This window comes from Ixodes scapularis, unplaced genomic scaffold (genome assembly GCF_016920785.2).
Source record: "Ixodes scapularis isolate PalLabHiFi unplaced genomic scaffold, ASM1692078v2 PGA_scaffold12__126_contigs__length_90152505, whole genome shotgun sequence".
Taxonomy (NCBI): Eukaryota; Metazoa; Arthropoda; class Arachnida; order Ixodida; family Ixodidae; genus Ixodes; species Ixodes scapularis.
In genome coordinates, this window is record NW_024609838.1 from 85163085 (window position 1) to 85235173 (window position 72089).

The following is a 72089-nucleotide window of genomic DNA, read 5'->3' on the forward strand; positions in this document are numbered from 1 at the left end:
TATATTTCTACTGGCATCTGCTTAATAAACGGTTTTGTAATCTAAAACTTTGTATACATATTCACTTGAACCTACTACGCAATATAACAACATAAACAGCCCATCTCAGAAAGCTCCGGAGGGCCCCTTTAAGTTCCTCCTAAATATATACGAAATATGCTGTTTTTCCGTAAAGGGATCGGCGAACTTCCCTGTTAGTTCTGCGGCATTCTCGACACACTCTTGATCAACACAAGCAGTAGCCATATTATCGGCGCAGGCCAAAATACAGACGCCGCTGGCTTGGAAATTAAAGCCGTGTATATGCCCACTACGGCATGCCTCGGGGAACCCGGATGTCCTCGCGCACAACATCCAGCTGGACCCCTCCCCTAAGCCAAGGGACTGGCCTCCCGGGCCGGAACAAAGGGGTGAAGGCCTGAAAAGGGGAAGCCGGACAAAGGAGGTCTCTCTCGAAGGGCGGGACACGAAGGATGGTGCAGCGGTGACAAGGAGACGAGGACGCTGGTGCGGGGAGTGCGGGCGCTGCGTCGAGCTGCGGACTCTACCAAGGAACCGGACGGCGACCCTGAACGACGACGTCACCATGACGCGGTGTTGACGACTACCGCTGGGACTAGGGGCAGCTCCAGTGACAGCGGACTCTCACCCGGCCTTGCTGATGACCGTTCCCCGATCCCGAAACCCCCAGACAATAAGTGAGTGAATAAACCCTTTTGCCGTGAGCAAAGTATTGTTGTGTCATATTCATCCGGCGACAGGATCTGAGGGAATTGGAGTTAGAAGCCCGCACACTTAAACAAAAGGTCTCGAGGAAAGAAAAAAAAGAAGTAACGACGAAAGCGGGCATCCTTGCCGCACAGAAGAATAAAGAGGGATGGGCTGAGTCACACTCGTATTCTCCACAAGACTGGTGGAAATACGATAAGCCATTCGTAAAGTATCGAACAGCACCGGACCTACATTAATTTGCTCTAAGATAGAAAACAGAATATCAAGGGACACGCGGTGAAAAGCTTTCTTGAGATTTACTTGTAGTGCCCAAAACCTCTGTTGGCAACCATCGTAGCATTCTAATACCCTTACCGGTACACTAGCGCGCTTTACGACAATTAAGCCAACGATCTTTCGCATCTCCCAACCGTCAATGAGCTAAACGAAGTTGTCCGGTGTTACACTATAGTTTAGTCTAACGACCCCAGTTCAGATACGCGTTAAGGCACTTGAAATCGAAAGGAATCAAAAACTGATGTCTCATTACCTTTTTTGAAAACGTGAGGGAAATTAATTATATCCGCACTTTTCATTATATATTAACGTTTAAAACAAAGTAAAATTAAAGTTCCTTTTCACTTTCAGAGTAAAGAAACTATGACCAGAACGTTTCACACGAATTCAAGCAAGAGACACAGAACCAAAGTGTTATAGCCACCGACATCGCAATGGACGCCCTCGCCGAGCTTTGTCTTTCGCGACGTGGCGTGATCGTTCTAGCGGCAGCTGTAGCCCCGATCATGCCTCTTCCGGCAATCTTCTTTTTTTGCTGCGATGGTTTCTATAAATGCCTCGGCCAATCTTCCGCAGTAGTAAATACTTCGGTGACGGTGGCCATGGGCAGCGATGCGGCAAGTGCCGCCATCTTTAGCTCTATTGGTGCAAACCCCCTTCAGTTAACTGAGGTAGGAGAGCTAATGTCGACTTAATGATCGTTAGCGGCTCACTGACAGTTGGCACCGCTTTGTAACTCCGGCCGATCGCGATTGAGTCAACTGTCGTTGACTTAATCACAGTCAAGAGCGCCTTTGTAGTTAGGGTGTAAAATACTTGGTGCCACGTGTGGTCATGTAGAAACTAAGTAACGCCATGCAAGCGGGCATTTTTTTCTTCCTTCTATGGTGCGCTTGAGTGGTGGCCTACGTTCAAGCTAGCGCTGCCGTCAGGACTCGTCTATGTGGGAAATAAGCGCCAAAAGAACAGGGACAAAGAGTAGAATAACAACGACACAGGGCGCACTCTCAACTGAATTTATTAGGAAAAAACACAAACTTATATACCAATGGGAGCACACCATCAGACACCACACGTCACGTTAGTCCCCGCCTATACCACGTTTCAAATATTCACACACATCCGTAGACAGAGCCGGAGATGCATCGCTAATGCATTTTTTTCACCATATACTCCTAATCTCCAATGCCTCGTGAAGCTCGCGTGACACTTTGTTTTTGTACTTCGCCAATATTTTAGTGCTGTCAAATGTGAACCGTATAGTGGGGATCCCATCAAGGCGAACAGCCGTTATCATTATCACACTAAACATTTTCACACACTTATTGGTGTAAATGGCATAGGTCATAACTCACCCCTATTGGTGTACAAAAGCGCCCTAGAAAAAAATGTGTTAATGCTCACACCCTCAAAAACCGGTGTGATTTCTCACACCCTACACAGAAAGGTGTGAGGCTGCTCTACACCATTTTATTAGGGTGTGATGGCAGCAGTACATCCTCCCAAAGAGGTGTACTGCAGCTAGAAGAGCATGGTGAGAAAAAACCGAGACTAGTGACAACAAATTGGGACAACACAACACTTTATCTAAATGTTTTGAGACGTGTTGTGTTGTCCCGATTTTTTGTCCCTAGTCTTGGGTTCTTTTACCACGATCCTTCACCAGCTCGCCTGCACAGTAACACTCACTTTATTCAGCTATAAGAGATACTAATTCTGTAGCACAGCACTTCATCAAAAAGTATTTACGAAGAAATGATTGCTAACAATGATTGAAACATGCAGAACACTTCCTTTTTTCAATCCAGAAAATCGCTTGTGGATCTTATCCTCTCCTGTCGCAAATTTGCGACAAACCAATGTCAAACCACAAATGCGAGCATTTGCGACATAATGTTAAGTTTTCATGACAAAGTTACAAAATTTTTAGAGGCTTAAAATAAATGCACTCAAACTTTTAATAAGGCTTTCCTTCGCATAAACCTACTTTAATGCTTTCCAGCTCTGGTGACGTAAGCAAAACTAAACAGGCTGGCAGAGATGGAACGACCGGCAGTTGCTTGGGGCGTAAGCAGGACTACTACCAGAAACATGCTTGCAGAGTACTTACAAATAAAACGCCGATCTCATGTAATCCGTGATAGATGCATAATCCGATTCGGGCAGCACAGAACTATCCACAAACCAATGTCGAGGATGAAGGCGGTCGCTCACATTCAATGGAACTCTCGCGGTCGCCGATGAGCAGCTCTCTGTCGTGATAGATGCACAATCCGATTCGGGCAGCACAAAACTTCGCAAACACAATGTCGAGGCCGGAGGCGGTCGATCACAATCAGCGGAAGTCTCGCGACCGCCGACGAGCAGCTCTTTGTCGAAACGCGTCCAACAAACACAGCACAATAATTCCATGGACTCCGACGAAATTATCGACCATTATCGAAAAGTTAGTATGAACGTATTCCGGCCGTTCAAGAGTACTTTTCAATTTGGTGCACGGAGGCTGCAGAAAATCCTTTTCAAAGTATCGCCGAAGCCCCTCCTTCTCGAAGCATTACGTCATAAAAGGAATTTTCGGAATCTCCCCTCTCAGGCATCTTCAGCGCCTATCAAAGCTATGCCCGCACACTCTTGCTATTATCAAGAAGGTCACAAAAGACGTCACGACTGGTGTCAGTGCAGGTGAAATACCTGTCAAATTTGCAATCGAACGCCCTGTTATACGAGCGACATTGCTTGGCGGCCGAAATATCCTAGTATGGCGACACGACTGGTCGGAGGTTTTTCGTGTTGTCTCGCATTTGGGCACATCTTCGGGGGAAAAAGAACGTTATATTCAGAGTCACGAGAAAAAATATTCCAGAATTCACCTCTAACTAGTTTGTTTTTCGAGAACCTCTACAGCTCTCCTTATCGAACGCGAGACCTTGTCTTCGTTTATTGATTCTGGCCTCTGGTGTTAATATAATCATAATAAAAACTTGGAGTTTGTGTAAAAATAAAAATCAAAGAAATAATAGTCTGTGAGAAGGCATAACGTTCGTATCGGTATGATGGTGTCATTTGTTGTGTTGGATTGAATAACATGGGAAGTCGAGCGGTTGCGCTCGACTCACATGCAATTCAGACTGTTTCGACGCTAGAAGTAGTTTTTGTTCGCATCAATATGAACGGCCGTGAATTCCCTTTTTTCATCCTTTGTTATAGGCCACCACAGGTGTCTTGTAATGCTATGATAATTTGCACGACTTTCTCAACAGCACCATTGTCAGGTTTCCTAAATCCCCTTTTATTTTTGGTTTTGAAAAACTATTTTAATATTTTATGGCAACGGGACTCGGTTACTATTAGGAGGAAGTCGTCCGAATGTGTGCCATTCTGAAAGTTGCGTGATGAGTTTAAAGCTTGTCCATAGGTACAATGGAACTATCTTGTAACATAATAGATTTCGTGTTGACTACTACTTCTGACTTTGCTTCCCCTCTAACTTTTCTTCGAGGTCTAATCATTACATTGCACCTTGAAAGCAAAAATTTCTGCAAAAAAGAGTTAATCTTATACAAGATTTTAAACGTGCCGATATCGCGTTAATAACAACCGAATTAGAAGTATTCACGACTGACTATCCTGCTAGCTTCTCAGAACTTTCGGTTGATTAAAACTGGTCTCTTTATAAAAGCCAGTTACTCTATCTAGTTGACCGCTTCATTAAAAAAGAAGGGTTGCTAGTAATCCCAGCTCTCATTGTTTTGATAACCCGCTAAAATGATCACGTAACAAAAAGACGCGAATGTTCCTTCGCGCAAAAGAAACACCGTCCCGGTCGATGGTCTGGCGATCACTGCAGGGAGAAGTATGTCAACGCCGTTGACAACGATATATTTTTATTACTTTTTTACTAAATTTACAAACCAATCCCCGCAAATGCCGAAATATCGAAAATGGGGGCAAGTGCAAAGATATTAAAATTAGTTACGCTAACAATTCCATTGTTCCGCCCTCTCTGTGTCGCACGGTTTTAAACAAAGCCTTTGCATCACTTTTCAGTACAGTCTACCTCAAATGTTCCCCCATTTTTCAAATGCTACTTTTTTCCGATAGACTCGATTAGCATAGCTCGGGTTGGTGTTCAGAAACTCATTATCAATTTTCCCAATTCGTCATCTGGTAGCCCCGATTTAATTCATTCGATGATGTTAAAATGCACTGAAGTATATTCATCCATCATTCTAAGATTTGTGACCAGTCCCTAGAGTGCTATTTTCTACGCAACGATTGGAGAATGGGGAGGGTGGCTCCTACTCATGAATCTGGAAGCACTCAATCAACCGATAACTATCGCCCCACTTTGTTAACAGGTATTTCCACCAAATTATTAGAGCATATTATATATTCTCAGCATTAGGATTTTTTAGGGTAATTATTTTTTCAGTACTCGCACGGTTTTTGAGAAAAAGATCTCTTGCGAAACCTAGGTAGTATCGTTTACTAATTATTTATTTGCTAACGCTGACCAGGAATTCGACACAGAGCGCATCTATCTCCACTTGGCTAACGCGTTTGATGCTACTACAGACAACTTACTAATCCTTAAGCTTAGCCAGCTTCGCATAAATCTGAAGGTTTTTGGAATGGATTCGAAGCTTTCTCATTAACCGAACTCAATACGTGAATGTTAACAGTAGTCGTTCTAAAACGTGTGCAGTAATATCCGGAGGGCCGCAGTGCTCTGTTCAGGAACCTCTTCTATTCTTTATTTACATTAATCACCTTCCCGGCTGTCTCAATTCTTCTTCAATTAAAATAATTTCGGATAATTGCGTGCTGTATAATAAAATTACTGATCAAGTTATTTCATATAACCTTCATGAGAACCTTAATAGTGTGTCCAACTGGTGCGACAAATGGCTCATAAAACTAAACGTGGAAAAATGCAAAATTATTCAAGTTTCCCGCTGCCCTAACCCCACGAACCACGAACCTTCTTGATAACATGGCCCTCTTAGCTGGAAATTCTTATAAATGTTTAGGCCGTCATATTTACCAGAACTTATGGAATTCGAATGTTGAGTAAGTTCCTAACCCCAATCGTATGCTTGACTATCTGAGCCACCCTTTTTCTTCTGTGCCTTGTTCGCTTAACGTAAAAATACACTCGTCCGATCTGTAGTTGGGTACGCATGCACAGTATGGGACCTCGACTGAGCACTTGCTCTCACCCTCTAGGAAATCAAGAATCGTGCGGCTCGTACCATGTTATCAAATTGCCCCGGACATGCTAGCATTTCAGCTATGAAACAAGCCCTTAATCTGCTGACCTCATCTTGAGCCGTAAATGCTCCCGCGTTTGTTTATTTCATAACATTTATTATTATAGCTCTGTTTTTAAAGAAGCGGAACCATCCTAGACTAGGACCGCCTTCCAGCATCCGTCGTCGCCATGTCGAACGCTCCCAACTTCAAGGATGCCGTATATAAAACGATGCGTTATTATTATATTATTGTTCGCTGCAAATGTAAAACCACCTCTTTTTGCTGCAATGCCCTTGGGCCCTGAAAATATATCAAATATAGAAATAAATTGGCTTTGAAGCATTAGTGCACGCGCCGTAGTTTCGGTAAAATGAGTTATGTTTATCTAAATATATTAGGTGAGAACAAAAAGACAACATAACCATGTCATAACCACATAACATCATAACCACTAACTCACGCTTGACGCGCGGGAGCGGTCGATTTGTTCTTTGCAATGGTAATCGTGATCTGATATTTGAAAAATTGAATAAATATATAACTCTCATTTAATTAAAACGACTAGATTCATGCACGATAAGCAAACTCACATATCTCTATCGTGTACCGACACATGAGAAGATGTTTGTTCCGTAAACAAAACATATTTTTCGTTCCTGAATCTAAGCCTGTATTTGCTGTGGTTTTTCTATGCATACAATAGGCTATTTACTTAGGTTGAGAACAAAGCAGGTTTGCCGGATCTTCTATTTGCTCAAGAATATAATCAAAATCTATTTGTGGGGCTTCTTTGAAAGTATGAAAGGGAAACAAAAGAACGCCCAGTGTAAATATTTTTCTCATAAATACTAAATCATATAGGTAGAGGTATTGTCAGTGCTAGCTCTTATTTGTTGTTTTTATACATTGCATAGGCTTTCACACATTTTCCAGAGGAAGTAATAAGTATACTTAAAATAAAAAGAATAAAAACAAGGAGGTTGTTCACAGACAAACCACACTTTTTCAGTTACCAACGACGAATGTTGGTTTTCGGTTACAAAAAATTAGCGTGTCGACAGAACCCAAACAGAAGGGAAGGAATATAATAGGGAGGGCAGATTAGGACAGAGCCACTGTACCGTGGCTGTTTATGATTTTTCTACTTCTGTCCTGATAAATTTGATTTCACGTCTTGCCAAGGCAACGATGTAGATTTATGCGATTTTTTTGCTTTTTTTCAAGAAGAATGATTCGATGATTTTGCGTTCGAATGGCTGACGATGTGTTCCAGGAAGCTTTGTGCTGCCAAAGTCTGGTGGTTCGCACCCAAAGTACTCCTTCGCGTGAACAGCGAAGGGATGTGAACGGTGAACGGATTTTGATGTTGCCTCATTTTGGTGCTCTCGTAAACAATATTTTATGCATCGGGCTGTTTGGCCGATGCATTCAGCTTTACACTTCAGAAGCACTGTTGTACACTGTCTGAAGCGGGTGTAGTGCATTCTTCTCGAAGGGCAGCACAACACAACATCCATTTTAAGGAATCTGCGACAGGGAAGGTGTATTCGGTGCCTCTCATTGGCGGAGCTGAACACATCGCCCAGGCAGGTCGATGTATAAACGACTGCCCACGAGAGCACCAAAATGAGGCGGCATCAAAAGTCAACCACCATATTTATTATAATGCAATTAAATGCAAAGGTGCAAGCGAGCTGGACAAGAATGACGAAAATAATCCCTGGAGAAGGGGAACAAGAGGGACAAAGGACAAACACAAATCTCCAAACACAGCTAGGTGACTGGTGCGCGACCGAAAAAATCCGCCTGGTCCGGGTATCGAACCCGGGACCTCTCCATTACAGGTGGAGCGCTCTACCAATTGAGCTAACCAGGGGTTAGACATCAGTAGAGCAAACGGGTTTTATCAGCCGCCACCAGTCTAACACCAACAAGGGTGAAGCTTGCAATTTAAGGTTATGATTATAATGCAATTCAATGCAAAGGTGCAAGCGAGCTGGACAAGAATGACGAAAATAATCCCTGGAGAAGGGGAACAAGAGGGACAAAGGACAAACACAAATCTCCAAACACAGCTAGGTGACTGGTGCGCGACCGAAAAAATCCGCCTGGTCCGGGTATCGAACCCGGGACCTCTCCATTACAGGTGGAGCGCTCTACCAATTGAGCTAACCAGGGGTTAGACATCAGCAGAGCAAACGGGTTTTATCAGCCGCCACCAGTCTAACACCAACAAGGGTGAAGCTTGTAATTTAAGGTTATGATTATAATGCAATTAAATGCAAAGGTGCAAGCGAGCTGGACAAGAATGACGAAAATAATCCCTGGAGAAGGGGAACAAGAGGAACAAAGGACAAACACAAATCTCCAAACACAGCTAGGTGACTGGTGCGCGACCGAAAAAGGAGAGGTCCCGGGTTCGATACCCGGACCAGGCGGATTTTTTCGGTCGCGCACCAGTCACCAAGCTGTGTTTGGAGATTTGTGTTTGTCCTTTGTCCCTCTTGTTCCCCTTCTCCAGGGATTATTTTCGTCATTCTTGTCCAGCTCGCTTGCACCTTTGCATTTAATTGCATTATAATCATAACCTTAAATTGCAAGCTTCACCCTTGTTGGTGTTAGACTGGTGGCGGCTGATAAAACCCGTTTGCTCCACTGATGTCTAACCCCTGGTTAGCTCAATTGGTAGAGCGCTCCACCTGTAATGGAGAGGTCCCGGGTTCGATACCCGGACCAGGCGGATTTTTTCGGTCGCGCACCAGTCACCTAGCTGTGTTTGGAGATTTGTGTTTGTCCTTTGTCCCTCTTGTTCCCCTTCTCCAGGGATTATTTTCGTCATTCTTGTCCAGCTCGCTTGCACCTTTGCATTGAATTGCATTATAATCATAACCTTAAATTGCAAGCTTCACCCTTGTTGGTGTTAGACTGGTGGCGGCTGATAAAACCCGTTTGCTCTACTGATGTCTAACCCCTGGTTAGCTCAATTGGTAGAGCGCTCCACCTGTAATGGAGAGGTCCCGGGTTCGATACCCGGACCAGGCGGATTTTTTCGGTCGCGCACCAGTCACCTAGCTGTGTTTGGAGATTTGTGTTTGTCCTTTGTCCCTCTTGTTCCCCTTCTCCAGGGATTATTTTCGTCATTCTTGTCCAGCTCGCTTGCACCTTTGCATTGAATTGCATTATAATCATAACCTTAAATTGCAAGCTTCACCCTTGTTGGTGTTAGACTGGTGGCGGCTGATAAAACCCGTTTGCTCTACTGATGTCTAACCCCTGGTTAGCTCAATTGGTAGAGCGCTCCACCTGTAATGGAGAGGTCCCGGGTTCGATACCCGGACCAGGCGGACTTTTTCGGTCGCGCACCAGTCACCTAGCTGTGTTTGGAGATTTGTGTTTGTCCTTTGTCCCTCTTGTTCCCCTTCTCCAGGGATTATTTTCGTCAACCACCATATTCTTTTTTCAACCATATATAAAGGATTCTTCCCTCAATAAATATTTAGCTGTGTTTGAGTCTTTCTCCTTCTCTTTCTTGTCGTCGTCTGTCAATACCTGTCACGGGTTTTTCACTAAAATGTTTGATACACATCTCATCGCTTTTCATGCGAAGAAGTGCTTTCGGCGCGCATCAGATTTTTGCAGCACCAAGCTCCTAGGAACACCATCTTCAGCAATTCGGACTTGAAATCATCGAATCATCCTTCATCGAAAAAGCAAAAAAATAACGTATCATCTACATCGTTAACCCCGACAAGACGTGAAATGAAATTTAAACAAAAAGTTTTAAAAAAGTCTTAAACATGGACACTCAGTGTACGGTGGCCCAGTCCTTATCTGCCCTTTCGAATATGCCCCTTTCCTTTTGACCTCTCCCATCATAAAGCATGAAATGCTTTTTAACGCTACCTCCCAATGACAAAATTTTAACCTTCCGGCGCTCCGTTCATTTCCCGCCAAATTTAGCCGGGAAATTGGTAATGTGTACACGAATTCATTTTCCCCGCTAAATTTAGCGGAATATTTTATGTCGAGTGTCCGGATCTTATGGGACCTAGAGACGAATTCCATTTCCCCACTAAATATAGCGCGGAAATTGAGGTCACATGACCAATGCTCTGATTAAGTTTCTCCGATAAATTCAGCGGTAAATTTGATGTTACCTTAGATGACGTCACTGGACCTACAGACAAATTCGGGTTCCCCGCTAAATTTACTGAAAAGACTGACATCGGGTGACCCATGCACCAATTCAGTTTCCCCGTTAAATTCAGCTGCAAATGTTATGTCACGTGGTCTCACGTCACAGAACCTACAGACCAAATCGGATTCCCCGCTAAATTTAGCAGAAGAATTGACATGACATGACCTATACACCAATTCAGTTTCCACGCTACATTTGGCGGGGAGACTGACCGTACACCGGCAGTGGAAACGACCGTTCAGCAGCCTCGAGAGTAGACCGCGACAGGAATGGCGTGTTGTTCGTTATGTTTTAGTATTTATAATTACAACATGTTCGCTTTAAGCAAGTAATATGAGCTCGTACTTACCCTTCGAAAAAAAAAAATTGGTAGGAACCTTTACCTTCAAAGTCCTATAACGTATAAAATTCAACATAGGGAATCGGTGAGGAAAGGAAATTGGTGCGTCACGTGAGGTGTATTTTCCCGATAACTTTAGCGGGTAAACTGAACGGTGTATAGGTCACGTGACGTCGATTCCCCCACTAAAATTGGTGGGGAAACTGCGCTGTTTTTTATGTCACAAGGCAAATTTTCTCGCTAAATTTAGCGGGTAAACCAATTGGTGTATAGGTGACATGACGTAACTTCCCGCTATATTTAGCGCGGAAAATGATTTTCGCTTTTTAAGTTCTATTTCTAGCAGAATCGATGGTCAGGTCCACATCCCGGATAACGCTTTGATGAACGCGGGGTGCTGTACGGCCAGCGTGGAACAAGCTGAAAACTGACAGCTTAGAAGATTGCAGTAGAATGTATAAGCAGCTGGCTTGCTTCTAATACCACGTGTCTACAAGGCACATTTACGACGGTGAAAACAAAATACTGCTGAGGAGCACGCTGTCAACGATCACTACAGCTATCAAGAATAGAAGATCTTCACAAGCGAGCGAATACTAGGAAGATCTTCACGAGCGAGCGAATACTTGACGCCCTACCTACAACGTGGTATACCTGCAGTGTGACCTTGGGTTGTAGAAAATAAGACACACTCCCTCGGCCATGGGCTATGTGGCGAGCCGTGCGGTCTACACCACCTTGAAAAACCTGAGGGGGCGAAAAGTCAAGGCCGCATAGACAGCACGAAACAAGTTGGCTACAGTTTCCTCGCACAGGAAGACTGTGCTCTCGCAATAAAACGCGTTATAGAAGGGCTTATTTTTCATGGTGTAAATGCTATAAAACACAACTATTTTGTTCACCAATTCGAGATGCCCAGCCAGTGCCGACTTTTTAGGTATCTCGTAATGGAACTACTCGACAAAAAGGAGACTTCCGGCTTCGACGACTGTGGAATTGAACATACGAGTGATATCTTCTTAAAACACGTGTTGTTGTCACAAGAAACCGCACAAGCGCTTTCTTGTGACATTTTTGTAGGAAAATTAATGTTTGCATGAATGCCAAGAATGTCAAACGAAAGAAACGGACAGCTGAAACTCTCCAATCGAAGACACTCGCTGCCAACCGTCACGGATGTCAAGAAGTGAACTCAGACCAAGGAAGGATATGTCTGACGCCTCCAATAATGAACCCATTGTGAGTTCGAGCTGAAGCATGTGTTGAACTGTAGTGAAAAAATTCAACTGAGAATTGTAAATATTGTGGGCGCCAGTGCAACATCTAAAAAAAAAAAGCTAAGGGATCAAGGCTAAGTCAATAAGTTCCTGTCCGGCCACCAACGTGCTTGCGCTTCGTCCTCATGCAAAGGCAACTGCTCGCTGAAGTCGGTGAACCTGTGTGTGTGTGTGTGCGTGTGCATATAGTGTCCTTAAAGCAGTCTCTTGGGTATCCTTGTGGTTGTACAGCGCATATGCCGATACACTGCGCAGATATTGTGTGTCTCGGTGTCATAAATTCTAAAGCATGTAAGATGCATGTGTATACAATTTTTTCAAGACGGATATTTGCAGATTTTATGGATACGAGGAGGCGCGTTTCGCAATGCTCAAAGATGAGCCATTTCTCCTTTACGACTGTGTTCTGTATTCTAAATGCAAGCAACTTTGCATATGAAGCTCGCATGCCCACTTCTGCTTGTGTACAAAACTTGTTTCTAGCCGCCCTAACATACCTATGTCGTTTCGCAAACTCGGTACTGTCCAAGTACATCACCGTATGGGGCAACGCTCAGGTATTACGGTACTTTTGTTGCTATTATACAGTTTTTGCATTATGACATTGCCAAGAAACAGGTCACAGGTGTCTTTCAATGTAGCAACCCGATAGGTTGCTGCAAAACAAGTACCATATTTTAACGGTCAGAGCACATTGAATTGCTGAACCTATACAGATATATAACAGGTCTGAGAAAAGTTTGTCAAAATATGTGAAATTCATTTTTCGCACTATGATATTTGAGAACCCAAGAGACGAGCAGATCACAATTTTAGAACGCTATTACTTTTATACTTGTCTGGCGATTCGGGTCCCGTTACTGTTCGACCAGGTGTCCCTAAGACTACAGCACTCGTGCATCTATTGTTTCTAATATTCAGGGGGTTTTCACTTATTCTTTCAGATTTGTTTAAGAAAAAGCCGTGAAAGCTACACTTATGCGGTTTGTGCAGGTCAGTTATACTGCCCAGAGGACATAGTATAGGGAGATAGTCGCAACTATTAGCCGGCTAATTAAGTGAAATTTGTTAATTAACTTTTTAATTAGTGCGAATAGACACATAGTTCCAATTATAAACTTGCTGAGCATCATCGAATCAACTAATTTTAGAAGGTTATAACACTGTGGCAGCACTTTATGGCGTTCTGTAAAAACGATTCATTTGGATGCGCTTTAGATTTGGGTTTCTTATAGGAGTGCATCTTTGCGCCCGCAGTCCTGCTCCCCGGTGGTCGCGGCGCGAGGCCACCCCTCGCCTCCCTCGTGGAATGGAGGGAAGTAGGGCGGATGTGTGTTGCGCGTCTCAGCCGCTGGGGAGCAGGACCGCAGGCGCGTAGATGCGCTCCGATAAGAAACCCAAATCTAGAAACGCGTCCAAATGGAGCGTTTTTACAGAACGCCATAAAATGCTGCCCCGGCCTTATATCCTACTAAAATAAGTTGATTTAGTGGTTTTTGATGGTGCTCTACAAGTTTCTAATTCAAACTATATGTCTATTTCCACTAATTAAAAAGTTAACTAACAAATTTCACCTCATTAACTGACCAATAGTTGCGACTATCTCCCTATACTATGTCTTCTTGGCCGCATAACTTATTTGCACAAACCGCATAAGTGTAGCTTTCACGGCTTTTTTTAAACAAATCTGAAAGACTAAGCAAAAACACCCTGTATATCAATGACCTACCGTCATTAATTAAATCGGCAATAATACTTCACTGATACTTCAGTTATTTACCGGAAATTTATATAACTAATGATCCCAATATTGTCCAAGTCGATTTAGATACGATATCATCACTGTGTTTCCTATGGCAGATGAACAGTAACACACGTAAATGCAAACAAATGTCCGTAACTAAATCCTCCACTAAAACATTAATACAGTACTCATTACTTCCACAACCACTACAACACTCAATTCCGTACAAGCATTCGGGAGTATATTTCACATACTTATTATCATAGAACGAGCAAATAACAAAGAGCGCACTAAAAACACTTGGTTTCATTAGATTGATATTATATCCAGGGTGTCGAATTGAACCCAAACCGAAAACCGGATCAAAACCGTTATTTTTGACCGAACCGGTACAAAACCAAAACCGAAATCGAACGCTTCGTATTGAACCCGAACCGGAACAAAACTATAATCTGATATGGCGGCCACCGGTTCAACAAAAGCGGTTCAGGGTCAATTCTGTCAATAATTGGTCTTAAAAGGAAAGTTGCGTTCCTATTTCTTTCTTATATTGCCAAGACTAATCTTTCATACTGTCAAATATTTTTTTTTATTTCTTTTTTATTGCGTACGCAATAAAAATACTTCATCATCAAAAGCAGAGACACCAAGAGACCACGTAGTCAGGGAGCTGGCTCAGTTCCGGCCTCGACTTAAGCGTCTGAAGAGCTTCAACAAGTTTGTTTCTTGGATTGACCCAGGCGGCGCGGTAGCGGCGGCGCCGATTTCAAAGCACCGCTTGGCCGCTTGGCTACGAAATGTCCAAGTGTCGGAGCGGATCGCGCCACTCTAGGGACGGAGGTCTACACGTCCGCGAATGTTTGACCTCAAGACGGACCGCAGTTTCAGTCGGTGAGCCATTTTGCTAATCAAGCACCGAGAGCGCACCACGTGACCTTCCGCTTGAGTGCAGCGACACCCTGAAGGAAGCTGGGAGCGCGCTGCATCGGCAGTATACACCAACTCATGCTTACAAACAAACTGGAGCGCCCCTAGCGGACGCCACCGGCGCCGCGCATGCGCGATGGAGGTGTGGGCAAGAAGCTCGCCGTCGCCCACAAACAAACCATTGAATTGCGTTGTTTTCGGCGTCGGTGGGAGTCCCCGTGCTCTTTTTCGCGTTGGAATTAATGATTCTACGTCTTCCTAACAATGTCCGACTACTTGAGCGGCTTCAGCAAAACTAACGAGGCTAAACTTTGCGTGAATAATGTGACTTGCGGCGATTAATTTCACGTGGACGCCGCAGAATTTGCGCTAAAGCCTGACTCGCACGATGAGATTCTGCTCGCTATTTTCAGTCGCGACGTCGCTCGGGCTGCAAAAACGTGGACAGTAGCTGAGATGGTGGACGTCGATACTGAAAACCGCAAGTAGAATCGGGTATTACAAACCGGTGATGACCACTGGTAACAATGATCAACACCTTCTTGTATCTACTGTTTACACTTAGCCTACTTACCCCAGCCAACCTTCAAAAGTGTTTTGAGGCCTGCAATTAGTTCTTATCGCAATTACCGGGCCGACGTTTGGTTTACGGGCCGCTGTCGTTTGAACGAACTGACGACAAAAAGCCGACAAAGTTTAAAAGAGCAGACGACAGTTCGAACGCTTGCGCAATGGAGTGCAGGCAAGAAGCACCGCGTCCCGCGGCAACAAACCATTGGAATGTCACGTTGTCGGCGTCTGTGTGAGTCTGCATACTCTTTTTCGCGTTGGAATTGTGGATTCTATGTCCTCATAGCAATGTATTACCACTGTAATCGCCTGAGCGAAATTATCAAGGCCCGTTACAGCATTTTGACGAGAACGCAAGTTTTTTGGGTAGTTTCTCCGAAAACATCACAAGAATGCATGTCTCGCACGGCGGCTTCTGCCCACCGCGCCAAACCGGAAGCGCGCCCGACGCGCCACCACCGCGGCGTGACGTAGGAGAGTTGATTTCGTGTACAGTTTGTAGAGTGGCCTGCGGAACATTTCAATGACAAACCATCTTTTCTTGAACGGGTTCGGAGTGTTACCTTGCAAAAAAATTGAAAAACATGAGCCGTTGGAGACAACGTTACTCGGCGATAATTCGCCACCGCGCCACACCTTGGAACGAGACCGGGGGGAGGAGGGGGAAAAAGAAAATGTTTCTTTGTATATTTCTTGTAGGTTTGTCATACTAGCAAGGCCAGCATGTCACCTGTTCAACCATTTTCTCATTTTTGTTTGAAGTCTTCTTTCATCGTCTTCAACTGAGAATTCGAGATAGAGATTAGTAGGGCACGTTGTTGGGCTATTGGTGCATCTTAGTAAAACGTATAAAATAGCTCGAAAAAGACAAAAACAAGAAGTATACAGGACAGGCGCTAACTTTAAACTAGTTTTATTCAGGAAAAGTAAACATATATATATATATATATATATATATATATATATATATATATATATATACATATACACGACAGGCAAACAGCACCACGTAAAAGTTTACAAATTTTTTTCCCGATCACTCAAAAACTGAAATTCATTACAATGAAGTACAATAAATTTTCGCTGACACATGCCGTCCCACTTTTTTTTAATAAAGAAAGCTTCCAATAGCTCCCGAGCGACCGTATCTTGGCTTCCTCCTAGTATCCTTATCTGCTGAAGTCGCGGAACTCAATAAAACTAGTTGAAAGTTAGCGCCTGTCCTGTATACTTCTTCTCTTTGTCTTTTTTGCGCTATTTTATATGTTTGACTAATTCGAGATACGTTGTTCACCGTGGTGGCGTTACCGGGGCATTGTTGGGTGGATGACAGTTTAAAATGTCAACACTGTTAAAATATTATCACGGTCATAACGTGAACAATTCATGTGATCTAACCAATTCTGAGTCCCTCAGACCTGGTCGTTTGCATAGAGTGTTATTTTCAATAAAAAATCAAAACGACAAGACAAAGCATCACCACGAGATCTTTAGAACTGCGTTTTTCCGCCGGAAACCGGGCACGTGAGCACGTGCGTGCTCACGTGCCCGGTCATTGACACATCGGCCGGTCTGACCGAAGCATACACGACCACAGCTTAACAGGATTCGGTTAACTAACCCACTGTGCACTCGGCGAACCAGTTTCGGTGTTTTACGGCGAATTTGTTTCCTCTTGTTCCCCTCTCAGCCACTCGTGTGCATAGCTGCGACATCTTACTGGGCGCCGGAAACAGGGGCCCTATGTTGCGCTTTTTGGACTCCCGCGGCGACTATAGAGAAGGAAGTGACGTCAACAACGCAGCAAACGCAGATCGGATATTGATTGTTGAGAGCCGCTGATGACGAATTTCCGCAGAAGAAAACGAAGCTCACTTTTTCTTTGTTTTCTTCTGTGGAATTTCGTCATCAGCGATTCTCACCAATTAACATCCGATCTGCGTTTGCTGTGTTGTTGACGTCACTTCCTTTTCACTAGTCGTCATGGGAGTCAAAAAAGCGCAACATAGGGCCGCAGGTAGCCTGTCTAGAAAACAGGTGTGTGCAGAGCAAAACAAACAAAAAACGTATAGAGGGCAAGCAATCCAGTTAGTCTTTTTTACTGCCATGAAAATCGCAGCCCAGCTTGCGATCTTCACAGCCCAGCACGTGTGTGTTCGTCGCTTCAGAGAGCGAGAAAAGCACGCGCTATACGTCAAAACAGTAAAAACAGCACCGGCCACAAGCTTTTCTTGGAAAGGTCTATAGAGCCATCCCGTAATTACGCCCTCTTCTGGCAGAGTTTGAATTACTGCACAGCTGCGTGTGCAAAAGACACCACAAAAATGGAAAGCCGATCGCTTATATATTGTTCACTTAAGAACAGTATTATATAAGTAATCGCCTTGCCACATTAATGATGTCTTTCGCACACGTCACTGTGCAGGGCTTTCAGATCTGCCTTAAGAGGAACTAGTTTTGGGAGGGGTCTATTGCAAGTATCTCGTGCTCAGAAAAGGCTGCAGGAAGTGCTCGGTTAATATTCAAAAGTCGAGTTAGGAATCTGTTCGAACCGGTTCAAGCTTCTTAAAACCGGTAACCGGAGGGATATTATCTGCGTTACCCTAAACCGGAACCGAATTGGAACAAAATACAGTGCTACTGAACCCGAACCCGAACCGAACCGAAATAATGAGCGGTTCGACATCCTGATTATTATTATTATTGTTATTATTATTATTATTCCGTGCCTCAGAACGACTGAAGTCAGTCTTGGTATGACGCACATGCGTACAGTGAGCAAAACACATGCGGGAATGCTACATGACTATGAATCGTAGAGTGAAATTTCAAGTTCATGTTTAAAAGAGATGTAATCTGTAAAAGCATCTAAAGAAGATTTCGATGAAATGTCATTAAAACAGAGCTGCATACGGGTGGTCGGACAGAGCTTATCCTGTGAATCACGATAAAACAAGAATGCGTGTCGGCTCAAACGTACCGGAACATGAATGGGAGCTATATCCAGCTTCCATTGAGCTTGAGACTAGGTCGCATTTATTCGATTGTTACTGTAGTTCATTTTATCTAGTACCACTACCTCGATTATTGCCATTTCATAGGAATTCTTTTTTTTTTTTTTTTTTTTACAATTCCCATGTCGTTCAGATATAATTACACCACCCAGTTTCCGCCTAAAAAATTACACATCTGTCTCAAGATATCACATCCTTGTATTTCAATACAAATTGTAGGTTATAATAATTTCCTGTGTTTTAAAATATGTTATTTAAATCTCTCGGCTATTACAGCTGTCACGTTAGCTCATAAAAAATAAATAGTGCGAAAAACCGCGCTTCTACGACGTAAAAGCTACGCGCGAAGTCTTCATCTCAGCTCTATAGTGCGGCGCACGTCAGCCTGTTGCCGTGACGTCACTGGACGGGTGTTCTGGCTATGTCCCCTGGGTGGTGTTGCACCAACTCGCCGCCCCAAAGAGAAGGCTGGATCTCCGGTGTGTGGTGTTCGCTTTGGCCGCCGCTAAACACGTTTGGGAAGCCACGATCTTGTGCCTAAAAACTTCTCGATACACGTTTCTGTGTCCGGTCCTGCTCAGTCACTTAGGTTCCGTATCTCGTATGCGGGACGAAAAAATAATGAACCATTTCAACCTGGAATATGCTAAAAAAAATAGGTGAGGCAAAACGAGAATGTGTGACACTCACGCATTTTTTGTAAAGACCTTCCAGTGGCGTGGGGAGATCAAAACGATGTTTTACAGCATACCAGAAGTGACGATATTGAAGATGGCTACGCCCTCGTGGAGAGAGAGGGAGAAAAAACTTCTATTTTCGCTCCGAGCCCTTCGACGGACTCAGAAAAGGTGTATAGATGGCATTTTCAGCGCTCCGTTTCTGAAGCCATGCTCACGCGCTGGTGGACCTTTGATTTTTTCGCAGGGACTGGAAAAATTATTTTATCAAGAATGTCTAATTTCTGTGATACACATTATATATTGAATGACGCGCAATTCGGTTTCAGGAAACACCGGTCAACAGAGCTCGCCCCTTTAGAAAAGAAACAATTTATCCTAAATTGTTTCGAAGACAAAAGATTATCATCTGAAATTTTACAAAAGTTTTTGATTATTGGAATGATTTTGATTTTGATTATTGGATTTGAATAAAAAAAAGCTTGAGATTTATGGTTTTCTCGGAAACGCTTTAGGGCTCTTAACATCGTATTTGCGTGATCAAAATCAATTTGTACAAATGGATGATCACTCCTCCAATATAAAACCAATCTTATCAGGTGTACCACAAGGAAGTATCTTGGGTCCTTTTCTAATTAATATACTCCGCAACCTGAGGACTGCTTGCTGCCTTTTCAACAGGCACAACAGAATGTTACTCCCTATGCCAGCAAAAGTGAGCCGCAAGGCCCAGACTCTCGTCCGCCGTACTGCCACGAACACCCTTATGCTGCCGGCCCTGCGCAACCGCATATTTCAAGATGACCCGCAGCCGGGCTACTGTACAGCCTGCAACACCCTTGCGACGACGCAGCACATTATCTGGGAGTGCCCTGAGCAAGCTGCGGCTCGCTTCGAGGCCTTGGCTGACATCCCGGTAGCAGGCCAACCTAACACCTTTGAGGACTGGGTGACCTCACAAGACAAGCCGCCGCCTACAGTGCGGCTCCTGTGGAATCTCTGCAGCTTCTTCTACGCGGACGGCGCAGCAGCGGGGCTCTTGCAGCGATGGCCATTGGTGACTGCGAACTCCCTCCAATAATCTCATCGCACGGTCGCGGTTTGGAGCGTTTGGCTACGTTTTGTAGCGCACCATATATAAACGGCCGTTGGCCGCTCTCAGGCGCGGCTGTGTGGGTGTTAATATTATTTATATTTTTGCCACTGCGGATGCTTTAAAGCAAGAGCAGCCGTGTCTGGCATTAAATAAAGACGCTTTTCAACTCAACCGAATTCGCGTGAAGCGTCCGTGAATGCGCAATGCCGACGACAACGTCAACTGAGCTGCGTGATATCAGGGCCGCGTGTTGGTCAATGCTCGAACCATATATTAAACATTGATAACGCCGCAAGATTTGTTATTTTTTCACAAAATACTACATGGTTGTTTTCCGGAAAATGTCCCTATGAACTGATCTCCCGAGCAAATGCCACCGTTGAAAAAATTTGAAACATGGACTTCAAGTAACGTGCTAATAATAAATAGAAGTGAAACTACAGCCGTCCTATTTCGCCCAAAAAACAGAAAAAAATATGCGTTTATGAAGATATTAATTTGTTAGATTCAAAAATAAAATAAGTCAGCGCCTTCAACACGCTTGGCGTATTCTTCAGGGAACGCATGACCTGGGAAGAACATCCCTAAGTCATCATGTCGAAACTATCGAGTATCGTAGGCTTAACTTAAATTCATCGCTGGATTTTACCTGCTAGAGTCAAACTCCTCGCACACAACACATTACTCTATTCGGATATAAATTACTGTCATCTTTCAGGGGGAAACACGACCCTCCACAACTTGCAGAAAATTTACTTAGTGCAGGAGGAAATTCTACGAAGTATAGATAACGTTACGTATGATCAACTTTCACCAGTTTTTCAAAAACAATGCTTAATGAACGTACATAACATGTATACATTTCGTTTAAATATAATCTATAAACCGTAAGCAAAAAACAAGACGAATTTTCTTACTCAGTTAGCTTGTTTACGTAAAATAACAATCACATATCCCACACGTAGCATTGACATCTGCAACATTTATTCATGCAAACGAGTAGCAAACTTCCATAATTACTAATTTTTTTGTAATAAAAGCAATAAACAACTAGAATGTGCATAAAATAATTGAAGATTTTCTTTTCGAACACGAGTATGAACTCATGAGTATCGACCTGTTATGATTGTAGGGTGATTCTACGAGAGATCGAACCTGCAGGTCCAGCCAACATTTTTAACTTTTCTGTTTTTTTTTTTTACACGTGATGTACACACAAATGAATCGTACGAAACTGAACTTTTTTTTTTTTTTTTTTTCGAAAACGCGGTTTCATTACGAGAAAAACAAATGTTTCAAGATTGCGCGACGGCCCTGCTCCCACCGCGGACTGCATTAGTTGCCACCTTTGCGGTCCTGTGGAAGGCAGGCAAAGGGTGGTAGGCCCAAAAGGTTTCCTGTTTCATGTAGTACACCTAGGTTTAAGTCAACTGCATGCAAATATCATGTTCTTTATGGATAAAAAAAATAAATAAAAAATTCCTAACTTTAGACCAGGCGCAACAAATACACTAACATTCAGGCCTTCTACCTCAATATGTGTGGCATTAGCGACTTTGAAAACTACACATAATATAGGCCAGGGCATCGAAATTATGCCTGCAAAATATGAACTTCCAATAAATATTGAAACATAATAAAAATATTTTGAAAAAAAAAAAAAAACATTTTCAAAAAAATACCTATATTGAAAAAACAAAATAAAAAAAAAGCCGGTCTCCATTTTATTAAAACTCTCCTTTGGCCAAGCAAAAAGAATGTTTAAAAATATGTTGCACCATTTGCTTGGTACGAAAGTTCTGAGCGGTCAAAGTGGCGGTTGCGAGGCGTCTTGACTTCGGCGTTTGTCGCTTTACCCCGGCAAGTTTTTCTTTTTTTTTTCTTTTTTTTTTTAAGAGAAGTAAATTTTTTTTTTGCCACAAATAAGAAATTTATGTGTTGTAGCTTGTTGTAATAAAAATATATTTCCAGATTTTTTTTATTTTTTTTCTTGTGGTTGTTAAGAAAGTTCACGCTCATTAATCGCGTTTGGACTCGCATGTCTCGTTTATTAACACTAGGGAATAAAAAAACGACGCCTCGGGTACAAGGCTACGGGGCGCTTATGTTATGGCGAAGCCAAGGAGGAGGTTCATTTACGTTTGCCACGCGGTATACGTGATTCGCGGTCTCTGTCGCTGTCAGGAGCTAGTTATAGCCCCTTCCCCTGGCAAATGCCGAGCGCTCCGACCTAGCGGTCGTCGAGCGGTCGGCCTCCGCGAGCGATCGATCACGTGATCTACCCCAGTGGCACGCGCTGCGGAGCAAATCGAGCGTAACGCTCCCAGCGCCACCGCTTTCGGAGCGTCTGCCCGCGCTTTTTAACAGTTTCGGTTCCCTTTGCCACCTTGCTGAGAGAATGAACTCCGGATCGGAAGCACCCCAGGTTGTTTGTTATGTGATCAACGGTGACCCCGACGGTAAGAGGCAATTTATTTTTCCTTACAGTTTTATAAACCCGATGAAGACAACTAGAAGTACTTGTACGAGCCGTAGGATGCAATTAAGCAGAATACCAAACACGCATGCCGTAAAGCGATCGTCAGCTCCGAAGGCGATCTCCATCACCGGAGTATTTGGCGCGTTGTCTTCTAATTATTCCAGTTACTATTGTGTATATGATTTGCGATGTGACCGCTCGCTTATCAACTACTGCAAAATAATTGGTCAGCGGAGGTAAACTAAATATAACAGTTCTAACAGATGTAGAATTTGCACTTAAAGTACGTTCACACAGTACTATTTTCTTACGTTGCGTTATATGTTACGGGCGCTTATGTCTGCGTCGAGTTACGACAGTCACAGAAACATCCGTGTATCGGATGTCGTGACGTAATTAACTCGCGGTTAAAACTACACGAACTATGGTTTCGCCAGTACAGACTTGAGCATGATGCTTTTCGTCTGCAAATGACGTCAAGTTACGACATGAAGTCACAGAACATCCGTGCATCGGATGTCTTGATGTAATTAACTTGCGGTCAAAATTAAGGAAACACGAACTACGTGCGTTTTCCAATAGACTTGAGCATAATGCTTTCCCGTATTCTTTTTTTCCTATACAAGTAAATGCGAATACTTCAATCTGTCAGGAGCTGTGCTTGGTTTCATATGGTGCTAAAACGATTTTGTTTCTGTCTAGCCACACCTATAGCTGCTATGACAATTGGCTCACATATCTAAGCTGCAGTATTTAAAAAAAGAAAAAAAAAACAATTGTATGGTGAATGGTTGCAGGAATGTTCATTTCCTTTTGCAATTATTTTGATGCCACATTAATCAATGATGCGCCCTACGATTCAACAGGAAATGACCACAATGGTGGAAGCTACGCTGGCGTTCTGCCTGTACCGGAAGAATCCGACGGTTCGCCACAGAACTCCACACAGAACTCCAGTACTCAACGTAAGTCATACATATACCCATACAAAGTATACCCTTCACTTGGATTACAAAGCTTCATAAGTCAGTTCTCCGTGGCTGAAGGTATATGCTAACAGTGAATGCTATAGGATGTAAGTTTTACTCAGAGTGGTGACAAATTGGCTGCATGGTTAATGTTCCATGACCTTTTGCAATATGGGGCCAATTTTGCCAGTGCAGTAGTGAAGCTGGTCAGCATGATATTTTTACTTGGCAATTCGGCATCATGCATCCCATTTATGCCCCTTGAAACATTCTCGACAGTTTCTCGTAGTTGGTATTCAATTTCCGCTTGGACCTGTCACGGTCTTACAAGCTTATTTCATTTACCGTCATTGCCAGGTACCCTATTCATGCAGAGCATTAACACATTCCTTAATTGCATACTACATAAGAAACCCCACAAATATGCCGTATAAGCCCAGCACCTTCAAGCTGCATCGAAAGAATGCCCAGTTTATTAGGTTATTCAACAATTTTGTGTTTTTGTTTTCAGCTTGCATCTGGTCAGAAGGCGAATCCAAGCTTCTTCTTGCCCTCTACTCTCGATATTTCCCAGAGATTGGACTATTTAAACGTTTTAAGACAAGAAAACACATGTTTATTAAAATTGCTGAAGAGATAAATGAGAGGATGAACTCCCACTACACTGCACAGCAATGTGACACACGTTTCAAAACCCTCAAGAAAAGAAAAACCAAGGTTGTGGACAGCAATGGAAAAAGTGGAGCAACGCGGCAACACATAGAGTTTGAAGAAGAGTTCAATCTCATCAGGGCAGCCGATGACAGTGTGGAGCCGGAAGTGATGATGGGCGTTTCTCAGGCCGTATACAAACAAACGACTCTACATGCACCAGCCTCCTCCACAGAAAATCCTAGACCATCAACATCAGCAGAATGTACCACCCTAAAAAAGCCACCCTGTCCACGGCAGAACCCTGAGCGCATGCGGCATATGGAACACTTTTTTTCAAAAATGGAGGATTTCAGAAAAAAAAAAAAGATGAAGCACGTGCCTGCAAGGAGGAAAGACGCGAAGAAAGACGTGTGGAGCGCGATCAGCGTAGAGAAGAGCGGGAAAAGAAGAGACAGGATCGTGCAAAACAGCGTCAAGAGCGGCACCAGAATCTTCTTGGCATGCTGGAGCGAGTGCTGGACACCATGAACACTGCAAAGTGATTAATTTTATCTAAATGTTTCTCTAGCCCATTACACTTGATTATTCACGTTTTGTACATACCCTAGTTTTCTACCTACTCCAGAGCATCATTTGTTATATATATACTCAAGATTATACATGTTGATTGAGCAATTAATAAAAATGTTTTGGTTTCAACACAATTTCATGCCTTAAATGACATTAAAAGGTAACATTCATGACAGAGTAAGTTACCCATGTACAGTTGTTTCCAAGGAAAAATATTTAGTGTTCTTTTCACCGCAAAAAATAAACTGCGTCACCGAACGATTGGTCTCTGCTCGATGTCGAAACGGAGGTTTCTGTTATCTGTTAAAGTTATGTCATTTTTTTGCTAATTTTAGATGTGAAAATGGAGTTTGCTTTAGGTAGCCGACACCCCTTATTACCATGTATTCGTGGGCCTCATACCGACCCCCCCCCCCCATACTCCTTTTTCTCAATGAAAATTTCAGAAAACTGCTGATAACTTTAATAGCGACGGCAAAGTCTGAAACTTTGGCAACTTTTCCGGACCGCAGCACCATATTTGCGTGAAGAGTGAGCATTGATGAAAAACACAGAGTTAGTTTGTCGGTGAAAAAAACACGGTAAATGTTTTTCCCCAATGCCTGGCACTTGCATAGTTAGGCTATCAGGAGCTGCCTCAGGGCGCCATTGAGCGCTTGATGCCTGCGCGAGGAGCTCAACCAGTGGGGAAAAGGGATGAGACCAGCCTGTCCCTATTGATGCGTCCGAGCACCCTGAGTGCGGCATCCGAGAGAGAGACGCCCGGCAGGTCCTCCTCGGGCGAGCCCCTGCTGTCCACCCTGAGCAACTCCTGGCGCCTCAGCTCTTCCACCTCAGCATCACGGATTTCAGTGTCCCCAGCATCAATGCACAAGTTGTGCAAGACGCAACAAGCAATGATAAACGTGGACATTCGGCGCACTGTCGGGAACTCCAGGTTTATCAGTTGCCTGAAGCGCTGTTTGAGTAGCCCGAAGGCATTCTCAATGAGCACCCTTGTGGAGCTCAACTTAGTGTTGAAGCTCTTCTGCTGGTTAGTCAATGTCCCATAATCCCGAAAAGGAGTGACCAAAGTCTCCCTCAACGGGTATGCTGCATCGCCAAGAAGGTGATACTTGCCCATGCAGCATAGAAATGGGATGATCCGCGACACAAACGATAATTTATAAATCCTTGAGTCGTGAATCTTGCTTGGTGGGCCCGTGAAGACATCCACAAAGCGGCGTCTGTGATCACAGATGCCCTGCAACGTCAGTGAAGTCTTGTCATGTCGATTGACATATGTTGACTTCACCTTGTTGTCAGGGCACCGGATGCCGATGTAGCTGCCGTCGACGCAACCCACGACCCCAGGAAAGCCTGAAACCTAGTAAAAGAATGTGGTATGTGAGCTCAAACTATGCGCTGTGTACTCATTCCCACCAAGTTCTAAAAGGAGAGATGCTATATGTAATCTGCCCATCAAAGTAAATAAATTAACAAATGAAAGGTGGCCTTTTTATTTCAAACTTTGAGGCAGACCACTACACCAGTTATACAACACCTGTCAAGGGTCTTTTTGACAATGTAATTTTCTGTAATATATGCAAGGTGTGTAATCACCTGTACTGTTGCTTCAGTTTCTAGAAACCTGAAAAAACTGACTCAATGCAAATATTTTCATCCGCCAGAAATACACTGCCTTGCGGTTATTTTTAAGAAATTGCTACCAACTGCTGCAGTTCCCTTTTCATCTTCATGGAAACTTGCGAAAGTCCTTCTATTCTATAAATTTAGAAAATGCATTGTCAAGCTACAGACCCATCTTCTTAAATCACACTCCACTTATATGCAAATTATTAGAACACATAATCTACAAACACCTCGGGGAGTTCCTTGCATGCAGCCATATGTCGTATGCTTCATTGGTCGCCAGTAAAACGATTTTTTAACCAACTTTCAACCTTTAATTCTGGTCTGAACTTGCCATAAAGCATCCCCCTTGACATCCATTACTTATAATTTATGCATTAGCTTTGCTCTTCATAGACAGTCGCACGAAACGTTTAGACAGGCAATGATCACCCCCCCCAGCTTACTGCCAGAACAAGTGGCCTCATATGATTTGGTTCAGATTATATGTTATCAATGTTTATCATTGCCATGCTTTAGGGTTGGCAAAGCACAAGGTGCATACTGAGCTCCAGACATGGTTGAAGTTTGCCTATTCTTGTACAAGTAGTGATTGTACTTTCACGAATCACTACCCAAATATTTGCCCAGGCAATAATTGCTATAAGCACAAATCGAGTGCTTACGGTCCTACAACACCGAAATCGACATGACTATGTCATCCAGTTCTGCAAAACACAGATTGAAATGAATAGTTTGCTTTTGTCCCTGAATTAACTTATACCAAAATGAAGCGCCTCGTCAGTGGCATTTCATGTGAGTGTACTTGGGTCACACTAATGCCATTAAGTTTGTGTAAACTAATTATGTTCCCAACCTAGTATCATTGCATGCATGGCCTATTTCAAGCAATTTCTGACTGCCTTTCATTGCTCTTGTCTATTTTATCTTGTTTTGAACTTGTTCTGATTTTGTTCAATCATTTGTTTGTATGATATTATCTCTTTCTTTTTGCCCCGCTCCTGAAATTGTCCCAATAATATTGAAGCAGCAGCATACATAGATAAGGAAGCTCACAAAACGAACCTCCTCAAAATCCTTGGCAAGGGCTGCCACATCGTCAGGAAAGCGGATCTCATCTGGAGCAATGCTGCACAGGAACTCAGCCACACGATTCAGGATGCGGGAAAGGGTGCTTTCCCCCATGTCAAAGCGGCCTGCAACATCTCGAATGCAGGTTTTGTTACCAGCATACCTGCAGCGTAAATAGAGTTTCTTTGAGTCAAATCGCAGACGTTAATTATAATTTGTTATGATGCAGAGACAATATACTAAAATATTAAGGTGGGCTAGTTGGTTTAACTATATTGATATTATAAAGCGCAATAGCGCGGAGAAAGATTTTATTGTTGAAGTTGAAGTTCAAGGATGGATGTTGCCTTATTGCGTCAACCTGTGAGGTTGTCCACATTCTTACATTGTGTGATGTAGACTACGCGCTTGACCTGTATAGTCTTTGTCCCTTTGTGTTGGTGGTGACCTTGAAATTGAGAGCTGGACTAAATAGACGAATTAGCGGAATTTGACACATCATCCTGTCTTTTTTTCTGTCTCTTCTACGTTTTGATGTTTCTTCTCTACTGTTTAAAAAGTCAGCTACAACGTTTATTTCCACACATTTCCTTTATAGGTCACAACTCCTCAAACAACGGTAATGCCAACTAAAGGCGCGTTCACACTCTTGCAACCGAGTACGACCGGGAAAGATTTCTTGGGACCGGATGCACTGAGCGGAGCTGGTTTTAAGAGATCGCAAGAGGCTTAAAAACCGGTTTGGTCTCTCTTGGTCGCACTCGGTTGCAAGAGTGTGAACGGGCCTTAACCGTTAACCCCCCACGGTTGTTGGCATTAGCGTTGTTTGGGGAGTTGTGTCCTCCTAGAAAGAAGACGCGTGATAATACATTTTGCAGCTGAGTCGGCTGAGTTTTGAGAGTATTGTGTTGTTCCAATTTTTGTCCCTATGTCTCAAAGTTGTTTTTTCCTTAGATATTGAAGTAATTGATGTTAGCAAAAAAGATAATAATAAACCGCATTAATAAAAAGACGCAATGATTTGACTTTTAATTACCAAAGTCAATTTAATATGCTCAATTAATACATATATAGTTATCGGCTTTTAGTGGGTCTCCATTTCTTTTGTATTTTTTCGTGCTTCTATTTTGTGACCGCCGCGGCATATCTACAGTACAACTACCGTGCCAGGAGTATATGTATGGGGAATATGGGCTGGATCGGAAATCGTTGGTCAAATCGGTCAATCTTTCTCCTAGCTACATTGAGACCTACAAAACATGTCTTACCAGAGAAAAGAGAGGATGCAAACTTGGGCGGTTTTCGGGTTGGACCCTCCGTGAATCGATCCCCTGTAATATACAGACCGCTCGTACCTCTCGATCACGGCGTAGGCGGGCTCCCGTTGGAGGCGAAAGTTGCGTCGGAACTGCAACACAGGGAGATGGTCGGTTCACAGAGACCACACAACGAAGAAACGACATACCTCTTCATCCGAATAGGCGCGCACAACGTCTTCGACATAACGGGTTATCTTGGGCCTCTTCGCTGGCAAGGCGAACGTCTCGGCGAACACTTCGCCGAGAACGGCTGCCTCGTCGTCACTCGAGCTGGAGGAGCTTGTATCTCCGTCGTCTTCGTCGCTGTCGCTGCTTTCGCTGTCACTGCTGTCACTGCTTTCTAATAGACCTAAAATTAACTGCAACGACGCCAAAGCCGCAGTACTCTCAGTGGAGTCGGTCATGACGAGATCGAGGAACGAAAGCGAGCACAAGAAGAGAGCCTACCCAGCAAACGAAACCAAAAAGCCGCGAAAATCCCTCACTCCCTCGCCGGTCGCCAGAACGTTGAAATCGAAACTGAAATGTTGCGACTACAGATCGTACTCCTCCGAAAAAGCCTGCGCGGAGAACTACTCCGGACCGCTCGACGCGCTCCGCCACTTTCCCACGGAGCGGTTGGAGCCGCTCGGCGAGCGCCCCAATGGCTCCAGATCTACAAGCGGCACACGGAGAGATTGCTCGCATCTCGCGAGGGAAACAAGAATCCGCTCGGCGAGCGCCCGCCGAGCGCTCGCTATTTGCCAGGGGAAGGGGCTATAAGATATTTGAGCTCACGTTTGCCGCGGGGCAAACGTACACAGCCCCATTGGCTCCACCGTAACATAAGCGCTCCGTACCTTGTGCCCGAGGCGTCGTGCCTCTATTCTCTACAGTTCTAGTAAACGAAACTCGAGAGACTTCAGCCTTACAGTTCCATGCGCTCTTTTCTTTACGTTTAAAACGTAACAACGACCTCAATATGACGGCTCGTCAACGCCCTCCCTTGAAGAATATTTGGAGAATCCACAACTCTGGGCGCATCAAGGTGGATTACTGCGACAGTTCAGCTAGACACTTTTTGAATGCGCGGTGGCAGAGTTGGTGTCGGCGCGTCAGTGATATTATCTGGACGTTTGTGTGTTTTTGCGTGTATGCCCATGGGAAGGGCACAGATGCAGAGCTTCACTGCGCGTGAACTTTGACTCTGCCTTGTTCGTGGCCACTGGCGTTGGTCGTCAGCGGGTGATCTCCTCGGTCGCAACGGCATTGCGAAACCTTCGGGCTTTAGTTTGTCTGGCGGCGCAGACGAAGCAACGGGAGAGGCGACAGGCCTCGCCTTTGTGCCCTCAATGCACGCAGCAGATAGCTCAGAGTTTTTTGCGCCGATTACCTTCGCGTTCACAAGAAGATACCTTCCAACGGAAATTTTCACAGTGTCAAGCGTTTAGATGTTGAATTACTGCTGACGCTGCATGCTACAAAAATCTGGTAATTTGCAGGATACAGACTAGGTCTGCCGGCACTGCTTCGGGCGCCTCAAGGCGCTCCTATCCTCATCGGCCGGCAGACTGGACAAAGCCGACGAGACATTTCTACAGGAAGAAAACCAGTCAATGACCTCACCAGGTATGTCCAACTTTCCAAAGTTTCTCCGTTGAAGCCAGCATCTTCCCTTCGGAAGCGGCTCAGAAAATCTAACGGGTACAGAAAACAGTCAGAGATTGAAAAAAAAAGTGTTGGCAAAAATACGCTCATATTTAAGTACATAGGTGATCCTTCAGCTTGCGCGTATTTTTGTCAACACTTTCTTTTCAATCTCTGCCCCTTTTCTTTCCCTATTACATTTTCTAAGGCGCTTCCGAATGGAATATGCTAGCTTCAACGGAAAAACTTTGGAAACAAAAACTCAGGTTATTGAGTGCTTCTTCCTGAATAAATGTCTCGTAGGTTTCTTGAGGTATGCCGGCAGATAAGGATATTCGCTCTTCTTCTTCCTGAAGAATTGTCTCGTTGGTTTCATCAGGTTTGCCGGTCGAGAAGGATATGAGCACCTTCAGGCGCCCCAAAGCAGTGCTGGCAGACCTGCTGTTCTGTATCCTGCAAATTACCAGATCCTGGTAGCTTGCAGCGTCCGCAATCATTCAACATCTAAACGCTTCACACAGTGAAAATTTCTGTTGGAATGTATCTTCTTGTGAACGCGAAGGTAATCGGCGGAAAAAACTCTGAGCTATGTGCTGCGTGCATTGAGTGCACAACGGCGACGCCTGTCGCCTCTCCCGTTGCTTCGTCTGCGCCGCCAAACCAACTGAAGCCCAAAGGTTTTACAACGCTGTTGCGACCGAGGAGATCCCCCGCTGACAACTAACGCCAGTGGCCACGAACTAGGCAGAGTCAAAGTTCACGCGTAGTGAAGCTCTGCACCTGTGCCCTTCCCATGGGGCATACACGCACAAACACACAAACGTCCAGGTGACATCACTGACGCGCCGACACCAACTCTGCCACCGCGCATTCAAAAAGAGTCTAGCTAAACTGTCGCAGTAATCCACCTTGATGCGCCCAGAGTTGTGGATTCTCCAAATATTCTTGAAGGGGAGGCGTTGACGAGCCGTCATATTTAGGTCGTTGTTACGTTTGTAGACGTAAGGAAAGAAGCGCATGAACAACTGTTCGTGCCGGAGTTAGGCTGAAGTATACCCGAGTTTCGTTTATTCGTTTATTAGAACTGTAGAGAATAGAGGCACGACGCCTCGGGTACAAAGGTACGGGGCGCTTATTTTACGGCTGAGCCAAGGAGGGTGTGTACCTTTGCCCCGCGGCAAACGTGAGCTCAAATGCCTTACTAGCTCCTGACTGCGACAGCGACCGCGAATCACGTATACCGCGTGGCAAACGTAAATGACCCTCCTCCTTGGCTTCGCCATAACATAAGCTCCCTGTAGCATTGTACCCGAGGCGTCGTTCTTTTATTCCCTGCAGTTTTAATAAACGAGACATGCGAAGTCCAAGCGCGATTAAGGATCGTAAACTTTCACGAATGCACGTAAACAACCACAAGAAAAAAAAAATAAAAGACTGGAAATATGTTTTTTATTACAGCAAGCTACAACACATAATTGTTTTTTTATTTGCGGCAAAAAAAAATTTTTTCAAAAGAAAAAAAAAAATTACCGGGGTGAAGCGAAAAACGCCTGAGTCAAGACACCTCGCAACCGCCACTTTGACTGCTCAGAACTTTTGTATTAAGCGAATGATGCAACATGTTTTTGTACATTCTTTTTGTCTAGGCTAAGGAGAGTTGTACCCCAGGTTTTTAATAAAATCGAGGCCGTTTTTTTTTTTTTTTTTTTTTCTAATATAAGCATTATTTTGAAAATATGTTTTTTTTTTAAATTTGTTTTTTATGTTTCTATTTTTATTGGAAGTTAATATATTGCAGGTATAATTTAGATGCCCTGGCCTATACTATGTATAGTTTTCAAAGTCGCTAATGCCACACATATTGAGGTAGAAGGCCTGAATGTTAGTGTATTTGTTGCGCCTGGTCTAAAATTAGGAATTTTTTATTTATTTTTTTTATCCATAAAGAACATGATATTTGCATGCAGTTGACTTAAACTTAGGTGTACTACATGAAACAGGAAACCTTTTGGACCTACCACCCTTTGCGTGCCTTCCACAGGACCGCAAAGGTGGCAACTAATGCAGTCCGTGGTGGGAGCGGGGCCGTCGCGCATTCTTGAAACATTTGTTTTTCTCGTATTGAAACCGCGTTTTCGAAAAAAAAAGTTCAATTTCGTACGATTCATTTGTGTGTACATCACATAGAAAAAAACAACAAAAAAAAACAGAGAAAATAAAAATGTTGAGTGGACCTGCAGGTCCGATCTCTCGTGGAATCACCGTGTAGAGTGTTCATAGTCAATCTTACGAAAAAAAAAAAAAAAAAAGACGTGTTGGTATGGGAGGCCAACTAGCGCCGCCGAGTTCTCGAGGCGAGATCACTCAATAAAGCTAGCTCGATAGACTTCTATCTGTCTCCGAATGGGGCGGCAACATGTGGGCACCATTTTCACTCAATGAGTCTCGATCAAAGCAATATTCGCTTCAGCTACTGCGTCTACATGACGGACCAATAAAAACAGCGACGCGACAGGTTTCCACACTCGCGTAACCGATGCGGACTACTGATGAACACTGTGCTTACGCATCCCTGTCTTCTGATGGTTTCTGCGAGGGCCTCCCGATAAAGTCTAGTGGGTTTCACAGTCTCTTAAGAGCGACCTTGAAAGGTCACACAGACCAGTTAGAACGTCCCTGCATACCACGCATGCTTTTAGCACGATCCCGAGGGAACGCACACCTCTCAGAAAACTATCTTAATGGGCCCCACAGAGCCATTAGGGGAGCCTGGAGCGCCCATTATACATTTCAGGATATCCGGGTCATTTCATATAATCCTACTGGGCGACACATACATTTTTTTCTTTAATAGGGCGAGTTTGTACTTTATCTTAAGCAGTTGCTTCTGCTGGGCGAAAGTTCGTGTGGCCGAGTTGCCCCTTTGAGCAATGAGCTTGCGCTTGAACCCAAGTAGTGATATTGCAATTCCGGTTGATTTAGGGGAAAGGGAGAAGCAGATATTTAGAAGATTCAAGATCTAGTTAAAGAAAACAACGGAATAGTGCAAAATGTGCAAACACGTTATATGTATAGACCTGCTTTTCTAACAGGAATTATTCGACGATGTGAAAATATAAATTATATAACTTCTAGCGCTCGAGGCACGGGAACGGGGCCTCGCAGCCGCTGTATACTTGCGGGCCACGTCCGGCTGCGTACCAGAAGGTTCTCTCCTCGACTCCTGGCAGGAATTGAATCTAGATTTGTTCAGCCCCGATTACGTGCTTATGTTGCCACGGCAAGAAAACCGGCTGGCGCTTGCATGCCTTGCTGCGCGGTGTGCGCGGACCAACGTTACTAGAACACTCAGTTGGGAAACTCGCCGTCGAAACCTGGGCCGCTGGCGTCCACCGAGACCGAGCTAAATGCGACAACAGCGCCACTCTTTATCATTTGTCTGTACTGTGGTCACGGTGGTCACCTTAAGCTTTTTGAAAGCCTGTTTTTGCGTAAAAACAAACGAAAAATACTCTTTTTGTATGAAATTTATTGGAGTTTAGTACAAAAAGATGGGCGCGTTATGATTTTAAAATTTTTAGTTTGCAGGGTTTTGCGGCACAATTAATATTGTTTTTATACAACCATGCCTCAGCGGGCCTTTCAGGTAGCGCGTCCCGACCTAGGTGCATCTTAACTTCGGTAGTTGAACGCGGCGCGTCCGCCTGTGAAACGGGGATGGCACCCCTGTAACCTCTACCGCTGTATCTGTTCTTACAGCCAAAATAGAAGTCAAGTGCAGTTCCTCGAGTGGCCGCTGCGGGAGAAATGGTGGCGTTGTGTTCGTCATTAGCTCGGTGCTCGGAGATAGATTGGGGCCACATTTTTAAAGCTGTCTCTATGGGAGTTTCCCAACTGAGTGTTTTAGTAACGTTGGCACGGACGGAAGAACGAATGACCGAACGAACGAATTTCTGGAACCATAAGGGGTTCCGTTACAAAGCGTTCTCAGCTAAAAATCAACATGAAAGCAATATACGCTCAATATATTTATATTAACCCTCTGCGGTGAAAGTAACTTTGGGTGTTCAGACAGCGGCAAGTCAGTCAGCCTCAGTATGCGTCAGCTCTTTTCACTGATGAGAAATTTCGCCAGTGCGGTACGATTGATAGCTTGGTATCTTTCCTCACATAGTTGTGATACACGACCGCACTCTGGTACGATGCTCATCCAGATTGAAAAAGGCAGGGAGGGGATTGAGCCTAAGATCCCTGGGATTTTGCGCGCGAGATTTTGCTTCACATGATTTGAGTTGCGGCACCCCAACACACTTGGTCATCGATCTCCCCACTCTTTACAGGAAACTGCTCTAAAAAGCGAAGGAACCAGAAACAAAAAAAAAAATAAGGCCCTTCGGAACGGAACGACGTGGTCGCTTTTCTGAGTTACACGCTCTGCTCGGTCTCGAATGACGTTCGGCGGGCGACAGTGATCGCACATCGGACCTTAAGTGTAATCGCGTGTTACGGCCGTCACGATGACAGGAGGTGCCGTTTTTTGACAGGCGCCCTCCTCTCCCCAAACCATAGACTTCAGAGTGTTTCTCTCTCGCTTTTAAGATGGCTGAAGCTCCGGAGCGTCAACTGTGCTTCCGGTAGTAGGTGCCAAGTTGGAGTGGCGGCTCTAGTTGAAGTGTTATTTTATTTGCGTGAGTCAGGGGAGGACTGGGGATTTTTTTCCTGATTTGGGACGCATTGAGTCCGTGCTCTTTTACTCCTATTCCGACGCTCCGCGTTTCATGCTCCGATCGCAGAAACTAAACGCAGCATAGTACACACCGGAACTATTGACTTGCCACAAAAACCAGTTCGTATTGCACTGTTTTAAAACTCATAAAAGGTTTAGAGTCTCACTTCGATCACATATGAGGAAAGTTACATTGACCGATATATTTATCGGCCATGCATCCTGCTCAGATTTAAATGACAACGGAAAATCATGAACTCGCTTTTGGACACAGGACATTTTCAAACTTAAATCGATGGGTGGCGCGTTAATTAGTTTTCAGAAGAAACGCACGAACAAACCTTTTCCGGAATGCTAATTGCTACCTTGGTTTTCAAATCGAATAATTTTTACCTGTTTCATCATACAGTATTCAACTCAGGATAGACAGCTGCCCGACTGCACCCGTTGATTCGACACTGCTTCTTTCGGCTTAGCCCATTCGTTTGATGACGTGATGTCACGGAGCGCGAAGAGGTCACTTACGCTCTGGTAAAAACCTTTGGAAGAAAAGCGCGCTCGGGTGGCAGTCTTCGATTGCACTCCTCTCCCTTTAGTGAACGGAGCGTCGAACTCCCGCGCTCCGGAGCAGGGACTTAACGCGCCTGTTGACTTGCGGCGGATACATACAAAGTATATAGCAATGTTAAAGCCGCCGCAGCGTCCCCATGCTCACAGCGAAGTGGTTGTTGTAACGTCATCTTGCCAAGAGAAAACCCGAGTTTGTAGGTCTGAAAGTAATAATTGTTTAACCTAATGTATTTTAGGTTATCGTGAAAGCAACAAGCAAGCAACAAGAAAGGAAGCAACATCGATAAACAAATTAATATGCGGTAAAGAAACAAAGACACTGTTATAAAAAAGGATATTTGTCAGTTGTGATCGTGTATGTTGGTTTGTTTTCCCCTCGGTCGAGCAGCCAATTTACGAAAATGTCGAGAACGGCCGGACATCTCTTTTGGATTCCTGACTACGTCCTCTACGCGCCTGTTGCCTTCTGTAGTGATTTGAATACGCCCACTTGTTCGAAGCATACGAGAGGAAGAAATTTTATCGAAGGTAGGAAGCTGGAGCTGGAGGTCCCTACCGTTCTGGTTCTGTCAGTGACCATAGCTATTTTAATAAAAACTGCGACATTCTTCAAACAGTAGTACGGTCAGTCTGTAAGGCGAATCAGGGAGAAACCCATCCACGCATGATCTGTTATAGAAAAGGAAAGGTGAGCTAGAACGTTAGGAGAGAAGAGCAAAGACAAGAAACAGACATCCGCACCGCTGACTATCAACTGTGACTTTATTCTTCTTCACTACGTTAAACCGAATCCATTTCTTTTTTTCTTTTTATTCTGGACATAAATTAATGCCAATGAAATAAATTAAATGATGACCCTATAGAGATTTACTTCTCACCTCACCCCACCGTACTACACCAGCACCTCATCCCTTTTATTTCGCCTCACAGCGATGTGCCACATCGCAACAAACTATTTTTCTTTTTTAATGACTGTGATCGAAGGCTTCTTCACACATCCATCGGTAAAAGGCACAGCGGCAGGGCATCTTTCAGCTCATTGCCGCGCCTGCGGGTGCAGTCCAAGTTTTAACAACATTTCCAGTCCCAAAAAAACATAAAAAAAGAAACCTTGAGTGCGAGATTTTAGTGGCCATAGCATTTGAGGAAAGCATCAGATTCAGCAAAATAGAAAAAGCAGTTTTAGTTATGTGGCTCGTCCCCGTGAGGCGATCTAAGAGGCATGAGGTGTTAGTGGAGTTAGGTGGAGTGGAGTGATAGGGAAATATGTAATGATATTTTATTTATTATTTATTTATTTCTGAACGAAAACATACAGATACGTACGGGCCCGCAAAAGCACGAGGGTGCTTGTGGGCGGGTCCCGACAGCCAACAGAAGTCAAAATTATACAATATCAAAATGCAACTGCACATGCAACCGCACACATATTGAAACATAACAAAGTCTGCACTGAGACGCACGCACTGAACTAGTTAGTATGAGTAAGACACCAATATTTTAGGCATCTTTTAACAACACTGAATGACTGTAAACAAAATAGATCGTCAGGTAATTTATTAAAAAAGTATGGGACATAAAATGATCTTACTCTTTTTCCGTAATTCGTAAAAATCCTAGGCTGAACAAACCGCTCTGTTTTGCTTAGTGTTCTTTGCTTTTTTAATGGTACCTTGAATGTGTCGTTATAATAATGTTTTAGACAAACTACATAGATGTACAGTCGTTCAATGGAAAGAATTAGAAGAGACCTCATTCTTAAATCAGGATCTACACCGCTCCACCTTGTTCTGTACGCAATATTTTTGGACACATTGTGTAGAATATTATCTAATTTTGTTTTCTTGTAATTTGAACATGCTCCATATATCGTTATACCATAACGGAGCACCGATTCACCTAACGCTTGGTACACCTTCATCCGTAAACTTACGTCAGATACCATACGCAGATGAAACAAGTATGCGGAAACCACGCGAAGACGCTTCGCAAGGTAGTCTATGTGAGTGCCCCAGTTTAAAAATTTGTCGAAAAAAAGACCTAAATACTTTACAGATGACACATATTCTAAAGGTGTGCATTCACAGTCTCTGCAGTCAGACTCATATAGCATTAAAGGCGTAGACACATTTAATACTTTGTGAGGATTATGAAAATGCATTAGTTTCGTTTTGTCCGCGTTAACTAAGATTTGGTTAGCTCTGAACCAAGCCATCAACCCATGTATATCGCGTTGAAAATACGATAACGCTGTGGCTTCGTCATTACTTGCAAAAACAAGAACATTGTCATCCGCGTACTGATATACCGTCGAAGAAAATGGTAGACTGCCAAGGTCATTTACATAAATATTAAAAAGAAGAGGACCGAGAATGGAACCTTGAGAGCGCCCGTACTAATTGGCAATAAATCGCTCTTAACGTCACAAATGCTTACCATTTGGTGACGGGCCGAGAGGTAGTCAGTTAAAAATTCAATAAAAGGGCCCCTAAAGCCAATGCGTAGTAATTTCTTTATCAGTATTTTGTGGTTAATTGAATCAAATGCCTTTGTTAGATCCAGAAAGAGAGCTAACACAAAGTTGTTGTTATCTATGATCTTGTGGATATGGTCAGAGAGATCTTCCAATAACGTAATTGTTCCTCCATTTTTTCTAAACCCATACTGGGACGGGTATAGCAGGGAGTATTTCTCACAGAATGAAGTCATTATGTTGAAAACGAACTTTTCCAGTATCAATGAAATCACGGGCAGGATAGAAATTTGTCTGTAGTTCGATATGACTTTACGGCTACCTTTCTTATAGATGGGCCACACGACCGCGATCTTCAGGCCGTTGGGGATCTGACCAGTAGAAAGGCACGAATTGATTATCTTCAGAAGTATGTGCTTTAGGTGCTCAAAATTTGCCGATATATCTCTTAGGCGAATCCTATCAGCTCCTGGCGATTTGCCTGGAGCCATATTCTTGATAATCTTCATTAAGTCATCCTCTGTCATCTGTGTTAAATAAGCCGAGTTTCCGCACCCACTAACGGGGCTGGATGCAAAGTCCGGAACACCCCTCATTTGGGAGTGAAGATCTGACACGCTACGCACAAAAGTAGTATTAAATTTGTTACTTAGTGAATTCAAATCAGTATCACTAAACGCTTTCTTAATTGTTTCATCTATGCTTTCTTTTTTCTTGTGGCCAGTTAGTTCCTGCACAGTTTGCCACGTTTTCTTCTGATTTTTTTGGTTGTGCTGCAAACGAGTGCTATAGTGCCTTTTCTTTGCTAGCCTTATTTCAGCAGTTATTTTATTCCGTAAGGTTCTAAACTCCGCTTTCAGTGCGCTGTTTGCTGGGTTAGCTTTCACTCGATTCCATGGTATATTCTTTTCATGGCACAATTCTATTATTTCTACAGTAATCCACGCATTTCTGCTTTTTCTTTGTTTTATTTTTATTTTTTTCTTACTGTTGTTATATATATATTCGAATTGAACCACCATTGTTTGATATGCAGTGATATGATCCATGGTGAGTAAACTACTCCAGTCAAATTGCTTAATAAAATTATCTATTTTTCTTCTGTCTAGAATCACGCTGTATTGATCAACCGTGTCATCTTGCGGCGCGCCACAAAATGCTATAAAGGATACAAAATAGTGGTCTGCAATTTTTTGCTTAATTACTCCAGAGGCAAATTTTGCTTTATTTAGTCTCACAACTACATGATCAATCGCTGTACGTGTAAACCGATTACCAAGAAACTCTTCTCTTGTGAAATTCGTGGTCAAGTTTTCTAATCCAAAACCTGATAACAGGTTCAGATAATTTGCAACTCCATTGTTCGCAACTTTCATTACATCGATGTTAAAATCGCCCGCGAACACTAGCTGGCTATCATTGCCAAACGTGTTTAGTAATCCTGCTAACTCGTCAAAAAATAAGGTAATATTCGAACTTGGCGGCCTGTAAAAAGCGCCAATGACGAATGAAATGTCCTGTCTTGAGATAGCAGTGACCAGCACTTCAGCTTGAGTGAGAGATGTGGTTACTGGTTGACAGAACCAAGAACTTTTAACAAACATAAGTATTCCGCTCCCTCTTCTATTTTCTCTGCACAGTGAAAACGATTGAAACCCATCTAGAGAGTACAAGGAGACGTTTGATATGGTAGTATTAATTTCTGTTAAAATTAAAATATCCAAACTGTCAACATGATCGGCCAAGGAAACTAATAAATGATTCCAGTGTTTTTCTATACTTCTGATATTGATGTGTAACATATTTAGGGTTACCTCGGTGCTAGGAGATGCCACGATGGCTTCCTTCCAGTGGGTTCCCACTCTGAAAACGTTTCAAACGACACTGACATTTCAAGCGATTTTCAATAAATCTTCCTGACGGTTAATACGAATGACTGCCCTATTTTCGCTCTGACGAACGAAAATTTTCCCGTTTTTGACCCATACATACTTGTAGTTTTTCTCTTTAGCACACTGCCTCACACTCCAAAGCAGTTCCCTGACGGACTTAGTCAAGTTCTCATTAATTAATATTTTTTCTTGCCGGAGTGCCACTCGCTTCGTCAGCCACTGGTCCCTGGCAGAACGTTCGTTGAAACGTACAATAATAGGTGGAATTTTTCCTTCTCAAGCACTTAACCTATGTACAGCCTCGACATCCTCCGTCGCAGGTACAGGCAGTTGCAGTTTATTGCGAGACACTGGATCATTTCAAGTAGATTCTCATTTTCCTTCTTTTGGATGCCGTGGATTTCTACATTTTTTCGTCTTGAGTACTGCTCCATGTTATCTACGGTTGTTTTAAGTTCACGGATTTCCATTTCTTGCTTCGACATTGCGGATTCCATCTTACTCACTTTTTTGTTTAGTTCCAAAGTGTTGTCCTCTTGAGTTTTTACTTTTTTAAGAATTTCATCGTACTGTGACCCCAACATTTCCATTGATTCTTCAATTCCTTCTATTGTTTTTTCCTGCTGCGTAAGTTTTGCAAACACAGCATCGTGCTTGGCTGATTGCATCGCGATCGACTTCTCCATCAAATCAAGACGACCAAGTACTTCCGTCAGCTTTGAGCTCATGTCCAAAATCAGTTTTGCAATGTCCGGTTCATTCGGATTGCTCTGTTTTGGAGTAGGCTCTTGATCAGTTGAAGATTACCGAGCGAAGTGCAATTTGCATGTAGAGCATTGCCAAGCAAGCATTTGCTCCTGAAAAAGGCCCTTCAGTGCAGTCTTATAAATCCCCGCACATTTCCCAATGTGATACCAGTGGTTACAGACGGAGCATTTCAGCCCCTGACCATCCAAACCTAGAGATTTTAGACACACAATACACTCTCGATTCTCCGCGTCGTTAGGCATGTTGAAAAAGTGGGGCAGTCCAGCAGAGTATAAAATCACAGAAGCGCTTAAACCAAAACAGCACTTTACCTGCAAGAGCAAAACAGACTGGTTAGCACTCTTCGTACGCTCTGCTGGACTGCAACCCGCCGACTGAGAGTGATGCGCTGATATAGGATCCTGCTGCGGAAGTGACGCCCCTTGAGTTCCGGTCTGGAAGACCAAGCGTCCGAAGCAAACTTGCAAGCTCACTGCTTGCAGGCGCGTAGACGCCCCCCTCGGTCACGTAGGCACGAGGAAGGCCGCAGTACTTGTCGGGCAGGAAATCCTTAAGCCGATACCAGCGGTATTGTGGCTGCGATGACGCGTTGAAAACCGTCTCCTTATGCGGTGCACGAGTGCAATGCAGACTGAAGGAGCAGAAGCTGCAAGAGCAGAACAGACTGGTTAGCACTCTTCGTACGCTCTGCTGGACTGCAACCCGCCGACTGAGAGTGATGCGCTGATATAGGATCCTGCTGCGGAAGAGACGCCCCTTGAGTTCCGGTCTGGAAGACCAAGCGTCCGAAGCAAACTTGCAAGCTCACTGCTTGCAGGCGCGTAGACGCCCCCCTCGGTCACGTAGGCACGAGGAAGGCCGCAGTACTTGTCGGGCAGGAAATCCTTAAGCCGATACCAGCGGTATTGTGGCTGCGATGACGCGTTGAAAACCGTCTCCTTATGCGGTGCACGAGTGCAATGCAGACTGAAGGAGCAGAAGCTGCAAGAGCAGAACAGACTGGTTAGCACTCTTGTACGCTCTGCTGGACTGCCAAATTCAAAATTGAATTTAATGTATTGGCATTCTTTTAAGTGCGAAATAAAAAAGGAAACGAATTTGGGTTAAAGTTATCAAGAAGTATAAAGTCACAGCTGATGGTCAGCGGTGTGTATGTCTGTCTCTTCTCTTAGTGTTTCTGCCCTTAACGTTCAGTTGACCTTTCTTTTGCATCAATCTAGATGAACTAGCTCAGCTTCAGCTCGTTATTCTCTGGTAGCTATCTACAACTGCTTTTTTTTTTCTTTCTTCTGGTAAGTCCTTAGACCGCCCTAAATGGAACAGCGTTCCGTGGGTGTCTTTCGGAATCCCGAAATCCTGAATACAAATAACGGGTTCGGCATTGTTTCTTCGTGATCTCCCTTGCCCAAACTCTTGAGCTGATGCTACATAACCACAGCAAGTTCGCTCAATTCATTAACGTTAATGAGCCTACAAACCGAGTTTCGAAGGCCGCTACCATTTGGTCGAAGCCTTTTTTTTTTGTCTTTAGTAATACCATGCTGAATACGCCTGTTATAGACTCTCTCTCAAAACATATCTGTGAAAATTAGTATAAGCAGGGACCTTGAAGAGCGCCCAGGGACGCGTAGCTATGCTTGGGTACAGCATTCTGTGGCAACGAAAATTATGGGCGTCTGTGCGCTCACGCAGCATGAAAGCTTTGCAAAGCTTTTCAAATGCACCCTCCACTACTTCCGAAATGACACAGAAAGTTATCCTCGAATACATAAAGGGTGAAACAATATAAACTTTTAGAAATCGCAGTCCTTTAGTAGCAATGCTATGTCTCTGAAATTTCTGTTTTAATAATGAAATTCTAAATGCGCAGCCACGCTAGTAAATTAACTCCTTAATAATAAAAAAGAAGAATCGAGACAGTGAATATGTAAAAAATGAAAGGCGTTTAAAACACCCTGTAACGCCGAATTAGAGCGCAGCTCTTGAGGAGGAGAAGGGAAGGGTACTGAAAGGAGGGTATACCCCTCCTCGCTCCTCCTCACCTCCTCACCCTCCCTGTTACTCCTCCTCTCCTCCTCCCTCCTGTTCCTCCTTCTCCCCTCCTCCTCCTTCACCTCCTCCTTTCCTCATCCTTCAAGCTCCTCCATGCATGAGAGCGCAAGAAAGTGACACCAAACAGTAACTAAGATTAAGGAAGGGCTCGAAAATCACCGGATATAATTAGGAATGTACAAGGAATGCGAGTTGAGGACGCAGGCGAGCCGCCACCATGAGTGATTGTGAAAGGAAAAGAAGTGCAAATGATTGGAACATTTATTTTAACGTGCGTGCGGTTTAAAAGGAAAATGTCAGCTGCCGTTGTAAAATTTCAAGCAGGATTCCTGGCAACTTAATACCAGCTTCGACAACCGTCCATCTTTTATGGCGGTAGGTGATTAACTTGGAAAGATCGTTAACACAATGCAGTATTTTGACAAAACGCAAATGAGGTCTCCAAGTATGATAATTTGTGTAAGGCACGTATATTTGTGTAAAAAATAGGGTATAGAATCCTCAGCGCGATAACTTTTCACTTAAGAGGTTGTCAAAAGTAATGATGATTCAAAATGAAACCAATAAAAATAACTTGAATATACATAGGTCACGTAATTTATATTGTTCTCTATCCAATGAGTAATGACACCAGGCTCACAGCACACCACGGTTCTAATGATAAAATACTTTCGATTTATTTATTGACCGTCCCGAAAAGCACGACCAGCCGCTCATAAGGCTGTCATTGAAATCGAAAACAAGTCGAGCCATTATACAAATATTGTTCCGTGATAAAGTCAATACGCCACAAGCTCTCCAGAACCTTCTATTTATAACGACCGTACATACTACTGAAAAGACGACGAAGGGTTTGCATCCACGATAAACAAAGGCCAGCGTTTCATTCTGCATACCTCCCTTAATCACTTCTAACGTCTGCCGCCCTGTTGTCTCAGACTGATAGCGACGTTTCCATGTTGACTCACGCATCCGACCGCGCACTGCTTGTGGCTCTCCTAGGCCCCCGCTTTCATGGAAAGATGGCGACGCGATAGCGTCGTCCCTGGCCATTTCAGATGTCGATCAACCGGGCGGGTTGGGCGCAAGGGGGAACAATTTATATCGTACCCTTCTGCGGCTTCTTGGGACGACCTTGGTTTTCTCGCTGCAGCTCATTTTTGCTTTTACGATATTAAGGGCTAAAACACGTGCCCGAAGAGTACCCGAAAATAAGACAAAATTCAAAACACGCGAAACTTCTTTTCACCTTTTTTTACGAAGACCGAACGTATTTATGGCAGGCATAAAGCGATCATTACCTCGTTAGAGGCCTAATCAGGCGACCTCCGCTGCCGCCCTTTTTTACCTCACCCCCGAGGCAGTTTCGTCTTGGCTGAAGTTTTAAATAAATAAAGAAGCGTCTTCGTAAGTTTCGTACCGCGAATACCCTCCTGTGGTTAGCTGCTCGAAACATGGTTGTTCAACTATTTTTAATCTTCCGATCTTAATGTTTTTTGGTTGGTACTTCACAACCTGTTCCAAGTGCTTCGTGCGGTATCGGGCTGATATTGTTTACTCTTTTCCACGTTCCTGCGGTAGGGAGTACTTGGGGAAAATGGGAAAATGTATCAACATAAGACTCGAAGACTATGGCGCCCGCTACCTCTCACTCCGTAGGGTCATTCGGCAGAAGCTTGTGACCGATGTTGGTGCTAACCTCTGTTCAGGAACACCAAGGTGTTTCTAGAAAATGGACGTGCAGACGCTGCGGGTGGCTTTTGAGGCTTTTCGTATTAGGACATTCGGCAACCCTTGTTTAAGTCAACCTTATTTTGTTTTGACGTATGCTGAGTGCACGTCTTTATCTTATTTAAAGACATGTGTTCATATTTCAAGTTTGTAAAAGTTTCTTTTTTATTTTTGAAGTTTTTTTTAACGGTTTACAAGAGCGGACTGGGCAGTCCCTGTTTCAGGGCTTGTGAACTTTCAGGTGTGAGTAAGCGCTCGTCTGCTGTACCTGTCTTTCGTTTGTCCCTGTTTCTCAGTACGGCTTGCTTTTTACTACGAATCAGGTAACAGTCTCCGTGATGACCGATGATAATCTACAACGCGAGTTAGAATGACCGAAACCCACGCAGTGCCCTCCTCTGAGTGGAGCGTCAAAAGCGCGTGCCACGTCATAGAAGTTTTCTAAAAATGTGCCGTAATTTTGGTGAGAAGTGCTGCGCAAAAAATGAAAAAAGCTGCACGCAAAATGACAGGGAGAAAGGGCAGAAACACGCACACTCACAGCTCACTTGATTCGGAAGGAAGTTTCTCTTTTCCGTCCCTGTCTTTTTTTTGCGTAACTTTGACCATGTTTAAACTTAAAGGCTCAAACAGCTAATCATAATTTCATAATATTGGCGGACACGTCGACACCAGTCATACAATGCCCTAACAATACATATATATATATATATATATATATATATATATATATATATAAACAAAACAACAACAAAACAACAATTCATGGTTACGTATCACTGATTCAAGAAAAAAATGACCTTTACAAAGTAGTTTTGAACACGAACACTAAGAAGGGTAGGTTAACAACAATGGTGAAAGCCTATGAAATAAAAGGTGCAAATAAATAAGTTTTGCATTTGCTTTTCGAACTATCAATATATTTTGTCTTCTTATTATTTGTTCAACCTCCACATACTTTTGTTTCAATTCAAGTATTTTATATGCTAAGCTTTGTAGCCCGTAATTTGTTCGCACCATGCATTTATAACGTATTTAATATCTGATATTGTATCGCGTTTCTTTCTCAAAGATAGAGCTCAAAAATACCACTCTTCATTTGTTTATACAGAGCGTTTAAATTTAATTCGAATTGATTTGAAAAGAAAACAAATAGGGGCGTAAAAATTACATGAATTCTGTCTTCACCACATCACTCGTGTCGTCGGCACAACCGCCATGAACACGCTGCCGAGATAGTGGCGATATTATTTTCAATGACAATTTCACTCTTCTAGGGGTCACTTCTTTTGCGCAAAAACTTTAAACCGGGCTAAACAACGCAAACAATTATCAAATTATATTTGATCAAGAGAATTACATTTTCATGATTTTTTTAAAAAATAATCTCGCCTCTAAAATAATTGCCGTCAATAGTGGAGTTTTAATATGACCCGTAGAGCCATTGATTAAAAAGTGAATTAAAGGATTTTCGTTTTTTAGGGAACTTGCCATCGCATTTGTTTATTCTGATATAATGATCGCGCCGAGCCTGATAAATGCATTGTGAACACGTCACTCGCCTAAATGTCACCCCGCTTTTTCTAAAAAAAAAAAAGGTTTGTTCCAATTAAAATCACACATTGTATATTTCAATTCTTGTACATAAATTGGGGACATATTGGGATAAATAACCAGCTTTTAAATTTTTTTACAAACTATCTGAAGAAAACAAAAAGACTGCGTTCGAATATTAGGACACCATTCTAGACGTCATGTGTCTTTTTCTGGTGTACCACAGCGGTCAATACTAGGGCCCATTTTATTCAATGTTTTTATAAATGATCTGGCTTCTTGTGTCCGCCATTTATATATTTTGAAATATGCTGACGACATTATATTGTTTCGGCCGGTGTCATCCATCTATTACTGTGAAATGCTACTCCAGGATGTTAATGCTGTGCACCATTGCTGTTGCCGCAATCTGCTAACACTGAATCCTAAAAAAACTGTAGTTGTGTCCTTTGCTAAAAAAATGGAGATACTAAGTTTTTGTTACTATCTTGAAAGCCTAGCTTTGCGTAGGGTTGAATGAACAAGAAACTTAGGAGTATATATTGATTCATCATTGTCATTCAATGAACATGTTTCCAACGTCAGAAATGCTGCCTATCGGACGCTAGGTGTTATTTCAAGAATAACACGTGAATTTCTTTCGTCAGCTTGTATACTCATTTTGTATTTTTCACTAGTACGTAGCAAGTTTGAATATAGCTCTGTTGTTTGGAATTGTATTGGTAGTGAAAACCAGGCAAACATCGAAAACATGGTTGTACTGTTGTTTTCGTCCCCGTTTTTTTTATTGTTGCCCATCTCAGGGTCTACAAGATGTCGATTCATTACCAGTCTTCTGCACTCTATCACTGCTTACAAATCACTGTTATCGTGCAGAGACGTTCCTTTTGTATTATTCAAAATCGCTACATTAGCCGCAGTGTTTATTATGAGCATAACACGCTTTTACGACGATGTTGTTATACTACACTAAGCTCAAGAAAACTTGAGCGCGATCTAATTTTTTTCTATAAATGGGTTTATGGTCGCAATGTTTGTTAATACCTCACATCAGCTACGAATACATATGTACCGAGAGTGCTTTTGAGTGTAATTCACACTTTCTCATTTAAAAAGTATCGAAGTACACTTAAGCACTTCTTATGAGTTGTGAATGCGAAAGCACGCACGCCGCTCTTCGCACCCTCCTTTAATCTGTGGCGTACAACGCGCTGACCGTGGGACTGGAACGATGGAGCCGCGCTGTGTGAACCACACAGCGCCATCGGGTGATCGATCGTTCAAACTGGCGTGTGCCTTGCGGCGCGAGGAAGGAACAGATAGCAACGTAGTTCCCAACAGAACGAACCTCTTGGTTTATTCCATGCACCCTATATATATTTCCACGCGCCGTACAACCGATAAGACGCGAGCGAACGCGGTGATTCATGATAACACTACAGTGTGATAGCACAGTCAGGATGACACCACACAAAATAGCGCGCAGCGACCAATGGGAGCCTCGTCGACGAGCGCGAGCCAATGCGACCGAAGTATAAAAGGTGCCGTTAGCTAGCTTCGCGCATGGTTTCATTAAGGTGCCGTTTTGTATGGTTTCAAAGCTGATGACGTCGGCTCACTTCATAAGACAGTTAATGCTTTCGCATTAAAAATCAACTTTTGCAGTCCCTTGATCCGCATCCAACATTTTTTGTAACAGGTTCAGTACAACAAGCATCGCCATTTTCAACTCAAGTGTTCAAACTTTACGCGTTCAATCAATTATTCCTAACTGTTGCCTATTTCCTGTTCCCCCATAATATAAATTAGCTGCTGCACGTGCGGTAGATTTCTTGTGTGTGCTCTTTTCGACCCTGTACATCATTACTTGGGCTACTCGCCTTTTCCAGGCACAAAAATAAACAAACGAATAAAATGAGTGAACAGTAAGTTTAGCATATAAGAGCTGCTCGATACGAAATAATTAGTCTGAAAATATATGTGGCTTTATGTTCTCTAGACTAAGTGTTTGATGCATCACTACCTCATATTGAAGAACGACCACTTTACAAAGGTTAGTGTTTGTGGTTGTTCCCCTCACAAGCAGGCAGTAAACAAGATTCGAATGTACATCGCTTTATTGGGGTTGACATTTGAGCCAGCTGGGTAACATAAATATTTCTATACAAAATACCAGCTGATCTAGATATATTTTGTCCATCAGGAATTATATTGCTGAACTAGTTTAAGGATCTTTCGTATCCGACACCTGACAATCAAGCGAGACAGCACATTATGGCAGTCCTGTCGTGAAGCGTCATTAGCTCTACGAACACAAGGCATGATATAAATATAGTCCTGCTCGAGTGGGCACGACGTAGAAGTGACACTGTCCTAGGTTCGCCGAGTGGCGTATGCTGATATATTTGTCCCCACTCATTCGTGCATAAAACTTTGGAGACACCACGGGCGCGTAAAGGTCTCGCTAGCTGAAAGGCTGGATGGATGCGCAGGAAATATCATGGCGGCTAGGCTCCTTTTGAAATAACATTTTGACACGCTCCCAGAGGAGTACCAAGACCTGCAGCGCGTCAGTGGGACCAGTTCCTACAGCTTCTTTCACGCGTGGAACCAAGAATCGCGTGACAAAACAGAAAAAAAGCAAAAGAAAAAACGAACGCACTTAAATAATATTATGTTTTGCTCGCAAAGAAAAAGAAATCTCGTGATATATTTTTTTTTTAAATTTTATTACTATCAAGACCTCGAAGAGGTATTACTTAAGGGTGAGTACATGAATTGGGTATTCATAGATGCCAGACGATTTTAAAGCCAGGCATGTACTATTACATTTTCCATGATCGTTGATGGACAGGTGATTCGTTCATTCGTTCATTTTCATTTATTTGTTTATTTTCTGTGCTCATAAACAGCTTGACGCCTTGGTGATGATGCAAAACAAGGCGTCAAGCTGTTGTGCATCATCAACTGATGGCAGCAGTCCCGCGAGAAAGACTGTTCCAGTCCAGAGATGCACGGAGAAAAATGAAGCAGAAAAGAAAGTACTGCGGGTGCTCGCGCGGCCAACTTGGAGGAAATGACTGGTGAGCTGTGATATGCGTGCTGGGGTTAAAATATTGTATGGTTGACAATACGGCGAATGAAAAGAGGCTTATATAAAAACAAAGGCTGGTGGCGCAGCGACGACTGTAAAGAGGCGGGTGCTCTGATTCAGCTTTTAAGAATGATATGCCGATATTGTATGAATATAAATAATGAATGAACCGAGTAGCTGGATTTTGGACAGCTTCAGGTGTCTTGATAAGATATATTTGTGTGCTCCAGATGGCAGACGCATATTCTAGCTTTGATCAGATAAACGATTTGTAGCCGAGCAATGTATTTTCTGCGGGGTGGGGGGTGGTGAAGCTTAACAAATCCCAGTGATTAGTTAGCAGATGAGATGGTGTTATTAATATGCTTGCGCCAGGATAAATCGCTGCACAGGGGGAAACAAAGGTGTTTATATGATTCTACAAATTTCACGGGGATATTAACCTTGGCATGGGGGAGTAGAGGGGGGTTACGGCGGAGGTGGAAAACCATGTTTCCCTTTACTGATGTTAATGTCAGGAGCCAATGGCTGCACCCTTCCTGGACATTGATGAGGTTATCTTGTAGTACTTGTAGATCCGAAACGTTGGTCAAAGAGCGGTAAATTACGCAATCGTCGGCTAACACCCGGATATGAGGATTCTTATGAGGGCCGACCCTGGGGGGACGAATGATGATACTGGAAAAAGATCTGATTAATGATTATTAAGTATTAAGAAGGACTGTCTGTGAGCAATTATTCAAGAATTGTTTAATCAAAATTAAGATGTCGGTATTTAGATTCAGTTGTGAGAGTTTTAGAAGCAAACGCTGATGAGGTACTTTGTCAAAGGCTTTCGCGTAATCCAGAAAAAGGACGTCAGTGGATAGCTTACCGTCGAGGCTAATATGCAGATGATGGAGGAAGATAGCCAGTTGAGTTTCGCAAGAGGAGCCCTTGCGGAATTCGTGTTGTGAAGAATAATAAAAAAAAGGTTGGAGTCGACAAAATTTATGATTTGAGAGTAGATGACGTGTTTCGTTATTTTAGAGGGCACGCTCGTTAAAGATATACGACGGTAATTTAGCGGATGATCTTTCTTACTTGATAGAAAGACTAGAACTAACTTTCCTATTTTCCAGTCCTCTGGAATGCAGCTTGTGGAAAGTGACCAAGAGAGCATTACGACAGAAATTAGGTGGCAATTTACTTTGTTTTCTTAAACGTCTCATCTACCGCGGCTGATGATGACAGTTCGGTCTCTTCAATACCACAATAAATGCCCTCTGCAGCTAACGTGGTGGAAGGCATTGGCGTCGGTTTGTTAGTCAGGTATATACAAAGTGACGCGCGAGTTTTATTAGTAAAAGCGAATGAAAAATCAGCATTAAACACGTCGGCACATTCAGCACCGTCGACGACTTTGCCCATTTCATTAGTGAGTTCAATGGTCTTCGTCTCCTTCGGATTCAACACCTTCCAGAATTTACTGGGTTTGTGTAGTAGCATACCTGGCCAGTCCTCATAAAAAAGTGTTTGGCGTTTTGAATAGCTGTGAGGTAGTTATTTTCTGCCTTGTAGTATTTATCCCATGCACAAGGGATTATATTTTGCTTGGCAGCGCTAAAAATACGCGCTTTTTTACTCTGTAATGGTTTGAAAGTTTTTGTAAACCATGGCCTCTTGCGGCTGGCACAAATGCCGAGACTTGGAATGAAATTATTTACACGTTCACGATTTTCTCTTTGAATGTCGACCAATTGTCGTGGACAGATCAGGAATGAAAGGACGCTTCAAAATGATGCAAATGGGTGCCCTGCTCATTTTCGATCACCTCATAATTTCCTCTTTCGTACAAACGTATCGTTTTCTTCGAAGTTTGGTGCACTACAGGTGAAAACACAAAATCAGCAAGAATAACCCTATGGTAACTTACTTCCCGTAGGAAGGTGATGAAGAAGAAATTGTCAGGATGACTGCTTAGTATTAGGTCTAGAATGTTAGCGGATCCCTGTGCGACGCACGTTGGTTTCCGACACCAGCTGCGTGAGATTAAAGCTGAGTGAAACGTAGAGGAATTTTCTTGTTTCAGCGTTGCTTAGTGCTAAGGTTGATGAACTCGTCCTGTCAATACCTGGAAATTTAAAGTCTCCGAAGAAGGTGTGCTTTGGGGTGCTCTACGGTAATTTGACTGACAACGTTATTTAGCTCAATTGTGAGGTCACTACTACAACGGAGTGGTCTGTAACAGCTGCCCAGTAGAACTGTTTATGTGCAGTATGTCAAAGGAGACATAAGAATTCAAGGCCAGATTTTATATTTATAACGGAACATGACATATGTTTACTGACAGCAGTGAAGACGCCTTGTCCATGCGAGTCTTTCCGGTCATTTGAAAAAGAGACGGGAAGTTGTGTAAATCGGCCAACCCTTCGTTTCGCTGACGTCAGCAGTCAACCATGTTTCAGGTAATATTAATAACAGCGCGAAAAGACGAGGACCAGATAAAGAAGTAACACGGACGCAGCGCTGTTACTTCTATCTCTTCTTGAACCTTAACTATCTGCTCCTCCTTTAGTTGAGATGAGGTATGGCGCTCTCAGGAAGAGCAGGAAAGAAGAAGCAGATAGTTAAGGTTCAAGAAGAGAAAGCAGCGATAGATCCATAGTTGGTACTCCAGCAGTATCTCTATCTCTTACTTTTTCTTCTCTCTCTCTTTGTTTTTCACGTTCTTTCGCCTCTCAAGTTCAAGATGGCCCTATCCTAGTTTTACGGCCTACCGACCTTCATGACGGAGACAAGCGCTTTAGTGAAATGTGGTGACGCTTAACCAGCGAGCAAAGAGAGCGCTGCGGCGCGCTTGCAAATGTCTGTGACGATGAAGCATTCTACGTCTCCATGGTCCTTCTTGAAATCGGGTGTTTTTCGCAGTCTCGGGGCATCGCTGCTGTCGCTCCCGGTTGCTGGATGTGATAAGTTCATTTGTTCGGCGCCGAAGCGCCACCTAGGACTAAGACTTGGTTAAGATTACGTGGAATAGGCACGACATCTACTTCAATCGTTAGACTAAACTTCCATTTTGATTTATTGTCCCTTTCAAGGCAAATACCCACTGTTTTGTGTTTTTTTTATTTTTTAGAAGAAAACGGGGCCACTGAAACAATAAAATTTCATTTGAGAAGCACTTTTTGATTCCGGTACTTTGCTATACTGGTGAGCAGAAATTCAAGAATCCACATGACCCAAAGGAGGAAAGAGATGTCAGACCTATGCAAAAGTCGTATTAGTTCCAGAGTTTTAGATTATAATTAGTCCCTATATGTTAATCCCGGGAAGAATAACAATGTCGTCAGTAGTTTGATTGAAATGATGATGATGTTAATACGTTATATTTTTACACCGTTCACTAACACCCAACAGAGTGCGTAAAGGGCCCCTTGTTGACAGTATTACTAATATAATAAAAATTTCTGGAGATGTGAAGAGCTTAAGTGCACAGCCTTTGTCGGCACTCAACGTGCGTGAGCGCACGGGTTACCCACAGCTTGGTTGCATTGCCAGTAAAAGTTTCCTTCAAGTATAGGTGACACTAGAGTCACTAAATGAGTTACGCTGAGAGGGTCGGCATTGAACTCCCTGATATTGTTATGAGCGCCGCCATCTTTTCCTTAGTGCAATGCAGACGCTTCTGCGGATCGTCATGATTCAAAGGAGTTGCTTCCTCAGTATTAGGTTCGGCGTTAGGAAGCATATGTCATGAAATAGCGCTTTGCTCTATCGCCAACTGTCCAAACATCTGCGGAGGAAGGAAAATCGTTTCCTGTATTTTCAGATAAAGCTTCAGATAGCTGGCAACCATGATTTTAAGCCCTGAGATTGGTTAGGGTCGTTTCTCTGACGCGTAGCCTATTTAGTGGGTCTAGGTGACACGAGTCATCTATCCAGCCATCGGAATGAATTTCGGAATCTTGCGTTATACTACGCGTCTATACAAACACCTTGGCGAGCCGCGGGGGGTCGTGACACTCTCCCCATTTAAACTCCGTCGAGGCCTGTCGCCGTTGCAAAATTCCGCATTTGCGCTTAATTTACCACCTTGCAATGAATAAAAGGTCAGTATCGTGACCCTGCCAAGGTTTCTATGCTATCCGACTGAGAAATTAAATTAGGCAGTTACTGCAAGGGCGCATACGAGTAAGGAGTAAGAAAACAGAGGGAGAGGATAACACAAATAACCATGTGTTATTATTCGCTGCAGCTCCGTCTTTTTACATCGCCTTCGCATCGAAAGTAGCTGTTGAACACTTGAAAATGTTCAGCTTAACTCCGGCAAACCAGTCACAAACCGCGTTGGAACGAAAATGATGACCGGACCAGTCTTTAGTGCAGTACTCCGAAGATTGTCACGAGGTTCTAGGAGCCCGAAGGCTCGGAACGTGGGCCGAAAATGCGCTGTCACCGATGGCACCACACGCTGCAACGCACAAAGACGCCGCGTTCCATTCTAAGCGAAGCCGGGGCTCTTGCTTTGTGTCAGAAATTTGGATACCGCATTTTAATTTTTAAAACAAGACGTCAGAGGGGGATAGCAGCAAGCAAAGACCAGAAGAAAGCAGGGCGTGTTCTTTTGTCAGCACACATGTGATTTTGAAAGCAGGGCGAGGGGGCACCGTCTTTGAGAGGGTCAAAGATAAAGGGTTCGTCTCCACACAAACAGACGCACATGCGCGAGCACCATACCCATGCACGGACCAAACAAAAACAATACAAAATAATTTCCTTTGTCATGGAGTTTAGTAATATCGCGTCCTCCAATTCCATTCTTTGTCCGAGATCCAAAGCGCTTCTAAGTGGTGATTGATCGCTTCCGAAAGAATTATTCAGCCGGTTAGTTTTTTTATTTTTATTTTTGTTTGAGTCCAAGGGAAAAGCGTACCATGGGGTTAGCAGACGCTGTCATTGTCTCGCAGCTTCTAACGTCAAAAACTAAATATAAACTTCAATATCAGGGCCTTTGTTGACGTCTGACCCTTCATGTGAAAACAAGCTCTCGAGACGATTCTGCAAGTGAAATGTTATTTTTGGAGGGAACAACGGGGACGGTTGTGGGTAAGAGATTTGGCGTATATTTATGCAAAAGTAAATTTAATAAACGAACTCAGTCGCATTCGTGGAGAGTACAACTTGAGCTTATTATAATGCAATTTAAAATACAAGGAAGTGTGCAGGACATAAATGTATACGTTAGCATAAATGGTTTACTTCGCTATTGGATAATGTTCCGTTAAAATGTTCATTGACGCTGATTTTCTGGAAACTCAATGTTGCAGTTGTAGCTTGTTTATGTTTTTTTTAATTATTTGTATTTGTATGGAAAGGGAAATAAATAAGGTACAGAGGGCATGCAATGGGTGCCGAGCAGTCCTCTAGAAAAGGCGCGTGGTGTGTGATCGGTGCAGGGCGAGAAAGGAACGAGCATGAACGCTGGGCGATCGGACCATGTGGGACGAAATCGGACGAAGCTTGGGCAGGAGCGGAATGCCTGGTCCCCCAAAATGCCAACTGGGTTCACGCACTGTCTACGAAAGCGAGGGCTGACGCGAATTCAAAAATACAGAAACAGTACAATTTTTACCCCGATCTGTCTGGTTGTCTGATTTCTTGGCGAACAGACGGAGCGCAGTCCGATCCGGCTGCGAAAGCTGGTTACCGACATACTGCAGACTCATTTGAGCACGAGCATGTGTCTACACTACAAAAGGGCACCGATAAATACACGAACAGCTACATAGGGAGGCATAAAAACAAATAGTATATCATGCAGTAATACGCCAAAACAGCAAGGACGAAAACGAACGGAGAACTAGACAGGACGCGGCGTAACTTTCAACTTAAATGTTTATTTCGATGACAGAATTAAAAAAAATATATAAAAGCGGGCTTACTTAGCAGAACACCAAAGATATGGGCTAAGAACACCCCCCCCCCCTCTCCAAATGCCAGCGTTATTGGTTCTTCAAATAGTGGAATTCTTTATCAGTCAAGGACAAAGAGGGAGCACTTGCACAATAATTGTCGTCATGGGACCTAATCAGGAAGGCTCCCTGAATTTGTCTGGCCGATTCTGTTTTGTGATGGCCCTTGACACAGGTGTCAGCAAAGATGGGACTTCACTTTCCAGAGTTGAGCTCGCGTTCGCAACGGTCACAGTGGACCGCTAAGTGGTCAGACGGGGACTGCCTGATCGCCGACGCATGCTCTCTGACTAGCCTTGTGTGAATAGTGGATTTTGAGTTCGAAGTGAATTCGCAGCGAATACTGGTTTTGGCCGAATAGTTTCGATTTGAATATCGAATAGTTTTTCCATGCCTTTCGCTATCATTGCGTAATGCGTAGACAAAAACCCAGCTAACTTGTGAAGGTTGTTCCACTCGTTCATTTATAACCTAAGCTTATCTATATTTTTTAACTGTCTTTATAAGATATGATGTCTCGGGATGGCAAGTAAACAATGAATTTGACAAAAAAAATGAACCCTATAGAGATGGCCAACTATACCCAATTTAGTTAATTTACAAATTTTGCCAAATAAAATATGCCTTCTTTAATCTCGAGTTAAAAAAGAAATAATTGCACATGTTGAACGCATGTTGTAAGGACATCCCTGCCTAACATGGTATACTCTTGCATAACAATCAGTTTAATTTTGGAACTTTTACTACAATGTAGATATGCACATTAAAAAAGTTTTCATTTATTCCCAAACACAGCCGGCACGCGTGCAACATCCCGATTTGAATATATACTTTTCTTCCAAGCACGCAATTACGGAATTGCGATATTCATACTTTTCCAACTGTTTATCGCGGCGGGTTACCTGTTAAGTACGCTTCTTACCGAGCACCAATGTAATGCAAAGAAGCAACACCCGCGGAGCTCGCTTCCGCGGGTATTGCTTTTCCGCTGTGCACGGCTGCTCGGAAAGAAGCGCACTCAAAGGGACTAGCCCACCGCAATCAAGGCTTCGAAAAACGCGAATGGTGCAGTTCTTCCTGAAGCGAATATCGAATAGTCTATTATTCGAAACTACTATCCAAAATTTCGAATATTCACACAATCCTATCTCTGACCTTATGATTAATGCACCTCCCCGTCTGGCCAACGTACACCTTACCACATGTCAGAGGGATTTTGTACGTGACGCTTGTGGCGCACTCGCGGAACTTAGTGACATGTCGTTTTGTGCACGATTCTTGTGGCATATCCGATTTCTCTCCCATTCTGCTTATCCTTTTACACAGCAAAAATAGTTTATTCGGTGCAGAAAAAACGACTGGTATGTCAAAGCGATGGGCCATCTTCTTCAGATTGTGGGACATCTTGTTAACTTAGGGCAAGACAACGGGTTTACCTACCTTCCTGGGAGCCCTTTCGCACACTGCGCTGTTGTCTTTTTTATCTTTTTTTGCTAAGGTCTCTGAAACATCTCGAAGAACATGACGGGCATATCCTGCCTCTTCAAGTCTGCTGAGCTGAGAATGAAAATAGTTTTTCATCCGGTGTGGGCAAGATTTCTTTAGCGCGGCCCTTAGGCTAGATATGCAAGATAAAGCTACCAACCGTGCAACCGGCGCATGGCTGCGAATGCAAAAGGGTTCCAGGGGGGTTTTCTTCCTCTTATCATCCCCGCCTTCGCACCGCCAGCTTTGGGCCTGTTGCGCGTGTAATAACTTGAGAGGTATACCTTGGTTGTCACGCGGACTAAATTATTTCATAATTTATTGCTTTAGTGTGTATTTGCTTCTTTTTCGTCTGAAAGGCACGTGCCTAGACTTGCAACCGACTAGAACCGACTCAGACTATACCGGTCTTCAATCCTCTTACGATGGCGTAGGATCAGATGCGTTGCTGCGGAGTAGGTCCTAAGACGTAAAAAAAGGTTTAAAAACCTGTCTTGTTTCTGTCGGTCCAACTCGGTTGCAAGTGTATGAACGGGCCTTAAAGGGGCCATGAAACGAATTTTGGGCTGGGATAAATAATTTTAAATTGGGACTTTACTAATCGCATATCGTTTAGTTGGCCAAATGGAAGAGGGTAGAAAGTCAACAACCAGCTTTTCGGTATGAACATTTAAAACATAGCGGACTATTTTGTACCTTCTTTTCTTCGAAAGCTGTCCGCCATTTCACTATCATACATCCTCGGTTCCCAAAGCGCGTCAGCGGTACCAACCTGACGTCAGCCGAGCCCAGTTCACGCATTGGACACGAGAACTGCGTCACTCGGACGTATGCGCTCGTCAACAATCAAACCTACGACCAATATTCGGATTCGCGCTTGTGGCCAATGACTGCCCTGACAGAACTTATCGTCACTGGCGAATGACAATTTCCATGGTGTGTATAAAAAGCACAGTGGAAGCTAAGTGTCATCGCACCGGTGCCGAAGAGTGTCACGACGACGTGATTTCACAATTCGCATTTGAGTTGAGGATTAAAGTTAAGGAAAAAGAAGTAGGAAAATCGTTTCATGACCCCCTTAAGTGTGAACGTAGCAGAAGCTACAAAAGCGATCTCCGGGCGTTCAGCGTCCCTGAGAAGCACAAGCGCTCGTGCAGTGCAAGCACTGCTCAGGGTCAGGGTCACATGCTGGCGATTGTAGCGTCGGCTGCGTAACATGAAACGATGTGTTGATCACACTCAGCAAGGTTTTAATTGGCATCATCGCTGTGTTCAGCAGTATCGGTTTTACTTCTTTTTCTGTGTTGAAAAGCATATTCCGCTTCCTGACTGTCATCTTTCGTACTTTTTTTTCAAATGTGCTCCCGAATTAGTGGTGACCGGCAGCACGAGTTGTCCAAATTCATTAAAAAGATGATCGGTTGGACGTTACCAGTTGCCTTCCTATTTCTATCACAAGTACCACATGTAAGTTTACGAAACATATTACCAGTAATTATATTCGAAAAGTCTTGGAAGAGAAGACTTTGCTAACGCCTTTTGGGCATGGGTTCCGGAAGGGTTTCTATATCACTACACCAATTCTCACTACAGTTCCCGGCATCGCAGAAGACATAAAGAAATATGATCAGTTAGGCATACATTTTTTCTCCGTTTTTATAAGGCTTTTGACAAAGTTCCACTTGGCAAACTTTTTTTTTTTAAACTCAAGCGTTTAGGGTTGAATTCGAAATTTTCAACTGTGGAGGGTCCTACTTGTGCGACCGCAGACAGTTTTTTGATATTGGTGGTCCCGCCTCGGTACCCTGGATGTTTCTTCTGGGGTTACCTAATATAAATGATATTGTCTCGGTTGTCAGCTAAGATGAAGATATTCGTTTATTCGTGGACGACTGTATTTTGTTTAAAACCATATAGCTAATGTTGAGGATCAAATATTACTTAAGTCGTGACATGCTAGCATTGAGAAGTAAAATATGCAGCCCAGTTCCAAAAAAAAATTGTTCATTTACGGATAACATGAAAACTTAAGCTCTTAAAGTTTACTTACTGAGTAAATAATGTTACAGTATACGAAATAATCGAGTTCAAACACCTGGGCGTAACTATCATGTGCCATCCGCTGGCCCCAGCACATTCAGATCTTCCGTTCAGCCGCTTCCCGCAAACTATAAATATATGCAGATTAACTGCGAGCGAAGAGAAAGCTACGCGCCTGTGCTCAACGTTTTGAGCGGGCCTCCAATGCACGCTCTCTCGGGTGGTGAAAGTGTGCTCAAGAAAGGGGGTCTGTGGTCGTAGCATCCGCTGCGCTCCGACTTGTGCTGAAACGGATTAAAAGCGTAGTATGTCGAAAATTTAAAAGTGCCTTAATTCCCGTTAAACTTCAAGAATACGAGTACTTGTTTCGATCGATTTTGAAATATTTTAGTGAAGTATTAGACACAAACACAAATAAATATATACCTAAACTTCAGATGGTGCAAAGGAAAGCTGTTCTTTCAATTCTAAAATGTGTAAGAGACTTGACTTTCTGTCTTAATTAATGACAGTAAACATATGTAATTACTCGAATGGCGTAGAAAAATAGCTAGATATTTTAAGTATCTAGTTTGTCGTGAAAAGCTGTGCTTGAATGAACTTCAAATTTGATTCCGTCATCTTCCAGTGTAACTAGGCATCATCATCAGTACTCAATAATGCCAGTGTTCGCTAAAACTAGCATTTTTTCAAGTATTCTTCTTTTTCGCCTACCATATATAATTTAACTCGCTTCCTCAGGATAGTTTTCTCGTCAATGATATTAATAAAGCTCTGGACGACCGCACGTTCTAAGTACCACTGCATTCCCAGTGTTCGGTTTTGTTTGCTGAGCTCCTTTTGTGTTGGAGCGGATACAGTGTGATTGACAGACTGACGGCTGTCTAAGTTTACAATGTTTTATATTGTTTTAGTTGCGCTTATTTTAATGTGCTTTTTTAATTGAGTTTAAAACAGCTGATGAACTCTGTTCTTGTATATTTATTTAGGATGGTCATTGTTCGGTGTTTTGTTCCTCCACCTGTAAAGGCTTAATAAAAAGCGTGCAGTACGTTCTGAATTAAAACAAAATTATTGATAGTAGATGAGTATAAGACACAGGAGTAGGGGGACAAGCTACGTGCAATAGATATATGATCAATTCCATGAGCTACGAAGTCATTTATGTAAATATAGCCAAAGATTTTCAGAGTCACGCACTGGGGTTGGCCCAGCACTGGATTCGCGCTAACTTCCACATATTGTTAATATTCTAGTCATCGCAGCGATTGGGAGAGAGCCACTACCCGATTTTGGGACGAGGCATTGGTTGTCACGAGACCATAATTAATGTCATGCAGTAAAATAAAAGGCGAAACAGCGAAAAATACACAAGGATAAGAGGAAGGACAAAGACACAGCGCTGAGTTATGACTGTCTTTTTTTTTAATATTTACTGCACCAGAGCACAATAAAAAGAAAAAAGAAATCGCGAAAAAGTTAAAAACAGGTTTATTCCATGTGAAGCAATCCCCAAGGCGCAGACACGTGCCCTCAAACAAAGAGAGGGAGACCATCAATGAACTGACACTCTTAGTTTATGAAAAAACTGTGAGTGCGCAGGCGAGCCGGTGGATGTTAATCATGATGTAGAAAACCCGAGACTGTGGTAAAAGCAGAGAAACTTGGTCGAAGAAGAAAGACAGGGGAAAATACCGTCTCAAAATTAGCTACTCCGTTTATTTCCTTAATGTTTTATATATCCACAACCTTACCACCGATTACCGACGTCACAAGGTCGACCTTTGTTATCGATACAATCCTACCCACACTGGTCTTCCCCTCAACCGTAAACAGTGACCTCAATTTCGAAACTGAAAGCTTAGGAACTTGAACAAAAAGAAACAAAACAAACACACGGACCCACTTCCTTTCCAGCCGGAGTTTGGAAAGGCTGTGCTTTATCTAAACGAGAACTGATATGGCTTCCAACTGACCCCCTGCCCGCACAATGACTAATTCCACGTTCACTTACAACTATTACAAAAAAAGAAGAAAAGTTTACATTTTAAGAAACTTCTTGGAACTACTTCCAAGTTGAATCGAAGCACGGCTGATACAATTACCGATGAATTTTATACGAACTGTCTCTCTTATGAGCCTCTTAGTGTTGTTGCGTTCCCTGTTCACAATGTCAGTTTGCGACCGATGTGCCATACAATCGTTACTCTCACTAATGTGTTTATCAATTTCTGAATTGGGTGCGTTCATTTTTACATTTCTTTTGCGCTCTACCAATCTATTATTTACACACCTTGCCGTTTGTCCCACATACTTTAAACCGCATTCCAGTGGTATCCCTTACAGAAATGTCATATATGACCCAGATATATTTGATATAGGGCCGTATATGGGCATATAAGTAGACATATACGGTCATATATTGCCATACAAGGGCTGAAATCAGGGCAGATATGGTAAGGTGACACCATATATGACGACATATATTGCCAGATAAAGCCATATATGGTGCTAGTGGCTGCCATATATAACAGTATAGGATATGCCTGATACTCCTGTATATGGCACTATATGGTGCCAGTCAGCATGTAGATGCAGGTAGCACTCCGCGTCGGCCGGTATCGGGACTACGCCGGCCCGCCCATGGTAACAGGAGGGCAGCTCCCGGCAATGGACACCGGGGGAGCTACCGGCCCCGGCCGGCGTCGGGGTTTCGTCTTGCTCGCTGGCCAGTCCAGCCGTAGAACTGGCCGGCATCGGGTGTTTGCTGTCTTTGCTGAGTAGTCTTTCCATGGAGGTTCCAGTAACTGGCCGGCATCGGTATTTTGCTGTTTTTGATGGGCAGTATTTACATGGAAGTTCAGTGACTGGCCGGCATCGGCGCTTTGCTGTTCGCAGGCTGGCGAGCCCCGGGAACTTCCGTTTACTAACCGGCATCGTTCAATTTTTTTTTTGCCTTTTTTAGAAAACTATGCAGTCACGTCATTGAGATTCTGACGAACTGCGGCGATTCATATGTAGCGAGTGGAAATGTTTGCGTTGATCAATCTTTCGTAAATGACTGCAGACGCTGGCGTATTTGAAAAGGCTGACGTGTTTTATCGCGAAAACGCGAAAAAAACAACAAAAAAACAATGCCGTGAGGAATATTTCCAGTCCAGGATTTGAGAATCTGTACCCCTCACGCCACGAAAATTAAATTTTACAACGCCGAACGATACTTTTTTTCAGGAAGTTAGTTTAATTTGATGTACTATACTTAAGGTCTGGCGTTATACGCACGTGTTTTGCTCTGATAAAAAAATAAAAACGGTGTAGCGGAGCCTCGAACTCGCACTTCTTATTTTCACCTTCTGCGTGATTGTTACCCTGAAGAACGGTGCCGACGACAGCATAAACATAGAAAATATTTAAAATAATAAAAACTAATACACGAAGTGAGAAAACTTTTAAAATAATAAAAACGAATTCAAAAAGGTGAGAGAAAAATATTTAAAATAATAAAAAGTAATACAAAAAGATGAGAAAAATATTTAAAATAAAAACTAATACAAAGAGGTGAGAAAAAATATTTAAAATATTACGAAATAATACGAAATAATACAAAAATACAAAATAAAACAAAATAAAACAAATACAAAATAATACAAAATAAAAAACAAAATAAAAAACAAAATAAAACAAAATAAAAAACAAAATAAAACAAAATAAAACAAAAAGGTGATAAAAAAATGAAGAAATAAAAACGAATACAAACAAATTGAGAAAAAATATTTAAAGGAATAAAAACGAATACAAAAAGGTAAAAAAAAAAAACATTCAAAATAAAAAAACAAAGTGTAAGAAAACAAATACCGCTTACCGCGATTCGAACCAATGACCACAAGCTCAGCTAACCAGAGCGTTAACACATTACGCCACCTCCGCCCGGATGTCGTTCGCTCTCTTTTTAGAAGGTTAAAAGTCGGCTAAATTGTTGTTCACGGTTTTCATCATTGCAGGCTTAGTTTCGTATTTATTATTTTGCAACATATTCAGGACTTATTCATAATATTGTAGCGAAATTGATGTGCGCAATAATTTATTATTGGTGTGTATTTAATGAGTTTTATAATGCGGTTTGCTGATCGTTTTATTTCAAACGTATTGAAGATACGAATACAATCTTATCGAAGCAACGGCCTATGTTTCGCACGTTTTGCCGGCCGTGTGCGTTTGAATGCCTGTGTTGACGGCCGGCTAACGGTCCAATTACCCGATTAGTGGTGATGCGTGGAGTTTGCCTTAGTTTCAAACGTGTCCGACAAACACGGAAGCGACTGTGGGACGTGGAACTACGTCAAATCTGCTCAACAGCCAAGATCATGGACCGGGATCGAAGTAAGTTCGTGTTTTGTTCGTTTGGGGCTAGATTATTTCCTGCGTTCAAAAGGCTTGTTATTGTCTGCAGATCGCTTGCTTTTACCAGTATTACTAATTGTGCGCGAATGGTGTTATGCGAGGCTGTTTTTCTTTTTTCCCCGATGCAGAGGCCGTCTACTCGCTTAAGGTCGATCAGTTGCGGCGGAACTCTTTGGGAGACGGATTGAAAGGTGTGGGGGGGGGGGGGGGGGGCGGCAAAGGCGGAAGAGGAGGGGTGGGGGGTTGATTTCCTCCCTCCGCCGTATTGTTTACTGGTAAGCTACAATGTTTGGAAGAGCGCGGTGCCCCTTCATCGCCGACGCCACTCTCCGTACTTGCGTGCTGAGAGCTGGACCCGACAAAAACAGCGATTAATTGATCGAGCAAGTTCGTAGCTTTCGCCGCCCCAGTCGTCTGCAGACGCCTTCATTTTCGCAGTTCGTACCCAGAAAAAAAAATCGCCAAAAATTGGTGCCGCGATGAATTTACCCCATGGTGATTAATGCAGAGCATACCACTTCCGATCGCAAACATCTGTGCCTGCGAAATAATTTTTGACGCTGGCATTTATTCCTCGCGAAATGTCGAGCTCTAAAGATCATTTGCTGTACACGTGTTTCGTATGATCCAACGCATGTGTAACGAATTTCACACCGCCAGAAACACATTTTTTCCGAACTCTGATCTCCACGAGATCACAATACCAATGTTTCTGTTGTAGTGGCACGGCAGAGTCTATACTTGTTTTGCTCGAGTCTTTATAAAGGGGACGCTGTAATCCGATTCTACTCAATTATGGTGTACTAGATAACGCTATATTTGCAGAGCTAGTGTTCTTTTTTTTGTAGTTGCATCAAAATATATTTCAGCTTTTAAGTTACTTGTTATTTAGCATGTAAATTTACAAGCTTATCTACATTGAAGGCAGCAAATATCTTGCCAGCACTCATGCTACGTCTTTGAAGTATATTGCGTTAACATAATTGACCAACCTTTGATTTTTATTTGTCAGTGCCTCAAGGGAAGCAAGGAGAAGGAGTGGATCCCCGCCCCTGCCCGTTTCGATCTGGATGAACATCGTACCGGCGTGCGGTTGTGTATCACTACTGCGTGGTGCGTGTTAAAGACCCCAGGCTAGCTGTTGTACCGCGCTGGCTAAATTACTCTACAGCTGAGACAGCAGACGCCCACTGAGGCAAGCTAACTTCCGACTGTATAAACATACACACAATTGTTTTTTTTGTTTTTTTTTCAGAAGGAGTGGGATTATGGAGAGAAGCTAGTGGGTTTTTCTATGGGTACGAAGCTGTCGGAAGTAAGGTCAGAATGGAAAAAGCAGCACGAAGTTCCGCCTGGTCCCAAACAGCCACAATAATGAACACGGAATTCAGAAGAATAGTAATACGAAGGACTTACGCAGGCAGCCACACTTTCTGAGTTCGCAATGACATTTGATTATGATCACAAATATTCCTGCTTTACTCAAGGTGGCCTAGTTTACACACCATATTGGTGATCTTTAGTGCAGCAAGAATATTTTTTCTCAGAATTAAACGTCGTTGTTAACTGAACAAATGTAGCTGTCTGTGTAAGTCCTTCGTGTTTTTATTCTTTTTACTTTTGTGTTCATTATTTCATTTTTTTTTGCATGATTTAGTCCTTTTGTTTTTGTTTCTTATGTGTTCATTATTTTATTTTTTATTTTTATGAGATTTTAGTTAAAAATATGATGCCCTCGTCATTTCCTAGTCCGGGAAACAGTGGTGACCTCGTTGTGTTCAAGGAGCAGTAACGACCTTTTCATCTTGTATAGCTTCCGCGGCGAACAACGGTGTCTGTGTGCGTGTGTGATGTGTTAATCACACGGGAATATTTGACGACCGAACGGAAAAACAAGGCCAGCGAGGAGCGACTGGGGGCTATGAACATCACACGGTGCAAGGAAGGACTTCAACGACGAGGCTAGCATGCAAGCCCTTGTCAAAACTGCTGTGCTCGACCGGAGAGTTGAATCAGGACTGTGACTCTGTGAGTAGGAATCAACGACTTTGGAACTTCCGTATAGTTTACAGCTTAATTGTTGCCTTCCGTTTGTTTTATTTTAATAGGTGTCTGTGGGCTGATACATTTTCAGTTTATTTTAATGGTTGTCCGTGTGATATTACAGTTTTGTTCCTTATAATTTTTTTCTTGAACAGGGAAGTGCTTGTTTGGAGTTTTCACGCTTTCTTGTATAAAACTTCTTTTGCAAACCATACTCTCGGTCTGCTCTCTCGACAACCAATCCCGCCAAAGGGCTTTGACTTTCCGACGTCGAATGATATGTTACAATGTTTTCTAATTAGCGACCGCCTACATTCTATCTTTGTAGCATACATATTTGTTGAATGACAAATTCCGAACCAGGCCAATAAAGATTGGTCAGTGGACTATTCTGTAGATATATCTACGTGAACACACGTTTGGGGCAGTGTGGGATAGCAGTACGATGTATATTTTGTGGATACTCATAGAAATGCGTTATACGATCCCATGTCTGGATCTGGAAAGTATGGTAACTGTCCCATGGCAATAATTTTCATGTGATGCCAGAAGGAGCATCACATGAAAATTGCTTTATATGGGGTGGGTACCCTATCTACCAGACCCAAACACGGGATCATATAAAGCAGTCTATATATGGTATATAAGGAATTGGGCAGATATGTATATATAAGGAATTGGGCAGATATGGGTATATAAGGAATTGGGCAGATATGGGTATATAAGGAATTGGGCAGATATGGCTATATCCATCCAGATATGGCCTGATTGTGCATATCTGGCCATATCTGCCCAATTCCTTATATATCCATATCTGTATTTTTTAATATAAGTCCAGATATGACATTTCTGTAAGGGATTTCATAGACCACCCCTTCCTTGCAATCAACAAACCTATCACGGTGCGCTTTCTGAGACACTTTCTGACTCGTCTGAAACAGTGTTAAACGGTTCAGCTTAAAGTCAGACTTAAACGCTACATCCATCCAAAAAATTTTTGCGCATGCTTTAAGGTTATGAGAAATTGCCTGAAAATACGGAATAACCGCAGAATGCCTTTTCGCTTCCTCTTCTGGTCGTTGTTTAGGCTTTTGCTGTAATTCCAATTGTCTTTTTATGAACACACTGTCATAGCCTGCATCTTCTAACCTTGACCACTGTCTTTCCACCGCACAACCCATAAAATGAGCACACGACTGATCCAGTGCGTTGCTAGTTAGAGATCTGACTACACCTTCTTTTACTAATTTAGCATGACAACCTTTTCTACTCACAACGGGTTTTGCGGCCATTTTTCCGCACTCCCAACATAAACCCCCCTCCATGTGAATGCGTTAGTCCAGCTGAGTTGGAGACGTTCTTTCTCACTGTCTTTCTTGTTCGACCAAGTTTCCCTGCTTTTACCACAGTCTCGGGTTGTCTACATCATGGTCAACTCTTAGTTTAAAAGTTTTCCTTGCGGTAAAAACTCATAAACTCTATGTCGTTTAGAGCAATCGTTACACAAAAAGGGTAATGACAGTTACATGTTTCGAAGCATCTCCAGGCTCCCTTATCATCCTTAAACTCAACGATAATTTTTTTTTTCTAATTAGGAATTCCTGAAGCCTTGTTAGAGTATCTAGAAAATGAAAACCCTGGAATTTTTAGTCTGGCCTCGATAGATGTGGAGGGTTTATGTTATTCTATTCCCCATAAAGAGCTCATCCAGGCGGGAAAGCAATGTATTGATTTCAGTGGTGCTGTTGCATTTCAAGCATCCCGTTGTGTTTCAGTTAACATATTCATGGAGCTCCTCCGAATTTATCTGGAATCGACGTTTCTTGGTCTTGAGGGTAACATCTGTCCACAAAAATGTCGCATCTGTATTGGGACAAGTGTTGCTCCTGTACTGAGTGATATCTTGTCACAAATTATCGCCCAATTTCCTTGCTTTGTGGCTTTTCGAAAGTTTTCGAGCTTGTCATCCGTAAGAGAATGCTATTTTATTTCCGACAAAAAAATAACTTCATTGCAGCATGCTTTTTTAAGTGGCCGGTCAGTCGAGACTAATTTATGTACATTTTTAAACTTTTCTGCCCCAGTTGTGGCTAATAGAGGACAAGTCGACTCAATATATTTTGATATGTCTAAAGCGTTCGACAAAGTGAGCCATAAATTACTCTTGCGTAAACTGTCTTCATATGGAGTATGTCTTGAATTATGCGAATGGTTTGACAGCTATCTGTCACTGCGCCCAAACTCTGTTCAGGTTGGTGACTGTTTCTCTGAAAATTGTTTTTCGTCGTCCGGAGTTCCCCAGGGATCAATACTGGGCCCTCTTTTGTTCTTGATCTTCGTAAATGATATTGTGTCTAGCGTAAACAGTTCCGAACTACTTATTTTTGCTGATGACTTTAAGTTTTTCAAAAGCCTTATTATTATTAAAGATTGCGATATCCTACAAGGTGACGTTACCAGCGTTCTTCAGTGGTGTAAAAACAATCAATTGCTGTTAAACCCCTAAAAAACAAAAGCGATTTCTTTTTGCCGGAGGCATTTTGTTTTTGAGTCTACTTATCTCGATGGATCGCCAATGCAGCCTGCATCAATCTTAAAGGACCTTGGTGTGTGTTTTGACAGCGCTTTATCTTTCAAAAATCATGTGTCATTGGTCGTGGGCAATGCTTTTAGAGCGTTAGGGGTGATTTCTCGTTTGACGCGTAATTTTAGAAACCCTCATTCATTGGTTAACCCTATTAATTTTTTAGTGAGGTCACGACTCGAGTTTGCTTCTGTAGTATGGAACTCGATTTCTAACACACAGGCTATGAGCATAGAAAATGTTCAGAAAAAACTTGTCCGGATTGTTTATGATAGATACTTTGAGGCCGCGCTTTTATTATAGGTATGAATATATAATGAAAATATTGTCTCTTTCTCTACTGTCTAAAAGGAGGACTGTTCGTGATTTAATTTTTCTGCACAAGGTTGCGAATGGCGCTGTTGATTCGGCTCAACTCTTTGCAAAAGTGAACTTTCATATTCCATTCCGAGTAACTAGACACTTTCTTTGTTTTGATGTTCGCTCGCCATTTAACACCTCACCTCTCTTACGGATTCAGTCATTATATAATACATTCGCTCCACCCCACCTTGATATATTTGCATCAATTTCTATGTACCGTTGCGATTTAAATGATGTTATTCTAGCCCCTTAGCATTATGTTTGTCTTGGATGTTTCATATTTTTAGTAAATGTATAGAGCCTATGTACTCGCTTGCTCATTTTGCTTGTTGTGTTGCTGCACCAATAAGATGGTCAACGTGGTTGTTTTTCGGTACCCTGAAATAAAGATTATTATTATTATTATTTTTATTATCTATCTGGTTTGATGTGAGTGTGTTATACAAGCTAGGCTGGAAAGCGGTACCTGAAAGTATTTGGGTGTGTCAATGATTGCACGATTGTTCTTAATTCCGATCAGGGCTGCGCTAGTAAAAAATCGATATCGCAAATGCAAGAGGTCTTTAAGGAGTGTTTTCCAGGTTTAAAGTTTACATTCGAAGTTCATAAATAATGGGAGTCGCACTTTTTTGACAAAAAGTTTCAATCAGAGAGTAACCAGGTAGGCTGGGTGTATGACACCAGAATGAAGAAGGCTCTCCTTAGCTTTGAATCCACGCATTCTAAGGTTGTTAAGCGTGCACAGTCTAGACTGAGAGCATCGTTAATGAACTGCGGTCACCATAGGACTCGGAATAGTTCCTTTATTTAAGTCAATAGATTGACGTTAAGAGGTTTTTTAAAAGTGTGATCGTGGGTGTAGCAGGGTTCCTTCACAAACTGTCCGTGGTTTTCTTTAATACATCTAATAAGGTCACTCGAAAACCTGTCTCTCGACCTGTAGTAGTTTCTGTTTGCACAGTCTGTCACACAGGATTAACAAGGTTGCCCTTAAATACAACGCCCCCGTGGTATTCTCGGTCCCTTTCAAATTACTACGTGTGTGCGCTTCTGCACCGCGTAGGAAGTAAGCGTGCAATATGTAAGGTAGAACATCGTTCTACCTTACATTTGTGCCTTTGGCGTTGTTGACAGGTTTGGTTCTTCTTGTGGCTTACATAGGCCAGGCGGTTTACATAGGGTGGTTTACATAGGCCAGGCGGAAGGATCTATAAACATCTGAGCTAGATAACACGCGCTAACTTTAAGGTCTGCGCTTTGGTTACCATCTTGCAGTTCACTGTAATATATGTGGTTTTTCGCCTCAGCTTGAAAACATTGCTATTTTGGAAAAAAATTCTAAGCGAACAGCAAGACAGATGCATGAAGCTTTTTAGATAGAAAGCACAGTCCGGACCAATGTGTCGGTGTAGAGTCGGTGATAATTTCCAGCGTAGTGTGCCAGTTCATCGAAAGCTTCTAGCTGCTTGTTTGACGCCATATACAAGCGCTCGGGGAGTGGCTTTACATATAATAGTCCTGATTTTGTCGTTCTTGTGTTCTATTTTTTATTTTATTGATATCCGGTGCAGTGAAGATAAAGAAGGGAGTTGTATGTCAGTGCAGTGTCCGTGTCCTTCTTCCACTTGTCCCTGTCTCTTCGGCGATGTTTCGTTCTGTATTTGACTATGCACCGACTGGTCAGCGCAGCGCTCATGTCCACCGTTTAAGCCGTATTGAAACATCGCAAAATTTGGACCACATCCTGGGGATAGCATGCTGACAATGCCAACAATGCAGTCCCCACAACTTCGTCTCCAAGTTCTGTGAAGAACAGACTGAAAGAAAACGCCCGCTTTCATACTTAATGTTACGTGGCGACAAGAAGCTTATTGGTCAGTGGCGTTGCGTGCGGGCATACTTGGGCCACCTAGTACAAGTAAGTTTGTGCAAAGTTAGAAATGTTTCTATTAAATATTGTTATACGGGCCTTTTAAAGACAGAACGAAAACAATTTGAAAGTTCTGTTTAACGAATGGAATAAAGGTCAGGTGTGCTCCAGGTAATGTTAACGAAGTTTTAGACCAGAGTAGTGCTTGCGCGCCGAACAAAAATACTTTAACAGATCCAGCAATAGTCACAACGGAACGGACGTCAGTGAATTCTGATGCAGTAGAGAACCGTCGCTTTTGAGTGACATAGACCGTGAAATCAATTTAGGCTCGTCAGAGGATTTGTAGAAGTGAACGGCGTCCCATTGTTTTGGTTTTCGGTCGTAAGTTGCAAGACAAATCACGAATTTGTATATTCAAAAACAACGAAAACTTTACATTTTTGCCAACATATTTTGCTGCAACATAAATCAAATACTCGATGAGTATGCGGACCTGTCAACTAATTTAGGCAAACGGCTTGTACTCAGGAAGTTTTGCGGTGGATTGACTTAAAAATCGTTTGGTCTGGCAACAACAAGATCAATTTCTCTCAGACAAGCAAATCGAAGGTATCGCATAATTGTGTTTGGAATCTTTATGTCGCGATTCTGGGTTTTACGCGTGAAGGAAGTTGCAGGAACTACTCCCGGCTGACGCTCTGCAGGTTCCGGTACTTCTCCGTGTCCGTGTCAAGAAGCTTCTGTCAGAACTCTTCTTGCACGCAGCGACCAGTCCAGTATTTCAAGCGGCCAGACGTTCTGTGTCTGTGAAGTACTGAAGACTTCTGCGCGAACGGGATTATGCTTGTAACAAGTATAGTAGGAAATCTAAGGTATTGCCTTAGACCATGTCCTGGGCTATGGGATGTTTTCAAATGACGTTCATTCGCGATTTTGTTGTTAGCTTGGTTTTTTAAACAGACTGGCTAATTTGAAGGATAACATTGCAACATGTTATGGAGATGTTAGCGCGGTAAGGCTTTTAGGCCTCTGTGCTCTAAGCATTTGAGGGGTCATGTAAATTCTAGGAATGCTCACCTTCGGCAGACGCGAGGCAGCTTACAACAACAAAATGGTGGACGAAATGACGTCAGTGAAAACAGCCTATAGTAAAGCTCTTTGCGCTACGCCTACCACGGTGTTCTGTCGCACCTGCGCTACCGCCGGGGCGGTAGCGGAAATTGTCGCTTTTGCTCATGGACAACGCGCTGTTGGCGTTTTGCGGCACCGTAGGGTTGCGAATTTGCTTGAAAGGTCCTCACTGTCGTCTGCTCGTATTCTCCTTGTTATTAATAAACGTTGCTACAGCAAGTAAACTAAACTTTCTAATGCACTGACGTGCAAACACGTGGTGAAAGAATGGAGTGAAAATATCAACAGATGTGCTTCCCTTGCACAAAAAAAAAAAAAACAAAAAAACACGAAAACTTGCTTTGGGCTATTTGCACCGGCCTCCGCAGACAATGTCATGACCGCGCTCACCTAGTTTAATATGCCGCCGACATGTTTCCGAAGCTTCGAGCGCGCTTGCAGGGACGCTTGCCGGTATAGTGAGAAGTTCCCGAAGATCCTTGCTTAGCACGGCACCGGCGCGCTCGACGCTTACAACATTCGTTGTTGGCAAATTTAACTAAGCGATACCGGTGATGACGTCGTCCGCAAATTCCGCGCCAGATAGGCCAAAACAGGTTTTTTTTTTTTTTTTTAAAAAAAAGGGCAACCTTATTTGCTGATGTTTCCACTTAATGCTTCCACCACGTGGTTGCACGTCTGTGGTAAATTGCAGCGCGATACCTTCAGAAACAGAATTTTGCGGCCTGTCCAAGTCCCTTAAAAGCGTTAGTTTACGTGCTGTAGATGCTATTTGATCTGATAACATTGGTGTGAAAGTTCTTGGAAGCCGAACAATCTGCGGGCGTGTCGTCACTTGATTCGTCCATTAGGAATCAAGGGACGACATGAAGGGCTACACGAAGTCTCGCTTTCAATCGGCGAGCTAGCGGCAAGTTGGAATTCTGGGATGC

General features: G+C 43.0%; 1 protein-coding gene across 1 annotated transcript; it reads right to left on the minus strand.

Moving 5' to 3' along the window:
• Positions 1 to 24936: 24936 nt before the first annotated feature.
• On the minus strand, positions 24937 to 42353 carry LOC120836035. The gene is made up of 8 exons (XM_042289252.1): positions 42331 to 42353; positions 41720 to 41833; positions 41318 to 41498; positions 41000 to 41163; positions 28944 to 29178; positions 28747 to 28886; positions 27473 to 27641; positions 24937 to 26141 (listed from the first exon to the last, which is right to left on the minus strand). The coding sequence occupies exons 1-8, from the start codon at positions 42351 to 42353 to the stop codon at positions 25452 to 25454; spliced, it is 1716 nt and encodes a 571-aa protein (XP_042145186.1). The 3' UTR covers positions 24937 to 25451.
• Between the last annotated feature and the right edge of the window lie 29736 nt (positions 42354 to 72089).

Bases quoted from the DNA above. Each gene is read 5' to 3' on its own strand.
- LOC120836035 (XM_042289252.1), bottom strand. From the start codon at position 42,353: ATGGTAGCGGCCTTCGAAACTCG. The intron at 41,164-41,317 runs GCAAGTTTGCTT...TTGCTCTTGCAG, and splicing joins CGCCTGCAAGCAGTGAGCTT to GTAAAGTGCTGTTTTGGTTT. The intron at 26,142-27,472 runs GTTCGTTTTGTG...TTCTTTTACTAG, and splicing joins TTGCCAAGGATTTTGAGGAG to GTTTCAGGCTTTCCTGGGGT.